The sequence below is a fragment of the Adiantum capillus-veneris genome, chromosome 24 (genome assembly GCF_014529385.1).
Source record: "Adiantum capillus-veneris isolate H3 chromosome 24, ASM1452938v2, whole genome shotgun sequence".
Lineage (NCBI taxonomy): Eukaryota > Viridiplantae > Streptophyta > Polypodiopsida > Polypodiales > Pteridaceae > Adiantum > Adiantum capillus-veneris.
In genome coordinates this window covers 68,284,471-68,356,559 of record NC_140954.1, presented here as the reverse complement: position 1 = coordinate 68,356,559, position 72,089 = coordinate 68,284,471, and the positions used below count along the sequence as shown (strand labels likewise).

Sequence of the window (72,089 nt, the reverse complement as noted above, 5' to 3'; positions counted from 1 at the left end):
ATTCACCCCCATGGGAGAGAATATCCATGGATTTTATCTTTGGATTGTCTAAGTCTATCCATGGGAATATGGGAATATGGACGATAGTAGACAGGTTCAACAAACAAGCCCATTTTATACCTGTGTCAAAAAGACTATCAAAGCCCATCAAATGGCAACCCTCTTCATTTCACAAATCTTCAAGTACCATGGCTTGCCAATGGAGATCCTAGAATGACCAATAATTTTTGGAAGGGTCTCTTTGAGAATTTAGGGACAAGGCTAAACTTCTCTTCGGTCTATCACCCGCAAACGGATGGCCAAAGTGAAATAGCCAACCTAGAAATTCTTGTTCTACTAAAATCCTATGTAACGGAAGTAGATCAAAGGTCCCAATGGGAGAAGTACTTACCCTTAGTCGAGTATGCCTACAATAACACTATACATACTTTCACGAGAAAAGCACCTTTTGAGGTAATTGAGGGAAGATCAAAAAGTCCCCTGCTACTGACGGGAGCAAAGCGAGACACGGACCCCAACGGCCTCTAAAACGCCGGGAGCCGATGCACGCCTCGAGCCGGTCACGGTAAAGCAAAAAGGGGGCACCACCTAGCTTTGAGCGGCTAGGACGCATACAACGGTGATCTGAGATATCACGAACTTACACACACACACACACACACAGAATGAACAAATGATGAAAGCCCTCGGGGGTGTGAGGGAGAATTACTTCTTGCCGTATTTACAAATGATCTTCTTTCCGACGAGGTGGTACACCGTGGTGATAGACAGATAGAGGGAGAGATAGTGAACCTACTTGGTGCGTTCTCTAGAGACGACTCGATGATGTGAAACTTGCTACCAAGAATGTGTGTGTGTGCATCGACCATTGGAGTCGAGAGGTGGCCGTAGCTTCCTTCACATGATGCAATCTCCAAAAAAAACCATTACACTAAATCCCCCCTCTTGTGACACGAAGATTTCCAATTCCTCCCACTAAAACTCTACCAAGTGCTGACCTCTCATGAGCCCCCCCCCCCCCCTCAATAGTGACCTCTCAGTGCCCTTTTATAGGTGATGGCTGCTTTTGATTAGGGTAATCTAGCTTGATTAGGGTAAGCTAATCGAGGAGACAAAGCAAGGTGATGGGTCTTGGGTAATTGACCCTTGCTTTGTCTTGGGAGTTATTAAAATGAAAACCTCTAGGTGGGCCTTTGTGACCATTACCTAAAGAGAGGGAAATTTACAAGTTGGGATCTTTTTACAAGGCTTGGGTGAAAACTAAAAAACAATGATGATAATAACCTACGATTTACTGAAGATGATGATAATAACCTACAATTTACTGAAGATGATGATAATAAACAATGATGATAATAACCTACGATTTACTGAAGAGGGTGTCATGGTCGCATTATGCTAGTGAATGGCAGCTTGCCGGTGCGTCGGTGTAGCACGTTCGTCTCTACGGGGCCGGCCGGAGCATGCCTTTGGCACTTTTTCTCTTTTTGTTGTCAGGGTCGCGTGATTTGACCGTCTTCTTTTCGTTTTGTTGATGACATATATTGCATTCTTTTTTTTTTACTTTTCTTTGGTGCATGCGTATATGCGTGCGTGTATTTGTATGTAAGAGTGGATAGGTGTGTGGATATATGTACGTGAGCGAGTGGCGTGAGTGTGTGTATATATATGTGTGTGTGCGTATTGGCGTGCGTGTGAACGTGGGTTACCGACCATTAGAGACGGCGAGAGAGCGTGAGACGAGGGAGTGTGTGTGTGTATATGTATATAGGTGAATGTGTGTATTTGTATATGTGAGCGTGTGTGTGTGTGTAGGCGGGAGAGTGTGACCTGTGGGTAAGAGAGTGTGTGAACAAAAGTGTGTGTGTGTGAATGAGGGTTTATATATATATATATATATACACACTAAAACTCTTTTCTTTTTTTCTGCAGACCTACCGACGGCTCAGAGCGATGGAGCGAGGGAGGATGTGAGCGAGATAAGGGGGTCTGTGGTGTGTGTGTGTGAATGAGTGTGTGCGTTAGAGAGAGAGGGGAGTGTCTATTTTGCGCCTTTGGGCTGAGAACAAAGAGAGAGAGTGAGTGGTGAGTTGCCTGCACGGGATGCGAGCGAGATGAGGCCAGAGGGGGGGAGAGTGGATGAGGTGGTAAGGGAGGGAGGGTTTGAGGGGGCGGGTGTGTGTGTGTGTGGATAAGAGAGAGGGAGATCATCTTGTCTTTGGGTGCCTTTGGGCTGAGAACAAAGAGAGAGAGTGAGTGTTGAGTTGCCTGCACGGGATGCGAGCGAGATGAGGCCAGAGGGGGGGAGAGTGGATGAGGTGGTGAGGGAGGGAGAGTGTGAGGGGGCGGGTGTGTGTGTGGATAAGAGAGAGAGATCATCTTGTCTTTGCGCGCCTACGGGCTGGAGAACGATCAGCTGAGAGCGAGAGAGTGTGGAAACGGGCCTGCATGGGACGTGAGCGAGACGAGAGAGAGAGAGGTAGCATACCCGGGGCCCCCTTGTTGGTCAACAGAGAGCGTGGGAAAGGGGGGGGGGGGGGGGGGGGGGGGGGGGGTTAGCAATGGAGTGGGGTAAGTGGAAGGCTGTGGTGAGAGAGACAGAGGGAATATTATCCGGGCTTGTCTTGCATGGTAGCTCAAGGACGAGAGGGGAGGAGAGAGTCAATGGGATGGGGAGAGATGGAGAGGGAATAGCGGGCCAAGGAAATGGTAGGGCTGAGTGTGTGAGAGAGAGGAAGAGAGTGTGAGAGAGAATTGTTTTGGCTTCTTGTAGGCTTGCACAGAGAGCGAGGTAGGGAGAGTGAGAGGGGGGACAGGTGAGTGTGTGGATAAGAATAAGGGGGAGAGAGAGAGAGAGAGAGAGAGAGAGAGAGAGAGAGAGAGAGAGAGAGAGAGTTTGTATGCGGCTGTGGGCTCGACACACAGGGAGCGCAAGAGAGAAACCAAGAGAGAAGGGGGGGGGGGGGGGGGGCATTAAGGGTCAACAGGGTGTGGGTAAGAGAGAGAATATTAGAGAGAGAGAGAGAGTGTGTGTGTGTGTGTGTTCGGCCTCTTGTAGGCAACGAGGGAGATAGAGAGAGAGGATGGTTGTTGACCGCTGGGTCAACAACACAACATAACTCAAGTTTCGTACCAAAGTCTTATCTTTTGCGAGTTATGAAATGCTGCGGATTATGGCTATAAACGTCATTTGTAATGAGTAGTTATTCTAGTTTCAGAAGCCGGGGTGCAATGGCACTTCCAAATTGTAAATACAAAGCCATTTGACCCTTTCAACCCCATTTTTGGTTAAACCTAAGGTAGCCTTAGTATATAAGGTACCTAGGTCATTTTGTAAAGAAGACTTTTATCATAATCAAGTTTTAGCGTTGCCGTCTACTGTGTGTGAGAGAGAAAGAGAGTGAGCGTGAGCTTCATCCTCTCGCTACGCCCGGCTCGCTCAACACATTGGAGATCCGACTGCACCATTGCGGTAGGCTCGAGGAGAGCTACGTGACAACGCCAAGCATTCCCTGCAAGACGAAGCGCACACGCCGACGCATCTACGAGCTAATTGTGGTCGTAAGTGTATCAAACGATGTCTGTTTTCTGCGTGCTAGTAGTCTATAGAATCGTGGCGACATAAGCTACGCATAGGTACTCATAAATTTCAGTTTCGGGCACTTTCAAAATTCGGCTCTGTCATCCTACGCGTTTCCCGCAGATGGGTTTTGAGTGAGCATTTTGAGTGTAGAAGCTTAGGGACAAGTGTATCCTAGTGAGGGGATGGTGTTCCTTAAGTTTCGTAGGAATCTGGCATGATTAGGTGAGTTACCTTTCGTATGTGTGTATGTGGCTAGGTGGTGTAGTTGAGGGCAGTGAGGTTCTTGATTGTGGTTTAGTTGGCCTTCCAGAGTGTTGTATGTGTAGGATGGTCTCAGCCTGACAAGCTTAAGAGATTTCCTCTGTGTGCCTATCGTGTCATCTGTGTCCTCGATTGACATTATGTTGATCTAGGTAGTGTTTGCATGCACTTCATGGGTGTGTGAGTAGCTTCCCGTCCAACATTGGCGCCGCTGCCGGGGACACAAGGACCTAAGTAGGTTTCCTACTAACACTCGTGTGATGGTTGTTTACTTTAGTTTGGGCTAAAAAAAGCATTTATCTTAAGTGGATCCGGAAGAGGATATTCTGTGATCAAGTGGATAGCCAGGAAGCGTGTGTCTTGCCGAGGGTCTGCGACTAGATAGGTTTAGTTAGGATATGTGGATTAGAGTAGTTGTTGGTGGTCAAGTGATTTGTGAGGTGATAAAAGCGTTTACTAGTCCGTGTGTGGCAGTGAAGCTTTTTTCTACTCATAGATGCAAAACCCCATATGATTTGTAGGAGTAGCTTTAGGTAAGTGATCCGATTCTGATCTAGAGCTATTCATCACTGAATTATTTGCTAAAGTGCTTGATTGCATTTGAAATCACGGAAAAGTGTGCTTTTGAGGGTAAAAATGCAATAAACAAGCTTTTGTGGATATTTTTGTATGACTCACTGATGTTGTGCATATAAAAGGGCATTTGCAAGGGTTCTGTGAAGAAAACCTGCAATTCTGTAAACATAGACATCCTACGCATAGGATGTCTCAAGAGGGTTCTGGAGACCAAATTTTGAAATTCTGAGTTGACCAGTGGGTTCACAGGCTAGGTTTTATCCTATTTTCACCTGGAAAGTGGAAATTTGACCAAATTTTGACAGATCAAAGCCAGAAGAGGAGAATTGCCAGACATCCTACCCAAATTGTGTCCAAGGCCTAATTTTGAGACCAAACCATAGGATGACTCCATAGGCATGTTCTAAATGTTGTATTGAGTGACTGAAAGGGGTTTCACCTCATTTGGGTGAGAAAATTGGGTTCAAAGCGGACTTTAATACTTTTGACTAAAAAAGGCAAGAACAGCTAAAATTTGGGTCTTTTGAGATCCAAACTCAAATCTAAGCATACCGCTAGGTTACTGACATCAAGGGGAAGCTATGGGACAAGTTTGGGGTCAAACAGGCCAAAGAGACATCCTACGCGTAGGATATCATATGTGTGATTTTGCACTCCAAACTTAATTTTGAGCATACCACTGTGATCAGCACCATAAGGAGAGTCTGTGGTTCAAATTTCGGGCAATTCTGAGCAGTTAGACATCCTACGCGTAGTATGTCTAAGGCATAATTCTGAAACCAAAGTTCTATTGTGACCATAGCAGGGTGTTGTATAGCCTTAGGCAAGCCTCCTAGTCAAATTTGGTCCAATTTGGAGTTGATTTGACTTAGGAATTCATCAGAACAGACATCAGGCTTTTGGAACAGATTTTTGATCATTTGACCAACCTATAGGTGTCAGAATCAAAAAGTAAAAATAGCTGTGAGTTTAGCACATCAAGGGGAAGCTACAGTGCAAGTTTGAGCTGACACAGAGCAAAAAGACATCCTACGCGTAGGATGTCTCCACCTTGATTTAGGACTCCAAACCAACTTATGAGCACACCACTGTGATCAGCACATCAAGGAGAAGCTAGGGTGAAAATTTCAAGTCATTCTGAGCAAAAAGACATCCTACGCGTAGGATGTCTCAAGGCCAATTTTGAAAAAAAACATCGTTTGAGGCCTCAAAATTCATCCGGAAGTCAGGGGTGTCTAAAAGCAACAATTTGCGAGAATTGTGACGAAACGGTTGCGGTTTTGGACATAGTTTCGACTTTTCCCTACCAAAGCACTTGAACACAGTGGAATACGTCTACTTGAACCAAGCAAAAGCTCTTAAGCCCAGAAATCATGTCTACCCTAGATTCAAACGCAGCTTACACAAGCTTGGAGATCCCTACGATAGAGGAAAATCCTCCCACAATGGATCTTCCAAACTTGCAATTGATAAAGACCCATCTTGTTGAGAGAGTTTGGATGATTGGTCATGAGAGTGAAGGACTATATAGATACATTGACGACAATGAGGTCAATCTTTATGGGTGCTCAGATCCATACCTAGAAGAGATAACGGATTACAAGCTCTTATATGTCTACACATACGGAGTCGACTGTCAATGGAGATCTATAGTTATCGACAAGTATGGACGAGAATACAGAGTTGTAGAAAGCATAAATCCACACACTGTTCTAGAAAGAGGAGGATATTTGGTCAATGAAGGACCACAAATTCCTCCACCAAACACGAGAATACCTATAGGAATTCCAAGAAGAGAGCCACCAGGATTCCCTTCAAGAGCAATAACGAGAGAAGGATTGGGAGAGTCTCTGGTTAGACTTGTAGACAATCGACGAGTTAGACCATCCCAAGTCCAGAAATGGGTAAACAGAAAATACTCCGGAGATAAAGATCTGAGAGATCACGTAGCGGCTTTTAGAAGAGTGATTAGAGCAGAGGAAGTTTCAGATTTTGCGCCACAGTTTGCGGGATTTGGATTGACTCTAGAAGATGATGCAGCTACTTGGTTCGACTCGGTGGAAAAATGGGATTTTGAGACCCTAGATGAGCTGTTTGAGGAGTTTATTGAAGAATTCTCGCGAAAAGGCATTGCTCACAACACGGTCTCGCAAATCCATAGATTCAAACAGAAAGAATGAATCAGTATGCAAAGCATCATTACGGCTCAAGAGATATATTAAGCTCTGTCCGAGAGAGGAATTACCTACGCAAGCACGACTGATGCTGATCTTTATCCAGGGAATGAGACTTGCGGGCCTTCAGAAGGATCTGCATATGATAAGGAGGATGACGCTAAACGAGTTGATCAAAGAAGCTTTTTATCTAGTGGATAAATGTGAGGCATACAAAGAAAAGGACTTAAAGAGTCAAGGAGATGACACATCCTCTCAGCACAATGTTTCACAGATAAGTGAGTCCATTGCCAAGCCAACGGCACCTATTGATCAAGAAAAGCGCATCGACAACTTGGTCGAGATGTTGATTCCTCTTGTAAGGTCTGATTCGGGAGAGCCGAAGTGGTGTGAAATTGACAGAAAATGGACGAACCATACGGGGGAAGAGTGCTATTATAGCATGGATAATGCTAGGGAGAGGTATGTACAACCTGTTCCAGAAGAACCTACTCCACCTAGATACATTACGGGGAATGCGCCAGGACCAGTAGGAGTTTTAAGGCCACAGCTTGTCTTAGGACAACAACCTCCGCTGCCAGGTGCTAGAATGCTGGTAGACATGAGATACATGCCAATGATGGAAGCATCAAATAAACCAACTCCAATACCAGCTACAATGTGGTATAGCAACCAAAGTGAGTACTACCCTTCGGAGCAACAAAATGTGAGAGAAACACATGGAGTGGTGAGGCTGGTACAACCTGCACCTCCTGGGTTCATCAGTCTAAAGAAAGAAGGTATGAAATGGACGAAAGGACATTGCGATTCATTGCAAATAGCGGCTTATCTAGGTCAAAGCTTGCTTATAGCCAAGAGGAAATGCTAAAAGAATCTTCTCAACCAGAGACAGATTGTCACAAAAGTCGTGACAACCACTTGGTCAAACAATGTCCTCATACGGAGATCACTGAAGGAAATGCCTGTTGTCTTGAGTGTGGCATCACTCACTTGACCCCCGATTGCCCGAAAAAACCGAACCAAATCAGGAAAATCACGACAAATGTATCAGGGATTGTTCAGCTCCCTAGTAGCTCAGAAAATGAAAATGTCGTACCAGTTCAAGTGGTTACGAGAGCACAAGCTCAAAAGAAAGCTGATGAGAATCCAGAGACAAAGAACACGGAAAGTGACACGAGTCCAAAGACAGATGATGGCAAACACACCTAGTCAAAAAACCAAGAGCAAACGAAATAGTTGGAAACCTAGAAAGACTTGGATGAAAGCACGCAGGGAACGAGAGCAAAAATCCCTAGCTGAGAAGCTTACCAAAGCTAAGGAGAAGATAAAACAACATGAGGAAAAGGAGGCACCTTCTCTTACACAGATGGTTAAACCTCTAGAAGAACCATCCACAGATGAGAAACCGAGAAGTGCTAGTTCAGGAGGATCTGTGTTGGTAGATAAGGTTAATGAGACATTAGATGCCCTCTTCAAAGCCTATGATGCGAGGCTCAAAAACAATCAAACCCAAGAACAAAGGTGGATGACATATCCCTATACGGAACTAGAAAAGCAAAGGTTTGAAATGTGCCATAAATGATTCAAACAGCCCAAGCTTTACTAGAACCACAAGTTGCAAAACCTGAGGATGTGATCCGTGTCATGCCTACACAAGTAATCCCACCAAACCAGGAACTAAAAGAGCCAGATTCTAGTCATGAGCACAGACCAAACCTCAAAGACCCAGCATTAGAACTAAGGATAGTACTGAATACCACGGATAACTCTTCCGAGGGATTTCACCAAGCTATACCTGAGGATTGTAAAGAGATAGATGGTCTTGACGAATTGTGGAAACAAGTCAGAGAGGCCAATGAAGCCGATGACCTAAGAAGATGAGTAGACAAGACTGGTGATGAACGAGGAGTGTTTCTACCACCAATAGAGGAATTTGAGACTGGATCTCAAATGAATCTAGACGTGCGATCATATTGGGGAGACAAAGGATTTGTACAATCTATGGATAGTCAACCCCATTCGCTAAGAACACTACCGTCCTACATGGGAGAGTACAAGACCAAGTCAGATGTGGTTGCAGTCCATCACAGAGATTGTCTCCCAACAAGGCCATCGATTCAAAGGGGCTAGTAGATATTCTATCTACCCCAATCACCTGTACAATAATGTTAGCCGAGTTGCTCAAAATAAGACCAAACATGTGGGCTAATGTGGGTAAATGTCTAGAGAAATTTGGTGTAAAAACCCCAATGACTCAAATCGAGGAAGGCATCAAAGAGCTTGAAATGCCTCAACTAAATACTAGGCGAGTGCCATTAAACAAGGTAGGCGAGTATTACGAGGGAGAAGATGGAAACACCACCCTTCCTGTGGAATTCAATGGTGTAAAAACCATGGCAATCCTTGACAGTGGAGCTGGTGTGGCCATTGCAACCAAAGAGGTTTGGAAAAAATGGGGAAAACCTGCCTTGATATCCGCACGAATGACCCTGCAGCTTGCAGACGGACACAAGGAAAAGCCCCTAGGAATGCTAGAAAAAGTAATTGTTACTTCTTGTGGAATTGAATATGAACACACTTTTTTGCTGTTGTTGACTTTGGCAAGAAGAACAACTATGAAATCATTCTAGGAAGACCATTCATGCGACAATTGAAAATGGTCCAAGATTGGGGTTATGACCAGATATACCTGAGACATATGGAAACCATAACAAAGATAAACTTGAGGGACCATAGCTACAGGGATGTGACGAGAACACCGGTTGAGGAGTTTGATTCCGCCACAGTAGCAGGATCAGAACTTCCAGCTTGGTTAGGTAAGCCTAAAGAACTGTGGATGTGTGGAGCTTCACAATGTGGTAGCTTGAAACGTGAGGAATGTATCCTAGAGCGAGCTATGGAGGATAGGGACTATATCCCATAACCATTTCCTGAAGAAGAGTTAGAGCCTTTCGGATGGGAACACATCTTGGCTACTCTGGACGTGTGCGCCGTGGAGGATGCTCCCACAACAAAGTTTTGTGATGAAAATGGCTATGATGTCGTTCCTTATTTTGCAGTGAGTGTAATCCAGGAAAACGAAGAGAACCAGACATCAACAAGCTCTTGAAATAAGGAGCAAACAAAGAAATGTGGAGAATCAAAAGATGAAGAAGACGACAAGTTCTATGACTCTGTAGAACACTTCGAGCTTCAAGAAGATCAACGACCCTGGAATCAATGTCATCGCTACACGAATAAAGTGCATCAAAAGTGGATTCCAAAGTCCTCCATGAAGACACAGCCACCACAAGCATCCTCATACATAACTCCTAATAAGGAGGCAAAGACTCAGCTAGGAAGAATACGACCAGAGCAACGAGCTAACAATGCTCTAATCAATGGGCTAGAAAAGTCCTCCAAGAAACTACCACCCACGAGCAAACAGACAGTAACTTTCCACTACCAACCAAAAAATCAAGGGAAAGTACAAGAAGTCAACCTTGTTGAGGATAGTAGCGATAGTGATGAATCTTACGACATCCCCTATCATCAACTCAGACCATCACTATCACCAACCCCTTCAGCAACAACCATGACAGGTCAAAAGAACAGGACAACAAGTCAAAGCCAAAAAGCTCGACAAATCTGGATACCAAAAAGCCAGATCAACCAAAAACAGATATGGATCAAGAAGACAAAGATCTCTAATGACAAATCACAAGATCCACCACCAAAACAAAAAAAAGGAAAGCGTGAACGAACGGGTAAGAATATCACAAAGTCGCAAGCTTTCACAACTCAGGTTTGGGATCCAAAGAAGTTGATTCAAGCACAAAAAAAACAGGAATTCATTTGGATTCCCAAACAACCATAGTATCAACTTTCAAAGCCTAAATCCCATCCCCAACCAAGCGTACAAGGGCTGAAGCAAAGACCACTGTCGACTCACACAACAAAAAGGTGGATCCCAAAGAAGTCTCTTCAAACACAAACAAAGCATGGGCAAGTATGGGTTCCCAAACGAGAGCCAGCAACAAAACAGCCAATAATCGCAAAGAAATGGGTCCCAAAGAAGAACAACAAAACTGCTGTCAGTGCATCGCCGCTTGACTTCTTACAATTCTTCCTACGATTACAGTACAGCTAGAAGAGACAAGTCGCTTCAATCAAGCAACGATACAGGAGCTTCAAAGACCATTACATTGCTTAGAATAGGAAGCCTCGCCAACAAATGCCAATAAGCAAATTGCTTATACCCACATCTTGCACAACATAAATCTTTTCCATGCATTGACTGTGTATGCATAATAGGGCTACATTACAAGGCCTGCATAGGCACAACTTTTAATTGCCCAAGCACAACACATACCCTTTGCGATACCCTGTCGTAAAGGATGACTCCAAATAGGAAGGGGGGAGGCATTCTGAATGCGGACCTAACATTATGACTATTAGAGGGCAATGTTTTGTGAGATGCATGCAATTTTTGCGTTTTATTGTGATAATTTCTTTTTTACGAAATTTAGAGTATATGCCCTCATAGTAGTGTTACAGAGAGTATGGGGACAAAATCCATATATGAGCCCCTAGGGACATGTGTATAGTGTACATAGCATTTAGATTTCTATTTGAATTATTTTTCTTTTGTTTAGTTGTTTTAAGATTTTCTTTGTTTATTATTAAGAAAAAAAAAATTAAAAATCCATAATCCACATGAAGAAAAGAATGACGAGAGGCCTGAGCACTACAAAGAGAAGAAGGTACAGGAAAACGATGAAACTTCACGAAGTATGTCTCAGCAGCCACTACAACAGCCGAAGAACTTGTCACAAAGCAGTGTCAACAGGAAACCGACAAGTCATAAAAGTCAGAATCGAGTCGTTAAGCCACAAAATGAGTGAGGTGCATGTTAGTCCCAAAGCTTCAAGTAATATTCTCTGTGGTCTAAGCGTCTTAGCTATTCTAGGTACTGCTCAAGCTGGAAGAGTTGAGCATATTTACGTTGTGTCGCTCATGCTGGTATAGGTGAGCAAAAGAGTCGAAGTCTAAGTACTTAAGTCTGGTGAAGTGAAGGAGAAGGTCCAAAAGACACTCACGTACTGAGCACAGTGAGATACGAGTGGAGAAACTTCTACATCGAAAACCCTTCTTGGAAAGGTGGAAGCTATTGAAACATCTTTTGATGTCACATGTGCTACATTTATTCCTCGAAACACCCATCATCTCCTTCTTTCACATTGCATGCTTTTATTGACAAATTTCTCATATGCATATAGAGTGTCCCTTAATTGGCACTTGCATCAGGCACTCTTTCCGTGTTTCACTCAAGCACACACCTTTCATGAACATGTACTTCACGTTCAACTGCTCAACTCCAATAAGAGCGTATACCAAAGGCATTTTTTTCCCACCGGGTTTTTCCCTTTGGTCATCCAGGTTTTAGACCCTAATCTAAAGACACCTATCACCATCCTCTTGTACATATTCCTTCTACATCAACAATAAGGAAATGCTACTCAAATCAATTGACAAATGAATTGGAGCACCACTTTCAGATCATAGCATACTTCTCCTCAATGGCGAGTCGAAGAATGGCCTACAATGACAAAGCTGTAGACAACACTAACAACATGATTGCACAGGAACAATGAAGTCCCCAATGAAGAAGAGCAGACATAAAAGTAGTTAGAGGATCTCAAAAGATGAATGGTTATGATGATAGATGTCCGCTCTAATGGATCATAGTTCTTGTTGTGGTTCGACAAAGATACAAGCAGTGCAACAGATGAAGCCAAAACAACAGCAAAGTGTTGACCGCTGGGTCAACTACACAACATAACTCCTTACAAAGTTGTCATTGGCTCACAAGATCAGAAAGCCAATCACTCAATTCTACAGATTGTTGAAGTTGTTTCTGAGAATCACAAATACTCCGAATTGACAGATTTGCTGGAGCAAGTGATGGATGGAGCTTTCTCTATCCATGATGATAAGAGTCAAGTTAAACGACATTGGGTTCTTTTTGAATTTAGATCTGGCAGTAGACCTATAATGACAGAAACAGATGCTGCAGCTCGGAGCGTGGAGGTGAAAGACATAAAGTTCGCCATCAATTATGATTTTCCTGAATCATGTGAAGACTATGTACATCGGATTGGACGAACAAGACAAGCTACTGCAAAGGCTATAGCCTATACTTTCTTTCCAACAACAAAACGACAACAAAGACCACATCGCCATCGACAATCAGGTCATATCGGGGACGACATGAACGCGGAAGGGGGGAATGTTGACCGATGGGTCAACAACACAACATAACTCAAGTCTCGTACCAAAGTCTTATCTTTTGCGAGTTATGAAATGCTGCGGATTATGGCTATAAACGTCATTTGTAATGAGTAGTTATTCTAGTTTCACAAGCCGGGGTGCAATGGCACTTCCAGATTGTAAATACAAAGCCATTTGACCCTTTCAACCCCATTTTTGGTTAAACCTAAGGTAGCCTTAGTATATAAGGTACCTAGGTCATTTTGTAAAGAAGACTTTTATCATAATCAAGTTTTAGCGCTGCCGTCTATTGTGTGTGAGAGAGAAAGAGAGTGAGTGTGAGCTTCATCCTCTCGCTACGCCCGGCTCGCTCAACACATTGGAGATCCGACTGCACCATTGCGGTAGGCTCGAGGAGAGCTACGTGACAACGCCAAGCATTCCCTGCAAGACGAAGCGCACACGCCGACGCATCTACGAGCTAATTATGGTCGTAAGTGTATCAAACGATGTCTGTTTTCTGCGTGCTAGTAGTCTATAGAATCATGGCGACATAAGCTACGCATAGGTACTCATAAATTTCAGTTTCGGGCACTTTCAAAATTTGGCTTTGTCATCCTACGCGTTTTCCGCAGATGGGTTTTGAGTGAGCATTTTGAGTGTAGAAGCTTAGGGACAGGTGTATCCTAGTGAGGGGATGGTGTTCCTTAAGTTTCGTACGAATCTGGCATGATTAGGTGAGTTACCTTCCGCATGTGTGTATGTGGCTAGGTGGTGTAGTTGAGAGCAGTGAGGTTCTTGATTGTGGTTTAGTTGGCCTTCCTGAGTGTTGTATGTGTAGGATGGTCTCAGCCTGACAAGCTTAAGAGATTTCCTCCATGTGCCTATCGTGTCATCTGTGTCCTCGATTGACATTATGTTGATCTAGGTAGTGTTTGCATGCACTTCATGGGTGTGTGAGTCGCTTCCCGTCCAACAATGGCCGAGCATTACGCCAAGTGGACCGCCATCACAAGCTAGAAAGAGAGCGAGTTGTCAGAGAGAGAAGGAGTGGATGAGGGAGAGAGAGTGTGTGCCGAGAATGGAGAGAGGGGAAGAGGGAGGTGTGTAGAGAAAATGAGAGAGAGAGAGAGAGAGTGGGATATTTCATTCGATGCCCGCGGGGCCTTTTCTCCGAGAGAGGGGAAGAGATCTGGATCGATGGGGGGAGACATGGAGAGAGAGAGAGAGAGATAGTGAAGAAGAGAGAGAATTACAATGGCCCGCCAGGGAAATAGAATAAGAGGGAGAGAGAGAGAGAGATGGCGGCCTGCTAGGCTGGGGTATGGATGAGCTAGGGCCGTGAGGTTGGCCAAGGCATTGCCGAGCCTTCCGACGGTGTCGCCAAGGCTTCGCCAGAGGAAAAAAATAACCTTTTTCACTTTTTTTTCTTTGATTTCCAAAAATCGGCTATCATTAGCCCTCCCCTTTTGGCTAGAGGCATTCCTGTCTCTAGCCCTGACTCTGATTCTTCTTCAACTGAGCTATAGGAGCCGATATCGAGTTGCCTTCTGAACTAGCCATTCCATTTGGCCATTGGTGAGATTTCTAAGATATTCATGAATCTGCAACAGGTCCGGGTGATAGCCTGTTCCTTGGAATAGTGTCGGTTGATTAAACGCGAAGCCCATGGCTTCCAGAACTTTGTGTCAGTGTCCTCTTGGATCCCAAGTGAAAATAGGATCATTGTCTGCAGTGTCCGAACAATAAAATTTGCATGCCAAATAGGACCAAATTTGTAACGAGTTCTACCAAACATAGAGCGAAATTATCCGAGCAAGTTCAAAACCGAGCAAAGTTACCAAGTGAGTTTCTCACGTATATATATACTTCTTTTCTAAAAAGAGATATCACACACACACAGAGAGAGAGATTTCTCTAAACCCAATCAATAAGTGTCAGCACCATTACTCCCTAATCATGATTATACAAATCTAGTCATCCTTATACATGTCACCATTGCTAGCAAAAATATGTTTTTTTGGAAACTTAAATAAAGATCGATTGAACAACTTAGTTCACAAAGATGAAAGATGCAACTCCTTTCCATTTTGGATCATTGTTTGGAAAAATCTAGCAGATGTCTAGAAGGCCATAATTTGTTTGCGGCAAATTTCAATCTCTTTTGAGCTTGTGTCTGCTCAAGTCAAGGTGGTAAGGAAATCTTGCTAGTCGGATGAGGGAAAGGGTTGCATCGTATTGAAATCCCATTTTTTGCAGATGATAGAAACTTGCCAAAACCAAGAGCTACCATGTATGTCCACTAGGAAGAGCGCTAATAAGTGAGAGAAGATGCTTAGATCTCTCTCTCTCTCTCTCTCTCTCTCTCTCTCTCTCTCTCTCTCTCTCTCTCTCTCTCTCTCTAACATACACTCATTAGAAGTATAACAAGCTGACATTTGTCCAAAAATGATTTCCAGGAAAAACCCAGTAGCAATACCACAAAGTGAAACTTACTCTAGCAGCGCTACATTCTAGAGAGGCACCTACCTAAGATTAATTAAGATAATTCTCTGGAATATCAACATCCCCATTGTCAATCTCTGTTTGCAAATCCTTGGGATCCTTCCCATCCACAGAGCAACCCATAGAAACCAGTACCGAGAATTTCCTTTACTGTGCCAGCAAGCTCCTTTGCCATCGAATAGGGATGTTGTTGGGGTATAGGCGTCTGTGCCTTGCCCGGCCGCCCAGAGTCTGGGCGCCCACTGACTTGTATACCTTATACATAGCATAAGTGTATAGGGGGCTGCTCACTCTTTTGAGTCTCCCCACCCACATCGTGTGTGTGTCTCCTTCTCTCTCTCACACTCTCCGTCTGTGGTGCTCCCCGATCCCCTTCAATTGGTATCAGAGCTATGGTGACCGCGGAGAGCACGACGGCTTTGAGAGCTTCGAGACGATAGCTCGCTCGCTCTCGACAGTGGAGTTCGATCACGGAGTTTCACGGAGAGCGATTTTAGCTTGAGGAGCATTGTCTTTGGAGCTTAGGAGCTTGGTGTGGTCAAGTTTGGTCGAGGAGGCGGTTGCGGCTTCCTTGGTGAGAGGAGCTTTTGAGCTCAGTGGAGCTCGTTAGAGAAGTGCTCGGCGGAGGAGAGCTTGACATTCGAGTGCTTGGATGCTGTTGTGGCAGAGCTCTTGTGTTGGAGCTTGCATTGAGAGGACATTGCATCACGCAGAGTGGAGCAGGAGCAGGTTCAAGACTGTGTGCAGCTCGTTTTTGCCATTTTCGGGCTCTAAAACGCAGTTTTTTGCGTAGCTCCGTCATACAGAGTCAGATCTACATGATCCAGGAGTCTAGGTCAGGGTTTTGGCACGCTCCGGACGCGATGGTGATGTCTATTTGCTGAAATTATGCTTTGAATTACAGCAAGTACAGCAGCAGGTTTATTTGTGCACTTTCGGGTCCCAAAAACACTGTTTTTGGCATAGCTTTCACACCCGAACTCGGATATATATGATCCAGGAGTCTACCTTGGGGTTTTGGCACGCTCTGGACGCACTCGTCATATCAGAATTGTAAAATTCTGAACGCTGAATTTTCTGCAGCAGTAGTTGTTTATTGTGTGTCGAGGATTCCACACATGGTTTGCTCTCAGATGTGAGAGTGATATTTGCTGCAAGTTTCCTCACAGGTGGGAGGATACGATGTATGCCTTATGTGGTTTGATGCTCAGGGAGACTAGTGATTGCATTTTGAGCTCGGCAATGTATGCCTCGAGCATGTTTTTTGGCAGTCACAGGTAGAGCAGATATTTGTGTACTAGATTTGCAGGTGTTTGCAATGATGTATGCAAAATGTGGAGATTGGTGCATGCATTTGGAGTACGGTTTGATGCGCTTTGGTTGCTCATGGTTTTGAGCGTGCAGTCAGTTTGGTTACTGGTTTTGTGGCTGTTTTACTGACGAAACTCTGGCGAAATTTTCCCAGGAGTTTTATGCGCATCATTTATGCGATCTAGGTAGAGATTGCGGGTTGCACTCAGCATTTGTGTGCGGTGTTCTCTGCAGGTGGGAGATTTGTGCGTGTGTATGCATCGATACCGCACAGTGTGGGCTTGGTGATTAGCTCACAGATTGCAGTGTGATACTAGAGCAGGCGAGGATTGTATTGACATTGCGGGAGCTCTATTTTGGAGTGTGTCTCACAGGTTTTACATTGTGTTTCTGGCCATATTGGTAGACAGTTTTCAGGTGTTGTTGGTGAGGTGGTTTTGCTTTCTAGTTTGCTACATTGTGCTCATGGCAGAGACAGGTGATCGATCAGATTGTGACCTCTCACAGATGCGCGTGTTTGATGGGTCAGACTTTGCGGCATGGAGAGTGTATGCTTGATGCATTGACACAGCGAGGGTTGCATCGACCATTGAGTGGTGATGTAGGTAAACCTTCAAACATGTCTGACGATCAGTGGCAGGAGCTAGAGGAGATGGCACTATCTACGCTCTCTTTGCACCTTGCGGAATCTGTATATGCTCTTGTTATGTATGAGACTACTTCGAGAGCACTTTGGCGCAGATTACATGATATGTATTATAGATCTGAGTCATCACGGACTCGTGTGAGACATGTACATTCACGAGCACGCCGACAGATGACATGTTGGTATTGTGGTCATTCTGGACACGTTAGACGGCGTTGTTTTCGTCGTATGCGACATCGTAGGAGACATGGCAGTCTCAGAGATGTATGTAGTGATGCCATGGACTCAGTTGCTTTGACAGTTGAGGCACATGTAGTGTCGGAGTATACTAGTGACGGGGATGTCACTTTTACCTCGAGCTATGCACGAGATGCTATACATGTGGATAGTGCACTCCCTTCGCAGTGGTTGCTAGACGCAGATGCTATGTTTCATGTCACGCCGCATCGTGCACGGTTTTGTAGCTATTCTAGCGGGATGCTTGGCAGTGTACGTTTGACCGATGGATCGGTGCATGCGATAGCAGGTGCAGGAGATGTGAGACTGTCATTACCGAGTGGTGCATCTTACTTGTTACGACATGTGTGCTATGTACCAGATTTGACAGTGAGTTTGATCTCGATTGGTCAGCTTAGAGATTGTGGATGTCAGATTTCGCTACGAGAGCGAGATTTTGTGATGCATTTGGGTTCGCTAGTGATTGCGAGAGGTGCCAGGAGTGGTACAGGTTACCCATTTCATGTGGATCACGCGAGAGACGGTGTTGTCTCTGTGATCATGTAGCCAGGTAGAGAGCGAGAGAGCAAGCGAGTCTCTTTTGCTTGTGGGTTGCAGGATGCTTTGCATGGAGTGCAGAGCAGTGACCTTGTTGTGCAGGTTGCGTCTACGGATGCACAGGTAGAGCGGGACAGCTCTATTGAGTCACAGCAGGATGAGTCATCAGAGGTGATGACAGAGATGACTCACATGGATGTTGAGATGTCGACTATTGTGGAGTCATTTCTTGATATGCTTATGCCAGAGCTTGATGCAGATTCAGGACATATGGATACACTTGGTACACATGTGATATGTGGTGGGCACGAGGAGTCACTCCAGAGCTCGGAGTCAGAGTGCCATGGTCTCTATGATAGGGGACAGGATTGCCATGTGTTGAGTTCTGAGTTGGAGGTGGCAGAGGTTGCCAGGGTTGCATCAACGTTCGGTGTCCTTATGTACGAGATGCTAATCTCGAGGCCCGACATAGCAGCTGCAGTGGGAGCATTTGCAGCAGGGTTGATCAGTCGTTCGATGACTGATCTCGGCATAGAGCATAGGGGAGGTTTGCAGGTATTGCGTACATACTTGCAGTACGTGTGCGGTACGTCTGGTGGTGTATGGACTTACACGGGAGCAGGACAGCCGGATGCACACGATCACAGCCAGCCAGTGGGCATCGGTTGAGAGCGGTTTTCTCTCGCCTTTTGTAGTCTTTAGACTAGGGTCTCTTGCTTAAAGGCACAGTCGCGTTTAAGTGGGAGGTTGTTGGGGTATAGGCGTCTGTGCCTTGCCCGGCCGCCCAGAGTCTGGGCGCCCACTGACTTGTATACCTTATACATAGCATAAGTGTATAGGGGGCTGCTCACTCTTTTGAGTCTCCCCACCCACATCGTGTGTGTGTCTCCTTCTCTCTCTCACACTCTCCGTCTGTGGTGCTCCCCGATCCCCTTCAGATGCATCACACGGGCAATCTCAATCACATCATCGAGAGAAATGTTGCCATTGTGTTTGATGTTCTTAAATGTATAAGGAGAAGGAAGAGGAATCTGCAGGTCGGAAACCAGCTAAGAGCTCATGTGGCACACTAGCATGGAACAAAACCCTGTCGCCAATGCTAGGACTGAGGGGCAAGCAGAAGAAGAAGAAAAAGGCAATCGAGTGCTGTAGCGGCTTGCATGGTCAGATTAATAAGAGGAATTCTGACATTGCAATTATGAGAGTAGTCACTGGCCACCAATCATGAGGAGCACCTATAGTATAGCAATGTCATAAATAAAAATGATGGCATCGTTGATGTTTCTGTCAATCGACTTCATCATTGTGGTATTAATTATGCATTAAATGGATAGGAATGATTGTCACAGCTTGCCCTCTTCGAGATTAGAAGGGAGATAATTGCTACACAAAACTCAGAGCGGATTAACAAGGCCCTTAGCACTAATCATGAGCAGCTCCAGTTGTCTTCAAAGGCTGTGTTCATACCAAAGCACAGGCACCCACCACATCAGTACTCGTTCTTGAGCAATAATTATGACACGTTTAGCTACTATTTCACTCCTGCGAGGAGCAGCAGCTGCAGCAATGCATTCATCTTTTTCCTATCACGCTCGGGTTGCTTGAGGGCTTTGATCACAAGGACATTGGCGCTAATTTCTCCCTTACTTCTAGTCCTACTCCAGTTCAACGTCACCATTGAGGAAGCCCCGTAACTCCACTAGACGGTAGACACAAAGATGAGTGATGCATGTTTTGCACCCACGATGAAGATGCAATGCTGATAAAGAAAGGGCAGCAAGAATATGAGGAGGTTGTTTTTGTTCGTTTAACAGGAGGGGAAGTTGGAGTTTCCTCTTCATTGGCACCCAAGATCAGGCCTCTGGTTCTATCGCCTAAGAAGGTAGGAGAGGACATCGCCAAGGAGACTGCCAAGGACTAGAAGGGCTTGCGCGTTATCGTCAAGCTCACTATCCAGAATCGTCAAGCCAAGGTCGTTGTCGTCCCTTCCACTATCTGCGAGGGATCCAATTTGGACAGCATCTCTTTTGGTTTCATCTCCTTTCTTTATGGTGCTTCTGCTCTCGCAACCGTGCGTTGCCCTCACTCACTTGATAATCTCTCTCTCTCTCTCTCTCTCTCTCTCTCTCTGGAAAGAAAAACCTTTTCTGAAATAACTATGCAACATCCAACAGCAATAGGAGATAAGTTAACATCAATACAGTTTGTCTATTTGAACGGGTGCAAACCTCACAATTAAAAAGTGTCTTTCTTTGCACTCTTACATCTGCAAGAACATGCCATCATAGCCCACAATAAGCATGACACATTCTAGCTGTATGTATGCAGCACCCCCCAACCTCATAAGGCACGACAAAGCAAAAGGTTGCGAGAGTGCACTGACCTATCTTTTTTTGAAACCATACTTTTTATGTTCATAGAACAAATGAGTTTTGGCACTGCCAAGGTTCACAATTTTGGGGCAACTATCCTTGTCCTGCTAGGTGCACTCTCTTTGCAATAGTAAACACTCAAACCAGAGTACAGGGGCGTACGTATGAATCGCAAATCACTCACTGACTCCCATGTCTGCTGTTGAGAGAGGAGGGAAAGGGTGGAGGCAGTAGTCTGCTTGTGGGGCTGAGGGTATTTAAAGAAACGCTGCTTGCAAGGGAGAGCACTCCGCAATTGAGTTTTCTTCGTGAGCAAGGACCTCAGGGTGAGGTCACAATCAGGGGACATTGCAAAGATGGTTGGGCTCTGCGGATAGCAAGTAATGGTGGTACCCAGGTAGCGCAACACCCCTATTGCCAGACATTCCTGGGCTTCCCCTTCGCGCTTCAGTGATGTCCGCCTGCTCGTCGACCTCTTATGATTCGCCATGGGTGCTCGTGAGTGCCCGCTTGCCCCTCGTATGCTGAGAGAGAGTCTCTCTCTCTCTCCCAAAAAAAAAACTCAACTCTCTCAAAGAGCGTGCGCCGGCGCGCGGTCTTAGAGAGAGAGAGAGAGAGAGAGAGAGAGAGAGAGAAAGAGCTCTCTAGAAAATGAGTCTTCACGAGCAGCCGAATAGGGAAATGGTGTGCAGACACTGCAAGACTCTCTACTACCCTCTCCTCAACTCCGCCACTGCTTGTCGGTTCCATCCTTCTTTCTTTGTCTCTCACCGCCATGACGATCAACAGAGGTACTATGAGTTGAAACCGGGTGATCCTCCCTATGCGGCAAAGTTTTATGACTATTGCGGTGCTGAGGATCCACAAGCGCCTGGTTGCTCAGCCGCATTTCACGTATCTTATGATGATTCTTAAGCTTCCGTTAGTGTTTCAAAAAGAGTCCGAGGAATTTCAGAAAACCGGGTTGATCCTTTCACTTGTTGTGTCATGATGTTGCACAAGTGAGTTGATTCTACTTATCTTTCTATGTATACTATTTTGTGCTCTATTCATTGGGGTTGTAGCAGTCAGATTTTTCCTGCGCTTCTATTTATACCTGTCCTCGATGACAACAAGGTTAACAACTTGTGAGAAACTCACAAGGACCTGCCTACGTGCTGCTCGTGGGTTTGTGCATGTAAGAGAGAGAGAGAGAGAGAGAGAGAGAGAGAGAGAGAGCTCAAATAGTTGCACAAAACAATTGTCTTCATGTCATCCTTACCGCCAATGTTGGCAGATTGTGAATATTTGTCACTCTTTGTGGCCAAGCCAAAAAGAGAGAGAGAGAGAGAGAGAGAGAGAGAGAGACGCCATCCATCACTTGCATTCTGCGCCACCTCTAGCAAGGTATTCACTAGCCACTAGTGTTTGAGTTTGCCGTAGTACTGCAATGGCGAGCTCTTCTTATGTGGGTAGCAACAAGGGTCTGGCACTGCTGCTTCTTGCCATGCTTTTGGTGATGGGGGTGGTGAGCCTCGCGACGCAGTAGTAGCGATGAAGAGGATGCCGGCGAAGAGAGAGAGCTAGCTTTCGGCCTGTAACGGACCTTGGAGTTGGCGTCACCAGACATTCAGCATGCCAGGTATAACCCAGCGATGGCAGACCTGTATGAATTCCTTGTGAGAGAAAGCACAGTAAGTTCCTCTCAGGAGGATGTTTTGCAGTGCATTCTTGGCTAGGAAGAAGGGGGCGCCTGCTTTGTCGCCATCGCAGGAAGATCAACCCCTTTCTATGCTCTGCGGCACCTCTGGCAGCGGGTGGGGACAAGGGCCACTATGGCGGCAAGGGTAGCGGTGGTTATGATCAGCATGGCGGTCAAGGTGGCAAGGGCAGCTATGGTGGCAAGGGTGGCTATAACAACAGCCATGGAGGCAACCAGGGCAAGGGCCATGGCGGCATCTGCGATAAGGGGCATGGCGGCCATGGTGGCCACGACCCGCATGCCTAGCTCGCTAGCTTCCACCTAGCTATAAGCACTGGTTAGTCCTCTCTTGTATGTAAACTGCCAAGTCTCTTTAACTCTCTCTCTCTCTCTCTCTCTCTCTCTCTCTCTCTCTCTCTCTCTCTCTCTCTAGCATAGGAATGTCTGCTCTCTCATAATGCAAGTTTAATGTCTTATCATGTCAACATAGGGTTTCCGTATGCTGCACAACACTTGAAATTGGTGTTTAATCAGAATAAGCCAAAGATATCACTAAAAGAGAGAGAGAGAGAGAGAGAGAGAGAGAGAGAGAGAGAGAGAGAAAGAGAGAGAGAGAGAGAGAGATATCTCCACGACGAAGAGGAAGCAGAAGCAATCGCGGCATAAGCAGTCATGACGGTCAAGCGCCGCAACGGTGGACTTAACAAGCATTGAAGAGGCCACACCAACCTCAGCAGGTGCTGCAACTGTGGGCGATGTGTGCCCAAGGACAAGGCTATCCAGCGGTTTCTTGTAAGTAACATTGTTGAACAAGCTGCTCTATGAGATGTGCAGGATGCTTTCGTTTATGATGGGTACACACTTCCCAAGCTTTATGCCAAAATACAGTACTGTGTTTCATGCGCCATTCACTCTCACGTTGTCCGTGTAAGATCCCTCACAACAAGAAGAGTTCGGGAGCCACCACAGAGGTTTAGATGCAAGGAGGATATGCAGAACCAGAATCAGCGTACCAATGTTACTGCTGTTAGGAAGTAAAGAGGTGTCTAATTAGTGCGTAAGCCAAGAGAGGAAGAAGGCTCATAAATTTTGACTTATATCATAGAACTCTTAGAAGACACATGCTACAAGAATTGCCACTATGGTTGAATCCATCAATAAGATGGGCGTTGAGGGACTTTTGAGTCTTTTGGACGGGCTTGTATCTTATGTTTTTGAAATGTCTTTCTAAAGTTTTGAGAGAGAGAGAGAGAGAGAGAGAGAGAGTTGCTTGTGAGACACGACAGAGAGAAGCCCGAGTGAACAAGAGACACGACACTGAAAATTCACTAAACTCGGCATGATTAGTGCTCAAAAAAAAAATCCAGAAACTTGTCAAACCTACATGTTAGAAACAATAGAGGTAAACTAACTAAATCTGAAGGTTTTTATACCAATTTACACTAATTTTTTTCAAATTTTGGAGGTTTTCTCACCTTCAACTATAAAATTTAGAGGTAAATCTCAAGATTTGTAGGTGGGGTTACACTAAACCTAGGTTTTTTCAAGCATTGTGAGTGACTTATAGAGGGGATGCTGATTCTGAGAGGAGAGAGAGAGAAAGAGAGAGAGAGAGAGAGAGAGAGAGAGTATAACTGGCTAGATTGGTTGAGAGCATGTACACCCCTTCCATGTAGAGCTCGCTGCTCAGTGGCGGAGTCAAGCCCACTTTTGTGAAACTCTAGAAGAAGCTGGAGGTAGGGATTGCTGAACAAGGGCATCAGCGCATCAAAGTCATTTTTGATGCGCGACCACAAAGACTGGTGTTTGAGAAAAGATTCCTTGGCTGTGATCCTGCAACTGTGGAAGACAAATCTCTCTCTCTCACACACACACACATACACACACACAGCCAAACTCTTCATCTTGGTTCTCGTCGAAAGATGGGGCCGAGGTGATTGTGAAGGCACTGCATAAGAGGTGATTGCCAAGATGTTGCATGCAAGTGGTGATTATCATTCATTTCGATAGTACCTTATGACCTTCATCACCTCTCCCACCCTTGTCCACAAAGTCCTCGTGATTGGGGCCTCCTCTTTTGCAACTCACCATGAAAACTCTAAAAGAGTTCATAGTCCATGAAAACTATTATTTTCAAGTATGTGATGTAAGAGATATTTTCCTTTTCCTCTTTGTTTCTCAAGTGTCATGATTATACGTTGAAAGATCTTTTTTGCGAGCTAGACTAAAAGGAGTCACTCACCCAAAAACAATTACCTCCAATTTCAATAAGGTACAATCTAGCACCAAAGATTGCAAATACACATTGTTCATATTGGCTCCAACCTACCAATACGATCTACCAAATCTACTTCTTCTATAATTTCCTTAGAAACACTTGCCGTAGTATTATGTTTTGAGAAACCCTCCTCCCCCCTCCACAACATTGCACGTGCACACACAGACACACACACACACTTTTACTTGTCCGGCATCTACCATGGCTTTAATATTGATGACCACAAGCTGTGATTCAGAGGAGGGAGCATAACCTTGGATAATCAAGGAGTTAATATAAGGGTGGATGATAAAAGTCTCCATAAGGAATGCTCTAGATGGTTAGAGACAATGATAGATAGATTGTAATATGTAATTTGATGCTAAATATTTCTATTATGATTTAAGTTCTATGTACCTTGTGGGGTTTTTCTATTTTTTTATGATTTCTCGAAAAGGTTTGTTTGGAGTTTGAAATTCCTCATCTTGCACTCAACCATGGATAGATACATAACCATTTATGGACGACAATGTGGCCACAAGATTGTTCTTATGTTTGACAATAGCATCTATGCACTTTCTATATCTTTTGTGATACAATGTTATAAAATAATAATGCATTCAATTTGCATCCATTAACTCTAATGGGAGAGCAGGTGAAGATAAAGGCTATCGAACTTGCTAGTGATGAACAAATCTTGCTTCTCAATCATGGACAATGTCAATTCTAGAAGTTTCGCATTCCTATTGAAAGCACACAAGGCATTGGAATGAAGGACACACTAGTAATAGTCCGATGGTCCCTCCAGAGTAGTTGGTATACTACATGCAATGCCTTCACAAAGAAGCGTACACATGGCACTCAAGCAAGCAAAGGATATCATTCAAGTTCAAGAGCTACCTTTGCATTATGATGGACATGTGGCATTTGAGTTACCATCTTTTGATCTATTTGTGGACGAACTTATGACAATTGTAACATGTGAATTTACCATGGTGAATAAGTTTGCACAAATAGAGTTTCGGAATATGCTCAGCAAGATGGTTTCGAAGCAAGGATATGAATGTGTATCAATGTGTGTGTGAACACATTAAAGGAAAAGTATGGCTCTTTTGTTTGAGATTATTTGAGATGCAACATGGTTACTTTGCTACACTATACTCTATAGAGTGACTATTGAGATCTTGATCTAATCTTTTTCATTGTTTGTGCTAGCTCTGTTTCTTGTCCGCTCGGAAGTACTCGCTCGAGGATTGGGATTCCTCTTTGTAACCACTAGTTAGCGAGAGGAGAAATGAGCATCTTGGCTCCTGCAAAGACAGAACTGAAAATTATGATTCCCAAGAGTGTGCCTCTGAATCCACCATATATGGCCACCTTGTTGGTGTGGTGAGCTCCAGTTGTCTTTAGAACCTTGCTTACTGCCATGATTAGAAAAACCTGCAAGCATATCATGCTTCTCTTGGGTGTGCTCAAACATGTCAGCTGTCTTTTCTGATGTTGATAGTAAGCCATCTACCTTGTGGTTTAAATACAAGCGTAACCCACTTATCTCTCTCCATAGAGAGCATACACTGTTTGTAAAAAATTGCACCAAATTGGGAATGAGGCCTTCATTCTTGCATTCTATCAGCCTTTTGTCTATCCATGGCTCCTTAACTCTTATCTCCCTGCTAATCTTACCTCTATATATTATAGCGGCTAACCATAACCGTAGGTCTGATGCATCCCATGCAAACACAATGCTGCGTTGTGGAGGAGTCTGGAACATCCTTAAAAGGTTGGCAACATATTGATCATCAAACTTACTCTGAACACCCTCACATAAAGTGGAGGCATTACCCATCTCCAAGTTTATAACACCTTTCAGTAGACTAGAGGCTTTACCCATCTCTAAGTCTATGACACTACAAAATAAAGTCTTGCTCGGCTGCCAAGCCTCTGGAGCAATATCCAACTCCAAACCTTCAGTCTTTCTTACCTCTTCGTTATGGTCCTCTGGTGAAACTCCCTTGATGCAAGATTCCTTTAGCTTGCTACATTGTCCTTGGTCCATGTTGGTGCACAAGCTTCTGTTTTCAAAGCCTTCCCCTTTGCTTGATATGTTGTCCATTTTTTGCAAAGCCTTGCTAGCAGGCTGGTTTTCTTCTTCTCTTGTTTCTTCCATGCTCTTTGCATTCCTCTTACTCTGACGAGGCCTGATCAACACTTTACACCTTCTTACCCTTACTGCCCAGTGTTGTCGATTGATCTCTTTGGTGCCTATTTCATCCAGGGTTAAAGATGTACTCACATTTGTAACAAAATTTATTTGACTTACCTCCCCCACTAGGGTAGCATCTTTTGATTCTTTAACCTCTTGTTCCACTGCTTCAGTCCTTTGAACAAACTTCTCGCTTGAACCTTCTTTGTTATCTTCATCTTGACCTCTTCTGCAAGACCAATGATACTTGGTGTGCGGATATTGGTGGTGGACGTAGGATGAGTGTAAGTGGTGATTGTGGCGGTGGTTGCATCGGTGGATGTAGGAATTGAACTGGTGGGGCTAGCTGTGACTGGTGGTCTGATTTGAACATGTGAGATTAGTTGCCTAGTTGGCGGTGGTCTTGCCCTTGGCGGAGAGGTCTGATTCTGTCTCCCCCCTCTATTGAAATTCTGCCTTCTTGGATGTGGGCAGTAGTACATACCATGGCCGTCTTCCCCGCAAGTGTAGCAGTGGTACTCTTGGTTTTGCCTTCGTTGTCCTCTTCCTTGTTCTAGATTTCTGACAGGTGCATGCCCTTGCTACACCAGATGCACGGATAAACTCTCGAGTTGGGTAGTGATGCGACTCAGCAAGTCTTGCTGCTCCTTTGATGCCTCTTGTGGTTGGGCTCTATGTATGGTTTTTGCAGTCACTGGGGCTAGTCGAACTGAGCTTGATTCCTCTGACTCGTTGACTCTTGCTTGCATGAGCAGCTTCTTGTCTTTAAGGTGGGCTACTTCTACTGCCAACTCATATGTTGCAGGAAACCTTCCCTTCACCTTCTCCTTAAGCGACGACCACAGGCCCGCAATGAAATGGTCCTTCTTCAGGAAATTAGGGGCTCTTTCGCCTTTGTCTAGTGAGGCAACCCATCTCTCCCATAAGTCCACAAACTTGGACTCGTAGGTGGCATACTCTAGCACACCTCCCTGCTTCAATTCCTTCAGTAAAACTGCCATAGCTTCTCCGAGGTTGTGCCTCCACCAAACCTCTTCACAAAGGCAACACGTAACACATCCCATACATTTTTGGTAGCCCGGGGCAAAGCATTGTCCAGGACTTGGTCTCTAATTTCATCAATAGAGGAAAAATTCGAAGCCGTGAGGTGTCGTCATCCTTGTTGGAAACCACACAAGCGATGTCGAAATCATCCAAAAAGTTGGTGGTGACGTGGGTGGATAGATTAAAACAAGATAAAGAATGGATTGCAAAGCTAGAACAGAATAAAGATGCTTACATCAAAAGAGTGGTAGTAATCCAGAAGGGGCAAGATGATGGGACGCGGAGATCTCAGGATCTCATCAAGAATCTCAGCTCCAAATAAGAAAACAATCTTTTACTGGTAGAATATCTTCCTATCAATATACATGTTTACATGATGCATGTGTTGCAAGAAACGGAAAAGAAATACTTCTGGCCTATTGTTATCATCCATGTCGGGTGTAGGGCAAGGGTGTAGGGCAAGGATCTTGACCACTAGGGTTGCGTACCTCTAGTGTTGACGAGGTGACACCTTTACCACATGCTCCTACCTCTTGTAGAAGTCCACACAATCCTCCACATTAGGTTCAAAACATACTGGGCGCGAAGAGTCTACCTCAATCGGCTTTCCATTCTGCATGCGGCAACGGCGCTTGGGTGGTCGAACTTCATTTGAACTCTCCCAGCCTAGAGAGAGTGTAGGCCCACTTGTGTCCACCAGATGCTGTAGGCTTTTGGACTTAGACTTTGTGGTTGATGTAGTTGACGACTCCTCTCGAAGCATTAGAGAGAAAACACTTGGTGCTATAGAAAATATGAATGTCGTGAGAGTGTCGTAGTTTTCAAAAGCAAAACTCACCGTTCTTTCTTCACTTCCTCTGGTCGGCACTCATTGACAGAATGCTATGGTTGATAGCAGTGATTGCGCTTCATAGCCTTCCCACCTGATGCTCCCAATTTGTGGTTAGAACGATCAATACAAGATAGGGGTCTTACCTCTTGAATACTGACGACACTACAGCCTGGTAGTAGTACTTCAATGAAGGCGGATAGTGCCTCTTTAGTCTCCTCCTCTTCCGTCCTCCAGTTAGAGAATTCCTTCAGCCATTCATCAATGATTGATGGTGTGCGTTACTTTCAGCATTGTAAACCGAAGGTTTCCGAGAAGCCCTCCTCAGTGGGGGCACCAAATGACGGGCGCAAAGCAAGACACGGACCCCAACGACCTCTAAAACGCCGAGAGCCGATGCACGCCTCGAGCCGGTCACGGTAAAGCGAACAAGGGAAACCACCTAGCTTTGAGCAGCTAGGACACATACAACGGTGATGTGAGATATCACGAACTTACACACACACACACACACACACAGAGAGAATGAACAAATGATGAAAGCCCTCGGGGGTGTGAGGGAGAATTACTTCTTGCCGTATTTACAAATGATCTTCTTTCCGACGAGGTGGTACACCATGGTGATACAGAGATAGAGGGAGAGGTAGTGAACCTACTTGGTGCGTTCTCTAGAGACGACTCGATGATGTGAAACTTGCTACCAAGAATGTGTGTGTGTGCATCGACCATTGGAGTCAAGAGGTGGCCGTAGCTTCCTTCACATGATGCAATTTCCAAAACAAAACATTACACTAAATTCCGATAGTGACCTCTCAGTGCCCTTTTATAGGTGCTGGCTACTTTTGATTAGGGTAATCTAGCTTGATTAGGGTAAGCTAATCGGGGAGACAAATCAAGGTAGTGGGGTTGACCCTTGCTTTGTCTTGGGAGTTATTAAAATGAAAACCTCTGGGTGGGCCTTTGTGACCATCACCTAGAGAGAGGGAAATTTACAAGTTGGGATCTTTTTACAAGGCTTAGGTGAAAACTGAAAAAAAATGATGATAATAACCTACAATTTACTGAAGAGGGTGTCGTGGTCGTGTGATGCCGGTGAATGGCAGCTTGCCGGTGCGACGGTGTAGCACGTTCGTCTCTTCGGGGCCAGCCGCGGAGCATGCCTTTGGCGCTTTTGCTCTTTTTGTTGTCGGTGTCGCGTGATTTGACCGTCTTCTTTTCTTTTTGTTCATGACATAGATTGCCTTCGGTTTCTTTTTACTTTTCTTTGGTGCATGCGTATATGCGTGCATGTATTTGTATGTATGAGTGGGTAGGTGTGTGGGTACGGAGTGAGTGGGCGTGAGTGTGTGTATATATATGTGTGTGTGTGTGTGTGTGTGGGTGTGTGTGTGTATATATGTGTGTGCGTATTAACGTGCGTGTGAATGTCGATTACCGACCATTAGAGACGGCGAGAGAGCGTGAGACGAGGGAGTGTGTGTGTGTGTGTATATATATGTATATAGGTGAATGTGTGTATTTGTAAATGTGAGCATGTGTGTGTGTAGGCGGGAGTGTGCCGTGTGGGTAAGAGAGTGTGCGAATGAAAGTGTGTGTGTGAATGAGGGTTTATATATATATATATATATATATATATATATATATATATATATATATATACACTAAAAATATTTTTCTTTTTTTTCTTCTTTTTTGCAGACCTGTCGATGGCTCAGAGCGATGGAGCGAGGGGAGGATGTGAGTGAGATGAGGGGATTTGTGGTGTGTGTGTGTGTGTGTGTGTGTGTGTGTGTGTGTGTGTGTGTGTGTGTGTGTGTGTGTGTGTGTAGAGAGAGAGGGGAGTGTCTGTTTTGCGCCTTCGGGCTGAGAACAAAGAGAGAGAGTGAGTGTTGAGTTGCCTGCACGGGACGCGAGCGAGATGAGGCCTGAGGGAGAGAGAGTGAATGAGGTGGTGAGGAGGGAGAGTGTGAGGGGGCGGGTGTGTGCGTGTGTGGATAAGAGAGAGAGAGAGAGAGCATCTTATCTTTGCGTGCCTTCGGGCTGGAGAACGAGCGGCTGAGAGTGAGAGAGTGTGGAAACGGGCCTGCATGGGACATGAGCGAGAGTGTGAGGGGGCGGGTGTGTGCGTGTGTGGATAATAGAGAGAGAGAGAGAGAGAGAGAGAGAGAGAGAGAGAGAGAGAGAGAGAGAGAGAGAGCATCTTATCTTTGCGTGCCTTCGGGTTGGAGAACGAGTGGCTAAGAGCGAGAGAGTGTGGAAACGGGCCTGCATGGGACATGAGCGAGACGAGAGAGAGAGAGAGAGAGAGAGAGAGAGAGAGAGAGAGAGAGAGAGAGAGAGAGAGAGAGAGAGAGAGAGTAGCATACCCGGGGCCCCCTTGTTGGTCGACAGAGAGCGTGGGAAGGGGGGGGGGGGGTTTGGCAATGGAGTGGGGTAAAGGGGGGGGGGGGGGGGGGAGAGAGAGAGAGAGAGAGAGAGAGAGAGAGAGAGGGAATATTATCCTTGTCTGTCTTGCATGGTAGCTCAAGGACGAGAGGGGGGGAGAGAGTCAATGAGGTGGGGAGAGATGGAGAGGGAATAGCGGGCCAAGGAAATGGTAGAGCTGAGTGTGTGAGAGAGAGGGAGAGAGTGTGAGAGAGAATTGTTTTGGCTTCTTGTAGGCTTGCACAGAGAGCGAGGGAGGGAGAGTGAGAGGGGGGACGGGTGAGCGTGTGGATAAGAATAAGGGAGAGAGAGAGAGAGAGAGTTCGTATGCGGCTGTGGGCTCAACACAGAGGGAGCACGAGAGAGAAAGCGAGAGAGAGGGGGTGGCTCGAGTCTGCTCCTGGCCGAGGGTGGCAAGTAAGGTGGGGGGGTCATTAAGGGTCAACGGGGTGTGGGTAAGAGAGAGAGAATATTAGAGAAAGAGAGAGAGTGTGTTCGGCCTCTTGTAGGCAAAGAGGGAGATAGAGAGAGAAGATGGCCGAGCACTACGCCATGTGGGCCGCCATCACGAGCTAGAAAGAGAGCGAGTTGTCAGAGAGAGAGAAGGAGTGGATCAGGGAGAGAGAGTGTGTGCCGAGAATGGAGAGAGGGGAAGAGGGAGGTGTGTAGAGAAAATGAGAGTAAGAGAGAGAGAGTGGGATATTTCATTTGATGCCTGCGGGCCTTTTCTCCGAGAGAGGGGAAGAGAGCTGGATCAATGGGGGGAGAGATGGAGAGAGAGAGAGATAGTGAATAATAAAGAGAGAAAAAGAGAGAGAGAGAGAGAGAGAGAGAGAGAGAGAGGGAGAGAGTTACGACGGCCCGCCAGGGAAATAGAACAAGAGGGCAAAGAGAGAGATGGTGGCCTACTAGGCTCGGGTATGGACGAGCTAGGGCCGTGAGGTTGGCCAGGGCATTGTCGAGCCTTCCGACGGTGTCGCCAAGGCTTCGACAAAGGAAAAAAATAACCTTTTTCTTTTTTTTTCTTTGATTTCCGAAAATCGGCTATCACTACGTAAGGTACACTGGAAGATCTTCGATGCAGATGATTGTAGCCAAGACCTACAAGAATCTTTCCAAAAGATTAAGGATGCTATCTCTATCTCACAGCAAAGGCAAAAGGTTGTTGCTGATAAGCACAGAAGAGACCAAGCCTTTAAAGAAAATGATTTGGTCTTACTTAAATTTCCCAAGTCTCGATTAAGGCACACGACGGGCAAGAATCCTACGGGACACCAAAAGTACTATGTTAAGTTATCAAATAGGTACTATGGTCCCTTCTAAATTCTTAAACCAATCAATGAGATGGCTTATCAACTCAAGTTGCCCAGTCATTGGCTCATACATAATGCTTTTCATGTGAGCCTACTAAAGCCTTACAAAGGAGAGCCACCTTAAGAACCAACCATTCAAGACCCACCAGAGATCAAGGACCAAGAAGAGGTGATGCAGCCTGAGTCCATTCTTTGACAAGAAGATAAGGTATTAAGAGGTGGTAAGACTATCCGACGGTATCTTATTAAGTTAAAAAATTATCCTTTTGAAGACGCTAGATGGATACAAGGCATACAATTAAAGGATAACATAAACCTTGTCAATGCTTACAATGCTTCCCTATAGTAAGCAAATGAACAAATTGAAAATGAACAAAGTTTTTGTCTTATAAGACTCTCTTTTTCTTTATTGTGCACAAATGTTAAGTAGTATGCGTGCTAAAATCAAGTTTGTGGAGACGACGTCTTCCAAACACCAACTAGAGCTTGTCACTCTACTATGGAACATTGATAGGACTAATGTGCAGACATGCTTGCGGCAGCCTTAGGCTCTCAAGCACCAAATGGACTAGTCATCCATTCTGGAACGATGTCGTAGGGTAAGATAGTGATCCTCTACCCGCTAGAAAAAGGACTAATGAATACGCTTTATCTTCTCTACCCCATAGTCGAGGACGACTATGATTTCAAGAGAGAGGTAATGTCATAATAGCTAAAATATAACTCTCCTAAATGATTTTCTCATGTTAAACTAATCATTTAATATGGGGAAGTACCATGGGAGAAAAAGCTAGAATATTGGTTAAGCTAGCAGACCGGCCACAATAGGGATCCACAAGAGGGAAAATAGGGATCCAAAAGGGGGGCCATCTCCAAAAGATCAATGTGCAACAATGGGCTTTGAAGACCCTAACGTTCAACCCATTAAGACTTCCAAAATGCTAAGGTTCCAAAATTCAAAGGTTGTGTCCAAAGTTCAAACACTAGGGAAATTGGATGCTTTGTGTGTACCAAAAAGTCTTCAAAACTCCTACAAAGGAGGGGGAGAGCCTTGCAAGTAGGGGATGATAGAGAAACACACACACTCACAAGCTTCCTTTATACAAAGGGAATGAGGGACACATGTCAGCTCCCTAGCCCAGATACCCACAAGGTGCACTCAAATCCTATTGGATGGCCATGGAGGTGGACCAATGAGAATTAGGCTAGAGTAACTCTAGTTTAATTCATTTAAAACCACTTAATAAAAGAACCAATAAGAATTGATCTCTCTAGAAGACTATTGGATAGTCTCCCAAGGGGTCCAATGAGCATTCAGCAGCCCAATGGCTTGCGTGATTCCTATTGGCCAGAAGACAAAGGGGTCCAATGAGAGTTTAGTTGCATTATCTAATTACCTAAAGCTCTCACAAAAGGGGAAAGGGAGACACATGTCAGAAGGCTATGACTTATGCTACTTAGTTCTTATTGGCTAAGCCTGGCATGGGCCAATGGGGTGTCAGCAAGAGTAATTTGTAAGAGGGGTCGACCTAGAGAGGGGGGGGGGGGGGGGGGGGGGGGGCCTGAATTTGTCAACACGTTAACACACACACTCACACAATCTCATGTGTGAAGCAAGAAGACTCTCTGTCTCTCCTTCTCAAGCTTTAATGGAAAAGCTCATACCTACTCTAAGCTGGTGAGAAGGGAGGCTTGCACCAACAACTCTTGGCTTTGTGATGCAAATCCAACCAAGATCCAAGCTTCAATGCATGCTCATCTCCTCTACCATGCTAAATACTAAGCTACGCTATGCTGATATGAGTGATTATGTGAGGAGATATACATCTTTCTCGTAAGACTACTCCTTCTTCCTTTCAATCTACTCTCATACCCCGCTAGCTCTCACCATCTTCGAAGGTGTATGAGGTCTTGGTTCTGAGGGAATTGATGTTGTGTTTTAAAGTCTTTGCTAGTGCTTGAAGCTTCCATCTTCATTGCACTAGCTAGTTATTGAAGGAACACAAAGAATTGTATTGTAAAATGTCTCCCTTGATGTGGGAAACCAATAATACAAAGCCTTTTGGAGGGGGGACCGGATCTATATAAATCCGATCCTCAACTGTTGTCAATAGCTTAATTTCTCTCTCTTTTGAAGTATTGTTCGTGCCTATCTAACTAGGTGTTATGCTTTTTGTTGCTATCTCCATTCAAGCACTCTTGCTATGCTCATTAGGAATCTATTCCAATGAAATTCTCACTATGTCTATGCTATTTTCCGCTACACATAAATTACTAGGCCATTAAATGTTACATCTTATCATGCCTACATAGGTCTCTCCATGTTCTCCTTCAATCATGCTATATTATCTTTGGTTTGTCATGCTCTCTCGTTGAGACTGTCTTGTTTGGTAGATACCAAGTCCCCAAATAGCCACCTATTCAAGAGTGTGCAAAAATGATATTAGCAAAAGGCCATAGCTTGGTGCATGGCTTATGAAATTGTATATGGAGAGATGCTTGGATCTGCAAGGCTAGATACTGAAAATGCAAAACACTAGGGCTTGTCTACCTTGGATTTGCAAACTGACGAAGAGTACAAGATTAGAGTTTTTCACCTCTCCAGATGTAGCTACGGAGAAAGAATAATATAGAACCAAAACAAGAATGACATTGAAGGAATAAGAATGGGGAATGTCTGAAGGAGTAGAATATGCACAAGGACCCAAATAGCAAAACATTACCCTTAGCACTAGGGTTGTGTGAACACAAGCCACTTTTGTGCAGCTATAAGAAACTTTTCTGTAAGTTCTTGTTCTCATGAACCACAAAAAAAACCTTTCACAGATTTGTCCTCAAGGCATGTAAGGAGTTGGAAAAAAATTGAAATAAATAATTCCCTCTAAAATTAGCAATTTTCAAGAGCATCTTTTAAGTACAATCGAGAAAAATTGCTCAAAAGACTTGATATCCCATGTAGACCCCTTAAAAAGCTTCAAAGCACACTGCAATTTTTTTGAAAAATACTTGGACATGTACACAATAAGAATCCATGCATATATTATTTTTAGAAAAAAGACTATTAACTTATTTTAGGCCTCAAAGCCATGTATGATGTCAAATTCAAAAGTCAATTTTGTGGCTTTTTACTATTTCTAGAAAATCATAAATTTTAATTTTGCATTTTTTTGGTATAAATGGTATAATAAAATGTTCTTCTATGTAATAGGACCTCAATGACATGCTATGCTCATGGTTTCTTAAAAAATAGTCAATCTTAGACTCAATTTTGTAGAATGAGATGCTAAGCCGCGTGGCTCAGGCCACTTAAGTGGCTCAAACACAAACCGAGTGTTAAAATACTCAACTTTCAGCTATGCACCACAAACTCTTAAATGCATAAGAGCAATTGAGCCTATAGAATCCTAAAATTCTATGAAATCCGATTTAGATTCACATGTTTGTTTCTGCATATACTTTGCAAAGTGTTGAATGGTGACACTTTACTCAAAAAAAAAACTATACTTTACCCAACACAATTGTAGACGCTGAAAAACTACGAGAAAATTGGAATCACTAATAGAGAGATTCTTATGAATAAAAAGAGGCTACAAAATTCAAATAGCACAAGGATGCACAACAAGGTAACATGGATCAATTAGGCTCATTACTACCAATTGAGAGCACAAGACCCACTAGCCCCATGGTCATAGCAAGTTGACTCAATGTCATATGATCATCCGACATGTAGAACTCATATAGGTTATGTAGTTGGGAGAGTTGAGAGAGGATTCAAGCTTGGCTTGTGCTCGTAAGAGGCTCGAGCACTCTTATCTCTGATGAGGAAGCAAACAACCTTACTTGAATTGCCTCGAATAATGTTGTACAATGGTCAAGTGAAACAAGGGAGGGTTGGGAAACCATATTTAAAATTTGCCCCAATTTCAAACCATTTTTAAACTTCCCCTTGTATCACCCTTGTTTAGAACAATGTTATGTATTCGTAGAATTATCTTTTCAGTTTGACCTCGAAAATATAGAATGTTTGCTTTTTTTTTTTCATTTTACAAAGGTGGGGATGTCTAGAACAATATTCACATGTTTCAAGATGTCATAATGTGCATTCCCTATGCAAACTCCCAATTCCATAGGGAGTGATGGCTATTTGTTTTCTTTTCTCCTTTATGGTGTACACATTGTGTCCCTAACCAAGTATGGCATACCTTCTCTTGCCTTTGCCTAAGTGACATTTCCTCAAGCTAGGGACAAGATTCCAATTGGTATTCATTTACCACAGTTATATTAAGTGTTGATACAGTTATTGGGAGAATGATTTTCCTATTTTTCAGGAGGTGTACTAATTACTCATTGTAGGGAAAAAGGTTATAAGCACATAATTTTGCTATTTTTTTCAATTTAATTTATTTTATATTGCTACGTCTAACATAATCTACTTCTCTAATGCATCAACGTTTGCAAATGCTCATACAAGTTGAGACTTTGATGTCTTTGGTTTAGTAGATTTAATTTTCTTGACACCATCGGCTTGCCAGTGGCTAGAGGCTCTTTTCCCCTTTGTCAGCTTGCCAGCTCTAGCCCAAAAAAGGTAAAAAGTAAAATAGATTCAAAACATCATGGAAATCATGAACGGCAAGTGTCTCACGTTGCATTGCAACATAGCACAACTACTCCTAGTTAGGCCTAATTTTCTACTTGGGAGTGACATACCTCCAAATATTGACCAGTGTCAATCCCAGCAATAACATGTCAAAACCATGTACTTTAGGCCATTGTGATAAGCTAGCCATCCCATGCATGAACAAATGTGTGTCATATGTCATTCTCTCCCTTTCTTGGAATAATCTTACTACTACCAATAAGTGCAATATCTCATTATGTTTCACGTAAGAAAGTTTATAGCTATTTCATACTCATTAAAATCAAATTTTAGTAAGACCTCTACTATGCTCATGTACTTCATTATTTGCTCAAACAATGGTATATACGGAGGAACTCTTCTTCATTGCCACAAAAAATCAAATACCAATATTGAGAGAAGATAACATATGGAAATTTATGTATCAAATAGCTATTTATGTGTATTATAATTGACTTATTCTAGCCTTTGCATGATATCTATTACATTAGGAAGCTCCCCTATGATCAAGATAGTCGCACCAAAACCTCCTTTTCCTTCACGACTAATAGGTTGTGATCAAGATAAACACTCTCCCATCTAGAATCTCAAACATCAAGTAACCTACTACATCCACAGCATGCCGTACATGCCGTGCATTACTAATGCACCATGAATGGTGCAACTTCATGTGGAACACTTGTCTTAGCAAGCAACATTACCAACATGACAAGAGTCCCACTAATGAGTTTTGAGTTGGAAGTATGTGTCCATTAGTATCTTCATGTCTAATTTAGAATAAAGAAGCTCGCGAGTCTAAGGCTAGGACCAACTTCTGGTAACTATCCAAATACTAGCTTAAGTATGCTAGCTTAGTCAAGCCCGGCAATAACATGTCAAAACCATGTGCTCTATGCCATTGTGATAAATGTGCCACCTCATACATATTCCAAGCATGAACAAATGTGTCTCATATGTCATTCTCTCTCTTTCATGGAATAATTCGACTACAAACGCTAAGTGCAATCTCTCACAATATCTCGTTTCGTTTCACGTAAGAAAATTTCTAGCTATTTCATACTCACTGAATTCAAATTTTAGTAAGATCTCCACTATGCTCAAGTATTTCATTATATCCTCAAACAATGGTACGTAGTGAGGAACTCTTCTCTATTGCCACAAAAATCAAATACATTGAGAGAAGGTAAGATATGGAAATTTATGTATCAAATAGCTATTTATGTGTATTATAATTGACTTGTTCTAGCCTTTACACGACATCTACTACATGAAAAAGCTCCCCTATGATCAAGATAGCCAACACCTAAACCTCCTTTTCGTTCAAGCCTACTCGGTTGTTGTCAATACATACTCTCTCCCATCTAAATCCCAAACATCAAGTAACCTACCCACATCCACATCATGTCGTACAATACTAATCCACCTTTTAGGTGCAACTTGATGTGGAACATTTGTCTTAGCAAGCAACATTACCAACATGACAAGGGTCCCACTAATAAGTTTCGAATTGGAAGTATGTGTCCATTAGTATCTTCATGTCTAATTTAAAATAGAGAAGCTCGCGAGTATAAGATTAGGACCAACTTCTGGTAACTATCCATATTGGCTCAATGCTAGCTTAGTTAAGCCTCATATTTGTTCACATACAAACTTCTAGGTGTGGGATGAGAACAAGAACTATGTCTATACAAATATATTGGACTTAGATAACCTCATATCTCATTACATAATGCAATTGAATGCAAAATCCAATTGTCTTTGCATTCTTTCAGGAGAAATATATTTCTAAAATTTCCTCAAGTAGTACAAAAGTTACATGAAGGCATTTATCATAACAATTGCTTTCTATGAAGTCCACTCTCACTTGTAGTAGGTGTCCTTTTAACCAATCAAAGTAGATCATACAATAGTGCATAGCTATCATACGACTAAGCAGATATTCATATCCATGTACCTATCATAAAATAGTATGCTTACAATAGAGAGAGAGAGAGAGAGAGAGAGAGATGAATGAAAATGCATGTGTGCATGCACAGGGTACGTCTGGACGTTCACAAAAGACCTCAAGCTCTTTAAAGAATTGTCAATGGTGTCATCAATCCTTTCAGACAAATGTGTGATAGATTATATTTAGTTCCCCTTTCCATAGCTGCATTCTGTTGCCTTAACTTAGCCATTACAAAGCAATGACAGTTGGAATTATGAAGAAGCCTTCATCAGCTCTATTCGTACAAGCGGTAACATAGCTCTTACTGCACCTTGCGTGTTAAAAAGGACCTGGGATACCTCCTTCCCCAAAGAAACACATTGGCAATCGTGCGCGCACAGCGTTCCAGGCTCATCAAAGCTTCGTTGAGCCACACACAAACATTAAAATCGGTACAAAACTTTTGTACAAGTGACTGGTACACACCCCGAGCAGACACGCATGAAAGAATCATACTGCACATTAAAATGGAAGATGATTAGTGTTTCTTTGAATGCCGTTTTGTCCTAGGTCGTTTCAAGGCAAGGTCTTGCAGTTGCCTCCACAACTCTTGCCTCTCATTGCTCCACTGCGCACGATACTGCTCATACAGATTCTTTTCCACCCACACCTTAAGATGTAGATGCTCCACGTTCCGATAGGTGCCATGATTCAAAATCATAGTGGTAAATGGAAGATTCGCCTCTCGCAGAACCCTCACAGCAAGGCTCCATAGCCCAAAAAGCTCCTCATCATCGAGCTCCGACATCCTATCCACATGCCTTGTTGGAGTGATGATAAAGCCGCACCTCCCTTTGGCATCTAGTCTGCACACGGCATGGGGCTGACTGGAAAACTCCTCCAACACACATTCTCTTGCCTCTACAATGGGTTCCTGCCCAGGAAAAAGAGGGGCATTTGGGTAACATGATATGCAATTTGAAGGGGGCAATACTGGAGGCCCCAATTTTTCGCTTCCATAAAAGACTTCAACTTTGAATCCCTCTTCACAATTCACGACTCTCATGTGAAAGTCCAAGATTTTCAGCTTGCTTTCAAGTTCTGTTGCCAGTTCTCTAAAAAAGGCCACTACCTCTGATTTGGGCTCCGTCTCAATGAACGTGCAGAAGTCTTTCAAAGGAAGCTTTGTACACTCGAAATCCAGTTTTTTTCCTTTAGAAACATTGCAGCAGTCTCTATAACTGATTAGCATGGCAGGATTGATATTCTCAGCTTGAAATGTGATGGGCTTTATGAAGCAGGGTGATGATCGACCAGATAGAACCATTCTCAATAAACGACTGCGAACTGAAAGCTGAATTTGAAGAAATCAGTATTGAACGTAGTATAACCAAGAAACATAACCACTCAATACAAACACACAAACACCCATTTTGATGTCCCTCACTGTTTTCGGAGACTTTCAAGGTCTTGACAGCCCGGCCCAGATACGTCTCTTCAATGCTTACATACTTCAGTAAAAAAAAAGTTTTTACCACTACCTTTCATGCCCACTAAGTCATACACTGTCAGGGTTCAGAGTTCATATAGAAGACTGCCCAAAAAAAGGGCACAACATATCACCTTGGACATTCAAAAATCAGCCAAGTTAGTATCAACTAGGCCATCATCTGACGAGCACCAAGCACGACAATCATAACCTTACCAAAAGGTGCTACACTGGTGCACGAAAATAACTTTTATCTTGAAGACACTCTAGGGCCAGTATCAAAGTAAACTTTCCCACGTCTACAAAACTTTAAGTTTTAGGTTTTTGAAAATGGGTGAGGCCAATACCTGCTAGCTTTTAAGCAAAAAAAAGTGCCACCAGAAATAGGACTACTGGCCCCAGCCACAACTGCTAGCACTCACCAAATAGCAACATGAATAAGTGGTAACAAAGCTGACCGCAGTTCCAATTGCGGTCAGCTGACCCTTCTATAATCTAAACCACCATGAAGAATGTATGCCACAATCAATCCATCCATCATCCGTCTTTCAGCATGTGTACGTAAGCCTACATGAATCTAAGAACAGCTCAAATTAACTTATAAAAGGAAAGTGCAGGTTATAGACTAATGCTTCACAGCCACAAGACAAGCATAACCATCAATTTCCTGATGTATAACGGCTTGATTACTTGAGAGAGAGAATATCTTCTCCGTTGAATTCCATGAGCCAATACCCACTCTTGAGTTGATTGGCCTTGATTAGAGAGAGAGAGAGAGAGAGAGAGAGAGAGAGAGATGAAATGATATATTAACGTCTACAAAAGGCCAAAATGACCTATGAGACCAACAAGTTACAAACTGGTGAAAAGAGAGAGAGAGAGAAAGAAAGAAAGAAAGAAAGAAAGATTTTTAACGTCTATGTCAGGCCGAAATCGGCCTATGAGACAAATCAAATGTACATTGTGTGTATGTCATCCATCTATCGGAAAGACAAATGAAACAAAACTGAACTGAATGTAGGTAGTGGAGTATCTGAGGAGGGATGGAGCTCTATCTCTAGGGGTATATACATGTCTGTATGCTCAAGGTAGTACAATCATGAGAATGCATCAAGCTATCTAGCTCCATCATGTACTAATGGGGGGATGTAAGATGTGGTACATGGGTGGGTCTGGTGCCAAGGCTACCCGGATGAAAGCTGTCGGGTCAGCCCTCATCTGAGCCACTCGCTCCTCAGTGGCACGGCGCTCCCGGGCTCAGATCTCCTCGATCTGTCGGTGGTGGGAGCTCGCGCCCCTGTAGCCTGTGACTCGTGGTCGTCGTCTAGCTCGGTTCACCTCCGCCTGTGGGAGTGTCACTCCCCTCTGAGTGTCTGGTGAGGGGGGGGCTCTGAAAGAAGTCTGTGAGCTGCGACTGTCTCCCCTCTGTCTGTGTAGCTGTGTGTGGCTGTAGTAGTGTGTCCCGATGGCTCTGTATCTCTAGTAAGAAATGTCCGAGCTGTCTCTGATCTCGAGATTCCATGATCTCCCGGAGAGTGGGCTGTCCTCTAAATAGGGCCTCATACCTGCCTCTGATCTCAGTGTATGCTCTGCATCTACATACAAAGTGCTCCTCACTCTCCACCTCCTCTGTGCAGGCTCTACAGATTCGCTCCCCCCTGGGAACACCAGTATGTCTCCCGATCTCAATCTCTAACCTGTGTGAAGCCACTCTCAGCTGACCAATCGCCACCCGTGAGCTATGTGGCATATATGTGTCCATGTAGCGTGGTCTCTGTATGAACCCCCCAGACAATATGGTGAGAAACTGGTCTCTGTAATCTGACATCCTCGTCCCCAAGCTAGGTGCCTCCCAGACTCTCCTAGTGTATAGCTGCCACAGATCCTGTCTCAATACCAAGTTCCTCTCACTGCGAGAGAGGTGAACATATGGTGAGTGGGGGTCGTACTGGAATGGTGGTAGGCTCTCCATGTCAAGACCGTGTCCCTCAAACCATGCTCTGACCTGTGAGTACCATGCTCTCTCATGCCCGCTCTCTGATAGCTGTATAGCTGCCTCAAATGCTCTACGGGTAAGTCTGTCAGGAGGTAGCTCTCTCATCCTCTGGATGAAGCAAACTGTCTGGAATAGTGCCTCTACAACCATAGGTGGTGTAGCGAGCTCGGCTCTAATAATGTCGTGTGGCACTGTCTTCTTGCTGCGGAGCAAGCGTGAGATCATATATACCTGTGGTCTCTCAAGTTGTGTCCACTGGTCAGCTGTCAATCCTGGTGCCCATACTGCCGCCGAGTACATCAAGGCTGGGGTGACTAAGGTGTCGAAAAGCCACTCCTTCGTGCGGGGCTCCTGAAAGTGTGCCTGGTGGCACCTCCGCTCTAGCATGGCCAGAGCTGCATATCCTCGGGTGAGCCTGTCAACAGCAGCCTGCCTCATAGTGAAGGGTCCTGGTAGGCTGGTGAATGTGATGCCAAGGTAGACATAGGAGGTGACTACATCAACCTGTCCGCCTGCTGCTGTGAAGGTGGCGGCGCTCCTCACTGCACTGGATGTGTGAAAGATCATAACCTTGGTTTTGCCAAGGTTCACAGTCAACCCCCTGTGTGTGCTGAATTCGTCCAAGGCCTCAAGATGGCGTTGCAAGCCCTCAGGTGACTCTGAAATCAACACAATATCATCAGCATATAACATGATGTGGACCGGAGTACCTGCCAAGTCGCTCCCCTCTCCCCCTGCTCGCAGTATGTAGTCGGAGATCTCGTCGATGTATAGCCCAAAGAGTGTCGGGGAGAGTGGGCATCCTTGCTTAACACCAATGGTGCTAGCAATGGTCTCTGAAAAACCGCCTGGGCAACGAACCCGACCCGTCACCCTCTCATAGAGAGCATATATGGCCCAAATCATCTCTGTTGGTACCCCAATGCTGTGAAGGCGCTGGAAGAGTCTCTCGCGTGGGACTGTGTCAAAGGCCTTGCGGAAGTCCACAAAGCAGCAGTAAAGCCTCTTCTTCCGCGCCTTTGCCCTGTCAATGAGGCAGCGCAGAACGAAGATGTGGTCAATGGTGGAGAAGGCTCGTCTGAAACCTGCCTGGCCTGGAGCTCGTAAACCCTCGATCTCTGCGTAGCAGCTGAGCTGTGCCTCAAGTACTGCTCCATATAGCTTGGCCATCGTGTGGCCAATCATGATAGTCCTGTAGTTCCCTGGGTCCAGGGTGTCGCCAGATTTGTGGATAGGCACTATGGTGTGCTGTGTCCACTCCTATGGGAAGCCCTCCCCTATAGCCCGGTTGAAGACATGTGCAATCAACGGGGCTATAGTGGAGGCCGCATAAATGATGTGCTCACTCTGTAATCCAGTATGGTCAGCTGATCGTCTGTGCTGCATGCGGCGTATGGCCCTCTCTACCATCTCTGCTGTAAAGAAGGAGGAGCACGTGGGGCGAGGCTCGTGTGGTTGTGGAATGGGAGGCTGCCCTGGCACTTCATAAAGTCGCTCTGCATAATCATGCCATATCTGTGGATCCTCAATAGCTGTAGTCGGACGTGGCTCGCGCAGGGTGCACCATGCCGTCGCGCTATCCATGCTCATGAATAGGCGGTATAGCTCAAGCTCCTGTGCCTCTTCGAATGCTCGCCGCTTTTGGCGTGTCAGCGTCTTCATACGCCGTCTGGCCTCTCTCTCTGTGATCTCTCCTAAGGCTCGCCGTGCATGGAGGCGTCGGTATAGCTCTCTGCACTCATCATCATACCAACGGTTCTGAGGCATAGCCCCGGGGGGGGGAGTGCGTCTTGTGTGAGTGGTGTGTGGAAAAGAGCTAATAGCTGAAGTGTGGAGAACGGAAGAGATATGTGATGTGAGAACTGAGAGTGGTGTGGATGGGTGGAGGAGACATAGGCCATGTTCGACCTTGGCCGAGTAAATAGGGGCTAGCTCATGTGTGAAATGGATGGTGGTGTGTGGAGTGTGTGTTGTGGAGCTGTGTGTGATGGTATCTCCGGTAATGGAGAAAGAGAGGTATGTGTGGTCGGCTCCGATGGGTATGGGTGGAATGGTGAAGGATGTGATAAGGTGTGTAGCCTCCCTGGGTCCCAGAATATAGTCGACTGTACTCCCCCCTCCTTCTGCAACTCCATGTGGCATACAAGTCAGGCCCCCTGAGGTGGGCCACTGGACCATCCCGTTATAAATAACGAGACGGTGCTGGGAGCCAAGTCGAAGTAGATGTCGTCCGTAAGCTGTGACTGGAGCTCTGTCTGTTGTGTCTCTCATAGTAGCCTCCTCATCTAGAGTGTGTAGTGTCTCTGGGTCCTCATGGTCATATGTCTCACACTGCTCACTGCGTGTACGAGCATTGAAGTCTCCCATAAGGAAGACTTCACCCAGTGTGGAGTACTCCATAATCTCCTCCGTGAGGCATGCATACGGTGACTCCTGCTCAATAGGGGCGAATCTGGAGCCTGTGGGAGCAAAGTAGCAAAGGGCAATGTAGACGATCCTGTCTCGTGAGAGCTCGAGGCGAATCCACATGTAGCGGGCCTGTGGGTCCCGGGCAACAATCTGTAGTCTGCTGTGAAGCCCCTGTCTAAAGAGTATGGCCACTCCTCCTGAGCCGCGAGTGGTGTGCTGGCGCATACATCCTCGATGTAGAGACTCCCACTGGAATCCATGTATCCGTGGTAACCCTCTCTCCAGGCTCTCGTGTGTCTCTGTAAGTAGAATGATGTCTCGACCTCTCATCACCTCCTCAAGTCTCTCTGGGTGTGTCCATAGGTCTCCATTGCAATTCCAAACCGTGACATGAATCTCCTCGTGTGTCCCACAGGCCGCGAGTCCCTATGCGATGGTCTTGCCATCAATGATAACCCTACCATCCCGATATACTGCCTTCTTCCCTTCTTTGCGGGCTTGGTGGACTCGAGGCATGCACGCGCGACGGTGATCTTGTTGCATCTTTGTGAGGTCATCATCAAGATAAATCGGGGGGCCGTCTATCCCTCTCAAGATGATCCTCTTTCGGAGGAAGTTCGAGACTCCTCGGAGGCGAATTGGAGGATGAGAGCTCTTTTCTTTGGATCTTTGCCGGCTCTCCAAACTTTGGAGAAAGGGATCTCTTCTTCCTTGTATCCCACTTTCTTGCATAAAGCTTTCCCATCACTTTCGGGTGTAGACCCTTCTTCTTCTTTGATGCCGGTCACTCGCACATTGAGACGGCGAGCTTGTCGCATCTTCTCCTCTTCGATGGTTGTGTGTACGATGAGTACCTCATCTTTTTGGGCTTCCTCTCTTGCTACCTTCTTGATGTTCTTTTTGACCACTTCGACCCATCCTTCTTTGGTGGCCTCTAATTTGTCCTCAATGCTTGCGGTGAGGGCTTTGGTGATCTCCTCCTTGAGGGCTTCCTTAGCCTCCCCTTTAATCTCTCCTTCCTCGGGGGTGAGGGATGTGAGGGAAGCATGAAGGAGATCGATTTGTGCCTTCATCTCTTCTTGCTCTTTCCTCCATCTCTCCCTCTCCTTCTCGTTCTCCCGTTCCCTTCTCTCCTTCTCCTCTTTGAGATTTTGGATTTCCGCTCTCATGTCCTCCTCCTCTTCGTTCCATAGCTTGATGAAGTTGGCTTTCTCCTCCTTCCATATTTCTCTCTCCATCCGCCATTCCTTCATGTCCTTCTCCAATTGTGCAAGCCTCTTATTCGTGAGCATGAAGGACGTTGTCTTCGTTGTCGGTGTGGGCGTCTAGATGATGGGGGAAGACATGGTTGGCTTCGTAGCTACCCTCTCTTCATATTGTGAAGAGGAGGGGAGAAGGGGAAGAGAACACTCAGCTTGTGTGTATGCAGCGGGCAGGGGATGGGGATGGGGTGTGTGTGTTCAGTGGATGGGCTGGTCGTCTTGGCGTGCAGGGAGCAGCGCACAGGGGGGGGGGGGGGGGGGGGGGGGGGGGAGGGAGCAGCACACAAGGGTGGGGCAGCGCGCAGGGGAGGCAGCGCGCAGGGGAGGAGATCACCAAAGCCACAGGGGAGCAGCGCACGGGGGGGGGGGGGGGGCAGCGCGCAGGGGGGAGCAGCACACAGGGGTGGGGCAGCGCGCACGGGAGGCAGCGCGCAGGGGGAGAGAGAGAGAGAGAGAGAGAGAGAGAGAGAGAGAGAGAGAGAGAGAGAGAGAGAGAGAGAGAGAGAGAGAGAGAGAGAGAGAGAGAGAGAGAGAGAGAGAGAGAGAGATGAAATGATATATTAACGTCTACAAAAGGAAAAAATGACCTATGAGACCAACAAGTTACAAACTGGTGAAAAGAGAGAGAGAGAGAGAGAGAGAGAGAGAGAGAGAGAGAGAGAGAGAGAGAGAGAGAGAGAGAGAGAGAGAGATGAAATGATATATTAACGTCTACAAAAGGCCAAAATGACCTATGAGACCAACAAGTTACAAACTGGTGAATCTAGTACAAAGTCTCTCTGCTGAACAAAATGTTGTAGTGAAAGTGAAAGTGGGGGAAAGACTAGAGACTCTCTAGTCAATACAAAGGTACAAAATAATGAGGGGTGCAAGAAACGTAAGCTACTAAGGAGGGGATAATCCTCCAGCTCAGAGTAAATCCAGCATCGGTCGGTGTCGGATCTCCTCGATGTCCTCCATGGTCAAAAACCTGACTGGGCATCGTGCGTGGTGCCCTCCTCTGTAAACGTGGAAACCTTGATCTCCCTAGGTCCATTGCACAATCAATCAGTGTGCCTCTAGTGGAGGTGGGACACGAACTCTGCTACGGAACCTGTCTGTCTAGCTGTCTATCAGTAATGGCTGGCCTGAAATAGTCTGTAACCTGCCCCGCTGAGTTTGTCTCTCTGGTCGCCTCAACAAGTGTCGAGCACTCTCTATGTCTCCTCAACTCGAGCAAGAACAGACCCAAGCATCTTTGATCCTGGTATCCCATAGTGGCCCAAAACCCTCCCTAAATAAGCAATGGAACCGCCCGCGAATTTCGTAGTATACGGAGCAATGACATATGTAATGCAGCTCTGTCTCTAGCTCCCTATGGCATACACGACATACTTTGGCCTCAGCCAAAACTCCTCTATATCTGCCAATCTCAATCTCAAGCTGGTGTGAGGACGTGCGTATCTGGCCAATAGCACACCGCACCCCATATGATAAATGTGTATCCCTATAGCTGGGCCTAACTACAAAGCCATCTGCCGTGAGTTGGAGAAAATGTTCTCTATAAAAAGCCATCTTCATGCCCTACTCCTGAGTAGGCTCTATCCAAGTCCTACTGGTGTCCATTTGAATCAAGCCCTGGCAGATAAGTCTAGTAATCTCTATCCATGTCACAGTGAGAGAGGGGGCCTCCAAAGTGTACGGGAAGGAAGGCAGTCTGTCCATGCTAAAACCATGCATCTGGAACCAAGAAGTCATTTGTCCATACCAGCAGGCCATGTATCCCTATAAGGCCAACTGCCGGGAAGACTCAAGAGCAAGCTAGGCATATCTGTTTTTGGGAAGGTCCCACAAGCTATGTATGAAAGAGACTCATCTAGTAAGTGCCTCAATCACCACTGAAGTGACAGCTAGCTCTGCTAATAATCTCATGAGGCATTGAGGCCTTGGCTCTAATCATCTTAGATACCAAGGGCCTCTCGAGTCTCCATCCTTCCCATCGATTAGTGCTGCCAGCTCTGCCGTAACAACCAATTTAGGGGCCCCAAATATGCACCCCATACCTCATACTTGAGGTCACCAAAGTATCAAAAAGCCAAAGTTTGGTTCGAGGTTCCTGAAACTGAACCTACGAACACATCCTCTGAAGTCTGCCCAAGGCTATATAGGCTCTGGTCAATCTAGTCTCTGTAACCGGCCTGTTTAATCCAAAAAGGGTGGTAGACTTTACTTCAAACCTTGATTTAGCTTTCACCCATTATTAGTCGTCTATTTTACCTGTACTTTCAAGACACAACAAAGGGGAGAGGGATACAGGCTGCTAGATTGCACCTGTATGAGTAGACCGACACCAGATTGGCCCCTAACTTAGGCGCCCCTTTCGGTATTTCTTTATTGTTCAAAAGAGGGAATAAACGTTGTGGTTCCCTTCAAGCTGCCCCGCACAAACTCAGCTGAATTTCCACTGTTCCGGCCTGATTTCGGCAACATAATTGTACTAGGACACTTCACAGTCAGTATTCCCACGCATTGACTGACTTTCCCGACGCATACGGGAACTTTGCAAAACCTGGCAAGAATCTGCAGCACGCGGAATTCTCTGTTTTCAGCCCTGAAAATGCGCCAGATCACCTGTACAGCGGTCCCCTTGCGTCCCCGAACCTCCTGGGGGTATTAGGGTCCGTTTAGGGCCAAAACCCTAAACCTGCAAAAATACACAGCAGGCTGTAATTTACTGTTTCGGGCTTCGTTTCGCGTGCCGGTCGCATCCGTAGCAAGTCCTCGAGCTCCCGCACCTGTAGGGCTACTTGCCCTTTGAATCGGACGAGATTTCTGGCGTGAAACCTCTCCGAATTCACCTGTACCTGCGGGGGGATTAGCCGCTAGCTAATCCAGTACCTGTGCAAGAGGCTCTTGCCTCGGCAATCGCGCATGAACCCACACAACTGTACATTGGTCAAATGAAAAGCCCACTAGAGGGGCATAACATACTGCCAAAGGGGAGAGAGGGGGCAGTGCGTAGCGTGCAGGGCATCACTCCTAGCACCGCACTGTGCATAAGAGGGAAAGCAAGCACTCCATAGCTCTTAACCTGTGACAAATCTGAAAATGAGCCTCTCCCAACTTAAAATTCAGCGCCACTTCTTGTTGCATGCGGCAAGTGCACCAGAAGGTGCCACTTGGCACATTTATAAGCATTTTCCCGTTTCGGGGTTGCCGTCTAAAAATATCCCAACCGGTTGCCCAGTTGACTTCACGGCAGAGTAAGAAAATGTTCCCCTTGTCATTCCGGAGGTAATGACGTCAACACATTTTCAGGTCCCAAAATAGCAGTTCCCTAAATTTTAGGAGATGCTGCCATTGTATCTTTCTAGGTCATCCGACCCTCTTTGTACACTGCGGCCACATCCAGAACTGAAATGTAGCCTCTGTAGCAAAGGATTCCACTTTGGCTAGTCAATGACCCCACTTGGCTAACCATAGTCCTTGTCCAACCTTAGTGCTCTCTTGCCCTCAGGCCTGGACTCCCTCTGAACAGTTCCACACTAGCTATGCAATGCAGGGCAGTTAGATTTCCCGAGGGGTGTTTCCAAAAAGTGAAAGTAAATAGATAATAAGAAAGAGATCAACAAAAAGGATAGATAGTAGTCACACGCTGGTGACATACCCCCCTCTTGAAATCTCAAACGTCCTCATTTGCATCTATGTTGTACATGCTCCTAGTCAACACTGATGTATTCAACACCTGTCGACACATGTACGACACATACATGCTCATTGTCAACCCTGGTGTATTCAACACCTCGTCGACTCATGTATTGCTTGCGTGTGAACCCTATCCCAATGACATAGTGGTAGCTTCGCACTCTGCCATTGCTTTGAGTCACTAACTTTCCAATGACAAAATGGTAGCTGCACATTTTGCCACTGTCTTATAGTACACGTTGGATCCCGTAACACTTTCGAGCATACCCAAACCGACAGTTTAAGAATGCAGTTACACATGTACTCTTTAATAGAAGCAATCACTGTATCCTTGAGAAACTGACAAGAAATACTCACTTCTATAGCACTAACCAAACTTTTGGACATTCCATAAGAGCAATTGCCAAACTGACAATCTGTACACCTCTAACATTCATGTAACAGGTATTTGATTTGAGCTCACTTTAAATACCATGTACATCATTTGTTTCAGAAGCCATTGTCACACTGACAATCCATTTACCTTTGATACTCAGAGGGTCAAGGTAGGTTGCAAATCGAAGGCTTCCAGGTAAAGTGATAACACAGTTGGTGACTCTGCAAGTTCACCTTCTTCCATCCACTTAGCATCCATTGGTGGATAGTTTCTGAACTTTACCAAGTAACGCCTAGCAACCTTGCCTTTCACTTTCCTTTCTTTGTGTGCCAAAATCTGTTCCGGGACCAAGATCTCGTCAAGTTCCTCGACTTCCGGCTGATCTTCAGCTGGCATATCTTCTGGCACATCACCCACATAGGGTCTGAGAAGACTCACATGAAACACATTGTGAATCTTCCAACTGTCAGGCAATTTCAGCCTATATGCAACATCACTGATTATGTCGCACACTTGAAAAGGCCCATAGTAACGCATGCTGAGCTTTGAAAACAGTCTTTCCTTGCCCTTCATCTTCTTTAACCTTGCCTTTTCAAAGCGTAAAAGCACCCAATCACCAAGTGAATATACCACTTCACGACGGTGACGATCAGCTGCTTTCTTTTGCTTTGCCTAAGTCCTTTCTAAGGCCACTTTGACCTTCTTGTACATTTCATCCATGTCCTGAACATACTTATCTGCTTCAAATATCCTGTCCTTTGTATGCAGTATGGGAGGAACTTTCTTGCCATCTTCAACTATCTCAAAAGGTGCCTTGCCAGTTGATGAATGCACTGTATTATTGTATGCATACTCCACCAATGGCAAATACTGCTCCCACTTTCCTTTATGCTCTGACACATAACACTTCAACAGATCCAGGACAGTAGAATTTGCCTCTTCTGACTGCCCATCTGTTTGAGGATGAAATGACGAAGAGAATTTGAGCGTGGTGCCCATATTCTCAAACAAACCTCTCCAGAACAAACTTGTCATGCGTGGATCACGGTCGCTAACAATCGACTGTGGCATGCCATGATACTTGAAAATATTGCTCATAAACAAGCGTGCCATCTGATCTGGCTTTATCTTCTTCCTGACAAGAATAAAATGAGCCTGTTTGCTGAATCTGCAAATAATGGTCCAAATACCATCGTTTCCTGTCTGCGTTCTCGGAAGATCAAAGATAAAATCCATAGCAATACTTTCCCATGGTTTATCTGGAATAGGTAGTGGTTGCAATAACCCTGGTGCCTTTTGCCTGTCAAACTTGACCTTTTGGCATATTAGGCATTCTCGCACAAAGGTATCCACATCCCTTCTCAATGTAGGCCAATAGAAGAATGTCTCAACCGCTTTAACTGTAGCATCGATACCACGATGCCCTGCATACGGTGGGACATGACTCTCTTCCATAACTTTGCGTCGCAATGGCTTTGTGACACACAATCTGCCATGCATCATCATGAACCCGTCTTTGAGAAGATAGTGTTCATGACGTTGTCCATCCATTAGTTGCTCGAAGACCCTTGCAAAATCTTCATCATTTGCATACTGTTCTCTCATATCATCAAGTTCATGATGATAAGGAATCGATACAGCTGAAATTTGTGGCTTCCTTGACAAGGCATCAGCCACAACGTTCTTCTTGCCTTCCACATGCACAATCTGAAAATGGAACATGGACAAGATAGTTGCCCATCGCATATGCTTCTCAGATAGCTTTGCCTGTGTCAAGAAGTATCGCAAGGTCTGATGGTCCGTTTGGACAACAAAGTCTACACCTAGCAGGTAGTGTTTCCAACTTAAGAGCGCACGAATCACGGCCTACAGTTCTTTTTCATAGGCTTGCATAGTCTTTTCTGGCCCTTGCAAGATTCTACTCTCATAGGCTACTACCCTGCCATCTTGCATTAGCACTGCACCAATGCTACTACCGCAGGCATCACACTTGACCACAAATGACTTCCTAAGATCTGGCAACACAATGACTGGATCTGAAGTCATCTTTTCCTTTAAGAGATTAAAAGCTGAAATCTCTTTTTGTGTCCATCTAAAGGTGACTGCCTTCTTTTGAAGAGCATGTAAAGGTGAAGCAATCTCAGCGAAATTTCGGATAAACCTTCTATAATAGGAGCATAGTCCCAAAAAGCTTCGGACATCATGCACCGTCTTCAAATTTGGCCATGACTTGATCGCTTCAACTTTTGCAGGATCCATTCTAACACCATCCTTTGAGACAATGTGTCCCAGAAAGTGAATCTCTTCCAGAAAAAACTCACTTTTCTTTGCATTGATGAGCAACCTATGACTGCGTAGCTCTTTGAACACAATGGCCAAGTGATGCCTATGCTCCTCTTCATTCTTTGAGTAGACTATCATGTCATCAAAGAATGTACCAACAAATTGCTGGTGTGGACGGAAAATTCTGTCCATCATCCTATTGAACGTAGCAGGAGCATTTGTGAGACCAAAGGGCATCACTAAAAATTTGTAAAGGCCAAACGTTGTTCTAAAAGCAGTCTTGTGCACATCCTCTGATCTAATGCGGATATGATGGTACCCACTCTTTATATCTATCCTGCTAAACATAGCTACTCCTTCTAATTTGTCCATAATATCATCAATTCTAGGTATAGGAAACCTATTCTTGATGGTATTCTTGTTCAGTGCACGGTAGTCGATGCACATACGCCATGAGCCATCCTTTTTCTGCACCAACAACACTGGAGAACAGAATGGAGATGAACTGGGCTGAATCAGCCCCTTTTCTAACAGCTCCTGTACTTGGCCCATTATCTCTTTCTGCTGAGCCGCACTAACCCTGTACGGAGGCTTATTTGGTGGGCTACTGCTTGGCACCAAATCTATCGCATGGTCCTCGGGTCTCTCTGGCGGTAATTGAGACGGTAATGAATCGGAAAAACAGTCACTATACTGTTGTAAAAACATTGACCTTTCTTTATCTAGCACAGATAAATTTGATTCATCACAATCTGACACTTCACGTGCAAAAACCAAGTACGCAGAAAGATGCTTTTTCATTACAGAAGTAATAGCAGAAGCTGATACAGTAGGAATAGACTCCCCTTTAAGCTTTACATCCAGAATGTGAGTCTTTCCCCTGCTATGTACAGTGATCTTTTTGTTGTAGGCATCCATGATTCCCTGTACACGAAACAACCAAGGAATACCTAACAACACATCACATCAGTCCAGTGGCATGATGTAAAATTCTTCAGCATCTACATAGGACTGGATATGTAGACGCAACTTTCCAATGATGGGTGTCACAGCCTCTGTATGGCCAGGACATGCCAAACCTGCCTCTGCTGTATATCCCATCTCTTCAGGTCTGATTCCCAACTTTGAAGCCAATTCTGGGAAAATGAAGTTGGCTTTGGCACCTGGATCAAAGAAGATAAGCACTGTTTGATCCCTGACCTTTCCCCATGCTCTGCAAAGCTCACTTCCATCTGAATTTGGCTTGTCGCCCACCATATCTGGCACTAGACCAGCCATGGGCTTCTTTCCTTTCCTGTCCTCCTTGTCTTCAGAATCAGCTGGCCTTTTCTTTGTAGGACAGTTGTAAGCAATGTGGCCAGGCTGCTCACATATAAAGCATTTGTTCTCTGTCCTCAGGACCTTCTTTTGCTCTTCTGACTTGCGAGGAAAACGTCTTTTCCATTTCTTTGCTGGTCCTTTTTTTGATTCAACCGTAGCTTTATCTTTCCCTGCGTTGGCCGACTCCTGAGTCCCTTTAGGAGCCTCATTGGGAACGTGCTTCTTGGCTGAATTTTTCTTGCCTGATCCTGCCTTGACGCCAGTGTTAAATTCACAATCTTCTCCCTTGAGCAAACCATTCCCAGTGTTTGCTACCTCGATGAGCTGCGTCAAAGTAGTGACTTTTGTCTTCGTGCAGTATTTTCTCAATCCTTTGGGTAGGCCACAACAGTATTTTTCGATCTGTTCTGTCAATGGCACAAACCTATAGGAAGTTACTGGAAGTAGAGCTTTCCAAAACTTCCGATTGTAATCATCCAGATTTCTGCAAGTGGCAGCATTTAGCTGGTGCCATTCTGTCATGACATCTGCTTCAAAGTCATCAGATAACCATGCTGCTGCAAAAATCTGCTTGAAGTAAATCCATGTGGACGGAGCTTGCCCTTGAAGCAATAAAGTTGTCCACCATTGTCCCGCATTCCCTGTCAAGAAAGTGGCTGCCTTGCGGACCTTTGAAGCCTCTGTAAAGTTTCCCCCTGCATAGGCCTTGTCAAACTGCTGGAGGAATGAGAGAGCCTTCTTCCTGTCATCAAACCCTGTAAAGGTCGTGAAAGACACACCTTTGCCACCTTCTTTGTACGGAGTTGGCCTCTCCAGCGGCGTTAAATTGTCATATGGAAGTGACTGAAACATGGGAACACTATTAGGGTTCATCTGTGTTCCTTGGCCGCTATTAACTTGACCTGGAAATGCCATATTTGGCTGCTGATTTGCAATTCCAGCCATACCAAAATTTGCCTGTGGCATCCCAAATTGACCCTGAGTGCTCTGAAACCCTGGTTGCATACCCATGACACTGTACATGGGGTTAGGCATCATTGTTTGAGCATCCCCAAACACTGTTCCTGGCGTGTAAAACTGATTTCCAGGTGCATGAGCAGCCATACTCTGGAATACCGATCCACCTCCAAAATAGCCAGGGTGTACTGAAGGTGGTGGGAAGACCTGTTGCATAGCCTGTAGGTTGCTTCCCTGCCCATTAGAACCAGCTATAGGCTGTTGAAAGGTGGCGGGCTGAACTGGTACAGCTTGAAAGACTGGCATCTCAGCCACCTGTTCTTGCACCTTAGGCATAGGTTGTGGAGACTGCATGTTCTCCGTCAAGTGTACAGGTGTTTCCATTGACTGTGCAGTATGAATCACCTGTGCTCGAGCCTTAACAGGCTTTTGAATATGATCCAGTGACCCAACTTGCTGAGACGGAACAGGAGGTTGCAGAAAGGCTAAAAACCTCGGATTCTGCATTACTTGTGTGAACATAGCCACAGCAGTAGCCAACTGGGTCCTGAATATATCGTCATCTGTCTGTGGTGGTCTTGAGGACTCACCCACTTCATGTGTCTGTTGACCCTGTGAAGAGGAAACCTCTTCAGTCACATCATATGGTCTGTCAGCCATAATTGCAATTCCCTGTGTCTGGTCTATGATCCCCTGTGTCTTCAAGCCCAAAACTGACCAAGGCTCACTTCTATGGGAAAAAGTGATTTAATCCCGGCAATGGAACCATGTAACCGGCCTGTTTAATCCAAAAAGGGCGGTAGACTTTACTTCAAACCTTGATTTAGCTTTCACCCATTATTAGTCGTCTATTTTACCTGTACTTTCAAGACACAACAAAGGGGAGAGGGATACAGGCTGCTAGATTGCACCTGTATGAGTAGACCGACACCAGATTGGCCCCTAACTTAGGCGCCCCTTTCGGTATTTCTTTATTGTTCAAAAGAGGGAATAAACGCTGTGGTTCCCTTCAAGCTGCCCGCACAAACTCGGCTGAATTTCCACTGTTCCGGCCTGATTTCGACAGCATAACTGTACTAGGACACTTCACAGTCAGTATTCCCACGCATTGACTGACTTTCCCGACGCATTCGGGCACTTTGCAAAACCTGGCGAGAATCTGCAGCACGCGGAATTCTCTGTTTTCAGCCCTGAAAATGCGCCAGATCACCTATACAGCGGTCCCCTTGCGTCCCTGAACCTCCTGGGGGTATTAGGGTCCGTTTAGGGCCAAAACCCTAAACCTGCAAAAATACACAGCAGGCTGTAATTTACTGTTTCGGGCTCCGTTTCGCCTGCCGGTCGCATCCGTAGCAAGTCCTCGAGCTCCCGCACCTGTAGGGCTACTTGCCCTTTGAATCGGACGAGATTTCTGGCGTGAAACCTCTCCGAATTCACCTGTACCTGTGGGGGGATTAGCCGCTAGCTAATCCAGTACCTGTGCAAGAGGCTCTTGCCTCGGCAATCGCGCATGAACCCACACAACTGTACATTGGTCAAATGAAAAGCCCACTAGAGGGGCATAACATATTGCCAAAGGGGAGAGAGAGGGCAGTGCATAGCGTGCAGGGCATCACTCCTGGCACCACACTGTGCATAAGAGGGAAAGCAAGCACTCCATAGCTCTTAACCTGTGACAAATCTGAAAATGAGCCTCTCCCAGCTTAAAATTCAGCGCCACTTCTTGTTGCATGAGGCAAGTGCACCAGAAGGTGCCACTTGGCACATTTATAAGCATTTTCCCATTTCGGGGTTGCCGTCTAAAAATATCCCAACCGGTTGCCCAGTTGACTTCACGGCAGAGTAAGAAAATGTTCCCCTTGTCATTCCGGAGGTAATGACGTCAACACATTTTCAGGTCCCAAAATAGCAGTTCCCTAAATTTTAGGAGATGCTGCCATTGTATCTTTCTAGGTCATCCAACCCTCTTTGTACACTGCGGCCACATCCAGAACTGAAATGTAGCCTCTGTAGCAAAGGATTCCACTTTGGCTAGTCAATGACCCCACTTGGCTAACCATAGTCCTTGTCCAACCTTAGTGCTCTCTTTCTCTCAGGCCTGGACTCCCTCTGAACAGTTCCACACTAGCTATGCAATGCAGGGCAGTTAGATTTCCCGAGGGGTGTTTCCAAAAAGTGAAAGTAAATAGATAATAAGAAAGAGATCAACAAAAAGGATAGATAGTAGTCACACGCTGGTGACAATCTCTGTTGCTTTCCTCAACGAAAAAACTGGCCCACTAAAAACTATCCCCAGATACGTATATGCAATCTCCTGCCCGTAGATAAAGTGGGAGTTGACCTCCTGACCCACTACGGTGTGGTGTTTAACACCATCTTGGTTTTACCAAGGTTGACAGACAATCCACTATCCTCCACAAACACATGTAAGGCATCCAAATGGCGCTGCATTCCCTCTAGGGAGTCAGAAATCAACACAATATCATCAGCATATAACAAAAGTGGGATGCATGTCCCTACTAGGTGTGCTCCTCTGTCCCTAGTCTCGTAATATAATCAGAGGCCTCATCTACATGCATACCAAACAAAGTAGAAGACAGCGGGCATCCCTCCTTCACTCCAATAATGGTGAACCATGGTAGAAATCCCCTCGAGAGTGCGTACCTGCCCCGCAACTGATCTGTATAAAGCCATAATCCCCCAAATGAGCTCTGTGGGTACCACCATGACCTGCAATCGCCGCATCAATCTATTAGAGGCTGAAGTTAGACTATGAGACAAATCAAATGGGGGGGGGAGCATGGGAGGCTAGGATACAAGATACACAGTATATGAAGGTGTGGAGCACTATCTCTAGGGGGTATGGGTGCACATCTATATGCGCATGGAAGTACATTCATGAAGTGCATCAAGCTTACTAGCTCCATCCTATGTCAGACTAGGGGGTTAAGATCTAGTACATGGGTGGGTGTGTTGTAAGGGTTGCATGTATGATCGTAGTTGGGTCTGCCCAACATTTAAGCAAATCTCTTGTAATCACTTCCGACGAGTGATTGGACAGACACACAGAGATAACCATAATCTACACACTTGGCAACACTTTAGCACTTAAAAATACTTTGTTGGGTTAAAGGCCTAAATAACCCCTTTTTGTACATTTTTATACTTTGTCCAGGTTCATATTAGGTTCAATATGAACCTGGACACATTTTTTAAAGGTCCACTTATAATAAAAGTGGGAAAACCCAAAACTCACTTATTGAGTTTTCCCCAAAAACGTGATCTCTCTCTCTCTCTCTCTCTCTCTCTCTCTCTCTCTCTCTCTCTCTCTCTTCGTTCTACTAGCGCTTCCCTTCTGCAGCACAGTGCCTTTGCTTCAAGCCTCAAGGCCTGCACATCTTCGTGTGCTCTATCACTTGCACACACCGCCACGCGCTCATCAACTGGTATCAGAGTCCAATTAGGGTTTGCTCCCAAACTTACAAACGCTGATTTTCAGCCAAGGAGGTCAATTTTCACGCGAGATTTTGCAATTTCATTGCCAAAGGACTCGTCCCTGGACACTAGAGAGCTCCCGGCAAGCCAAATTGACCTGAAACAGGCTGAAATTAGGTCAAAACCAGCAAATTACAGGTTATTACAGCAAAATACAGGTTTTGCAAATGATGTATTAAGATGTGGGAACACTTTTGCTAAGTCCCCGCTACCCGAAAACACTGAAATTGCCGAAAAACAGGTCCTAAAACAGGTGTTTTCAGCAAATTTCAGATTTACGCAGGTTTTTGCAAGTGTTTTTATTATGCGACTACATTGGGGGAAGTGCAAATTGAAGCAATCTACGCACGTGTGACAAAGTTTGGCTATGTATGACCATTTGTGGCTCAATTTCATACAATTTGATGCTACAAATTGGGGCTTTTGCTCTTACATGCTTCTAAAGGCTGTGCATTAGTCTTATGTATGTTCTGTGAGGTTAGTCGCGATGATACTTGTCTGTTGCCTTCTTATGCCGTGCTTGAGGCTGTTGCAAAGCCTCCATTACCTTGGTAAAAGCAATGTCTAGATCCTATATGTACTAATCTGCTTCAAAATCTTGTCTTTGGTGCTCAAAATAGGTGGAACTTTTCTAACACCCTCAACAATCTAAAATGGCTCTTTCCACATAGACATGTGAACAGTGGTGTTGTAAATAAACTTCACCAAAGGCAAATACTTCTCCCACTGAGTCTTGTAATCAGAGAGAGAAGATTTCAACAAGTCCAAAACCACTGAATTGGCTATCTCCGATTGCTCGTTTATTTGTTGATGGAACGATGCTGAGTTTTTAAGCTGAGTAAATATATATTCTCACAGTAATTTGACACTATAAATGCAGGCATACCATCCTACCACCTCTGGGTCTTTGGAAGATCGAAAATGAAATCCATTGCAATACTCTTCCATGGTCAGTTGAAGCCTTTTGACAAAACAAGTGCGTACAAACTCATCCACGTCCTTCTTAAGCTGAGCCAGTGAAATACTTTTCCATGACTTAGCTCAAGAAGGAAATTGTCACCTGACACATCCAACCCTATGTGATCGTGGACAAGCTACAGCACGACAAGGGTTCAGTTAGTCCAGTCAGTCTAGATTTAGAAGTGTTCTGGCACTTTTGTGAGTCTGTTTGCAGACCGTGCATGTCCAGACACTTAGTGTAGATGCATATCCTCTGGTTGCACACAGCATGATCATAAGCATTCCCATCAGAATCCTTCAGGGGAATTATCCAGTGTATTTGACCTATTTTCCCTATTTTTGACATTTTTCACTTATTATTTTTAAGTGACTTTTGTTGGAAAGTAGATAGGGCGAATTGAGTAAGTTTGTATATAAGCAAACCTAGGCTAGCACTAATTGGCAGAAGAGGCAGCAGGAGCACCTTGCTCAACAGGTAACTTCTCAGCAAGACCAACCCCCGCGACAACTCTTGGTGTTTTCTCTCAATAGAAGGCCTAGCGTTTTTGCACCAGATCAGCCAACGTTTTTGCAATTGCAGATTCCCGGCGACAGTAGACAGCAGATCAGCCCTAGCGTTAGCAGATTCCCATAGCGACACAGCAGATTTCCTAGCGTTAGCAGATTTCCCCGCAAGGTCAGTTTTCAGCCCTAGCGTTTTTGGTTTGCAAAACAACAGCATTTTTGCAGATCATCGCGACAGAATCAGCCATAGGACCAGCGTTTTCAGTTTTCAGCCTTTAGCACTCGCAGAAGAACCCCCAAACCTCGCAGATCTCACCTTCCCGCAGCAATTCCTCACCGCATGGTGGGATCCATTGAAGTTTATAGTTTCAGCCCGGAAAACGCAGATTTCAGCATCTGCGTTTTCAGCGCGTCGTCGTCCCATCATCGTCATCGACATCGTCACCGACATAGAATCAGAATTCAGCAAACAAAAGATTTGCAGATTTCAGCCATTAGAGTTTTCCGATTTCAGCCCGTCTCGTCGTCGTCGACATCGTCGGCAAGTCCAAGCATTGTAGAGATTTGTGCAATCATAAGTAGACCACTCTCGCCATAGAGAGTGGGGCCTTCGGAGGAGGGTTTTACAACATCTCTAGTGTCGTATTCTCTTCGCTATCTCTCAGTCTCATGCACTTCCATTCACTGTGTCCACTCACTTTGTTTGTGTCCATTGCACTCTCTCACTAAAGGAACAGAAGGCTCTCGAGTCTCCCTTCCGTAAGTAAAAGGAACCTTGAGCACAGTTCGGAGCACTCATCTTGAGCAAAGTTCAAACATTCATTCCGTTTCACCTTACATTGGTATCAGAGCTTTGGCAATGTTCTGTATCACTCAAGGAAAGAACCACAAGAATCACAAGAATTTTTTTTGCTTGTTGTGGTCGCACGAACCCAAGTTCGCTTGGGCGTGTCGATTCCTAATCGTGTTTTTGAAGAGTGATAGGAATCCCAAGAAAGAAGGGTTTATCCAACCTCCCCTTGTGCCTCTTTTCACTCATTGAGAGCGGACCGTGCACTTAGCGGCCGGCCAATCGACGTGAGGTGGGAAAAAGCAACCTTGGTGTGAGCGCAAGGCCGCCAAGGGGTGCGCCCGCAGAAAAGAGCAGAACTCGGGTGAAGAGAAGATCCTTCTCTAACACAGATTGCAAGCGAAAGAAGAACCTCAAGACACTCAAGAACCTCAAGAACCCAAGAACCTCAAGACCCTCAAGAACCCAAGTTCCTCGTGAACTTAAGAACCCAAGACCACAAGAATCCACAAGAACCCAAGACTTCAGTGGATGGTCATCACTTGAAACGGAATGGATACTTCGCTTGGAGGTGGTGAGCATGAGAGAGGCGAAGAAGAATTTTCCCCACCAGGAGGTTTTTCCAGCCCTCCCCCTTCTCCATCTATGTCAAGGATTGCACTAACTCCTATGGAGGAGTTGGAGCAGATGTTTCTGGAAAGGAAGTTAGAACGCGAAGCAAGAAATGCAAAAAGAATGGCAGAAATGGAACGCAGACACGCAAAAAGAAAAGCAGAAAGAGACGCAGAAAGAAAGGCAGCCAAAGCAAGACAAGAACAAAGCGACTGACACAGGAAAGAGTTCTGGCGACTCTTTTCTCAAGTTCAGGCACAGATGCAAGAGATTTGGGAAAAGGAGACTCTCTCAATCTCTTCTTCTCCCAAGCATGGCACACAAGATTTGCATGATTATGAAAAGCATGATAAATTGAATGACAATGATTTGCATGATGATTTGAATGACAATGACAAGCATGATGATTTGCATGATCAAGATGTGATTTCTCACAAGCATGATGAGTTGCATGAAGATGATGTGATTGTTCACAAGGATGATGTGTTAGTTGATACTTTCTCTAGTGAAGCTAACCTCATTGCAAATTCGATCAGTCACGAAGAACCGATCTTGGCTCTCTAGCCTAGGTCCAAAGAACCCCTTCAGGAAGAACCGATCTTGGCTCTCGAGCCTAGGTCCAAAGAATACTCACAGGAAGTATTATGTGTTCGCATGATTCATACGCACGCATTATACGAGTGTTTCATTCGTGTTCGTTTCCTGTATTTTCATCAGCGTCTTTATGTGATCCCTTTTCCTAGGCATGACATATTGTACGTTGAGCACGTTTCTCTCATGAATGAGCACAAATGTATGCGGATTTTTCATGAAAAGCTGAAAAGTATGCATTCAAGGAATTCACATTCCATGTCTCTTCCTTGCCACAACACAGTTGTAGAAAGAGCACATGAAAGTATGAGCGCCAAGCATGGGCATTTTCATTGTGAATTGCCACAGTTGATTACTCTAGATCATCAGAGAAAGCTTCAATCTCATTGTTTGCGTATGTATGGTGAACAGTTTGGCACTCCGTCCCTCTGTTCATCTACATTGCATGCACAGTCTATTAGGACGACAGGATTTTTTCCACTCGCTTTACATGGAATAGGTATGTTCATGGTTTTGTGTTGGAATGGCTTCAGGAATTTTCAGCCTTGGAGATTCTTGAAGAAGGTGGACCTACGTCCATAGAAGAAGTGGAAGCATTGAAGGAGCCACAAAAGACATTGTGTCGCTTTCGGCGCGGCCCAAAGAAGCAAGCGTTGCAGACCTTTATGAAGTTCAAGCACCTCACGACCCACACATCAGAGTGGGCCGGCGAAGAGTACCTTCGAGGATTCCGGATGCTATTGGCGATCTCCCTCGACGCCATACAGTTTGGTACCAGTACCTCACTTTGAAAAGGAGGGGATGTCACGTGACACATCCATCCAACCCTATGTGTCCGTGGACAAGCTACAGCACGACAAGGGTTCAGTCAGTCCAGTCAGTCTAGATTTAGAAGTGTTCTGGCACTTTTGTGAGTCTGTTAGCAGACCGTGCATGTCCAGACACTAAGTGTAGATTCATATCCTCTGGTTGCACACAGCATGATCATAAGCATTCCCATCAAAATCCTTCAAGGGAATTTTCCGGTGTATTTGACCTATTTTTCCTATTTTGACATTTTTCACTTATTATTTTTAAGTGACTTTTGTTGGGAAGTAGGTAGGGCAAATTGAGTAAGTTTGTATATAAGCAAACCTAGGCTAGCACTAATTGGCAGAAGAGGTAGCAAGAGCACCTTGCTCAACGGGTAACTTCTCAGCAAGACCAACCCCCGCGACAACTCTGGCGTTTTCTCTCAACAAAAGGCCTAGCGTTTATGCACCAGATCAGCCAGCGTTTTGCAATTGCAGATTCCCAGCGACAGTAGACAGCAGATCAGCCCTAGCGTTAGCAGATTCCCATAGCGACACAGCAGATTTCCTAGCGTTAGCAGATTTCCCTGCAAGGTCAATTTTCAGCCCTGGCGTTTTTGGTTTGCAGAACAACATCAGCGTTTTTGCAGATCATTACGACAGAATCAACCATAGGACCAGCGTTTTCAGTTTTCAGCCTCTAGCACTCGCAGAAGAACCCCCAAACCTAGCAGATCTCACCTTCCCGCAGCAGTTCCTCGCCGCACGGTGGGATCCATTGAAGTTTACAGTTTCAGCCCGGAAAACGCAGATTTCAGCATCTACGTTTTCAACGCGTCGTCGCCGCATCGTCGTCATCAACATCGTCACCGACATAGAGTCAAAATTCAGCAGATAGAAGATTTGTAGATTCCAACCATTAAGAGTTTTCAGATTTCAACCCGTCTCGTCGTCGTCGACATCATCGGCAAGTCCAAGCATTGTAGAAATTTGTGCAATCAAAAGTAGACCACTCTCGCCATAGAGAGTGGGGCCTTCGGAGGAGGGTTTTACGTCTCTGGTATAGTATTCTCTTCTCTATCTCTCAGTCTCATACACTTCCATTCACTGTGTCCACTCACTTTGTTTGTGTCCATTGCACTCTCACTAAAGGAACGGAAGGCTCTCCCTTCCGTAAGTAAAAGGAACCTTGAGCACAGTTCGGAGCACTCATCTTGAGCAAAGTTCAAACATTCATTCCGCTGCACCTTACAGAAATACACTTCGACTCTTTGGTCTAAGGCGTTAGAACCTCCCCCCCAAAAAAGAAATACTTTTCCACCCCTTTCAAGGCAAGGAAAGTCTTTTTCCAAAAATTAGTATGTGATACTATGGGCCCTTCCAGATGCAAGAAAGGATCAACGCACACTGAAGTTGCCGAATACTTGGAAGATTCACAACACATTTCAAGTGAGTCTATTGAGACCTTTCAAAGGTGAACTAGACGACAGGGAGCGATATAAGCAATTAGAAGTGGAAGAGATGGAAGAGATTCTCTTTACAAAATACCAATGAAGGGAGGATTATGGCACCCTGTCAACACCTTTTTCCTCAAATCATGTGTAGCACACAACATGGTTTTCCTCATTAAATAACTTTCTTGATAGTATAACCTACAACTGTCTTCCCACTTTGTATGCGGTCAAAGATAAAGTTCTGATGATGTTTCGCCAAGATGGCCGCTACCTGTGAGGCTATCATCTGGTCCCCGTTATGGTGTCGTGTGTATTCTTCTCTCTTTCAAACTCAACGTTTCAAGATTTCCATTTGTTGTGAATTAAAATAAAGATAGTACTACTTTGTGACAGACAAAATATATGCAACGCATATGCCACATTGCACAAACATAATTAATGCATTCACTGCATACAGTGTCACATATAGTATGTTAATGAGGTAAGCTGCCTTGTGGATGCTTGGAAAGCAACTCTTTTTACTTTTGGGCGAGACGAAAAACCTTATATAATCTTCAAACTCCATAATTCCTAAGTAGGACTGGTTTGCTTGCTGGAAAGCAGATTGTCGAGCTCTCATACCACTGTGACCAACCGACACCATGTGCCAACATGCAAAAATAACTTATACAGACCCCTCAAGGAAAGAGCAAGTTGCAGACTCGAGGGCATCACGCCCTCAACTACATAAATATACCAGTCAAGCTAACAAGTACTAGGCAGTAGGGCTTCTAAGGCTTGAAATTTTAGAAACTTTCATCTGATTAAACTAAAGCAAGCTTACACCATCATTTGGAAGTCAAGACTCTAAGAAGGCTGCTCCTGGTCAACGTTTACTCAACCAATCCAAGAGATCGGCGATTTACCTATTCAAGCAGGAATTAGTAGCGAGTTGTAACGACCATTTTTTTTTTCTATCTTTCAATTGCCGCCCTCAAACGCCGGAACTTGTGTTGAGAATGTCAAAGTATGCAAGTTAAATCATCACCAATCTTAGAGCCCCTGCCACCTCAGCGCCTTGCAGCAGAAAAGCATTGAAAGGCTTGATTGCCTCCATGTGCACATAATGGGTGTGTTTGTGTTTGTGTTTGTGTTTGTGTGTGTGAGCAATCTTACCTTGTACGGAGCAGACCTCGTAAGAGAGGACGAGAAGACAGAGTGGACAAAGCAAGCTGCTATGGCGCGCGAGGTTCGCAGCATTTCCTCTTCAATACCTTAGATTAGATTAGTGAGGGAGGGCCTCAGCACTATCTTAATGACCCCCAAGCGATGAGATCTATGGCCGAGAAGTGCAGATGAAAAGTAAACAAAGATTTTGTTTTTATGTGTGTGTGTGTGTGTTTGGGGGTGGGGGTTTGGGGGGGGGGGGGGGGGGGGGCGGGGAACTCCCGGCGCTTAAGATGGTTTTAACAAACCACATGTGTCTATGTGGTTAGCCCAGAAACCTCCTATTGATAAGGTCTTGGGTTCAAAATCTTCGGCCTCCATCCGTGCATTGTCGTTTTGTGGACCCTCCCTTCGCCTTTAGATTTGCGTGTCTTCCCGTTCGTAGATCTCAACGCTTGGACCCCGTGTGCTGAGGGAGGGCCGGAGCCTACCCAAGATGCACCGATCTACCAAAACCTTCAAAGTAGTTATACACATTTGCAGAGTTGGGGTGGAATTTCTCCTTTTACACTTGCTCTCATCTATAATTTTTTGAAATAAAAAACGGCATGATATTAAGCCGGGACACACTTTTCCCGAACCCTTTTCTTCTAAAAGCCGCCTCAACAACTACCAAAAAATCTTATAAAACCCACCCTTCGAACAATTGCACCCAATGTTGGGGAAAAAACATTTTTTCAAACATACAAAATTCCTTTCCTTGAATTTGCCAAGAGGAAATTTTAGAAAATTAGGTTGTTTTTTTGCGTTTTTTTCACTATTTTCCTCTATTTTAGGGCGAAATTTCTCCTTTTTTTTTGCTCTTAATCGAAATTTTTGAAATTGAAAATGACACAATATTAAATTGAGACACATTTTTCCTGAACACTGATTGCACCTATTCAGCTTCTCTTTTAACGCTCAACCTCCCATATTTTGTTGCGTTGCTATGGAGCAACAACATAACACCATTTTTTGGCACTAAGTTTTGTGCAGAGTGTCACAAAGTGGAGCTCCAAGCCGAAGGACTCTTGCGTATGCAACAGCTACGTTCACAACAATGCCGGATGGTGGCAAAATCTGAATCTACTTTCCTTCCAGGCAAAAAAAATCATAATTGCCTAGGGTGGGGCAATCGTCCGCTCTCATATATGTGAGTTATGAGCACTTGCTCACACAAACATTCTCTTGCTCTAGCCTTTGTCTCAAAGGTGATTCACTTTTACTCATTCGTTCCCCATAGCACAAGCATCAAGGCTTACGACGGCATAGAGAGAGAACGGGGGGAAGGGGGGGGGGGGGGGGGGGGGGGGGGGTAGTAGTTGAGATTGTTGTCAACTCTGGGCCATTGTTAGAAAGGCCAAGGTAGTCAATAGTCACACTGAAGCCATGGTAGCATTAGTTAGAAGCTTAAAAGTGTGTGTGTGTGTGTGTGTGTGTGTGAGAGAGAGAGAGAGAGAGAGAGAGAGAGAGAGCTACTAAGTGGGAGTTGCTAATTGGCATGTTCGATTGCAGACCATTTGTAGCCCCTAAGTAGAAGTTGTTAATTGCGTGCATGATCACTTGAAAACCAGCCTATGATATCAAATAATGCTTTGGTCTCTATAGGCTTTCAACCACTCGCCCCTATATACCCTCCCGTTTCAAGTTGAATGTCATCTCCATTGCAACTTAATGCGTAAACAAATATCAACAAGTTGATGGTGATAGTTTCTCTAACAATGTTGGTAGGCGGTGGAAAGGATCTAATCTCAATCCTCATGCAAGCTGATGAAAGATGCCACTTAAAATTTTTTTGATTGGCATGCATTCTAGAGGGTCTATATTTTGAAAGCAAATGTTGTTCTTGAAGATCTTGCTATGTGGGACATCTCTCCTATGATGAATTTAATGTGAGGTAGGCTACACATGGGTAACACTCAAAAAATCTACGCTCTTTTTAGTAAAAATGAACCCAAGAATTCTGCTCTACAGAATGCCATATCAGTTATTTCATTGCTTGCTAGATGTGCCTAAAAAACACATGTTTAAGAAGCTATGGGTACATAAACACGACAATGGTGTGGAAGGTCTGGGTTGTTTTTGCTAAAAGGGAACGAGGGCTGCGATGTGCAAACACGTACAATTACACAAGTCATTGACAAGACCATGTTCCAAGATATCTCTCTTGGAGAACACTAATTGCAAGGTATGATCAAGATGGGCCTTTGATGCATCCCTTTGATACATGTTGTGAGTATGAGAGGACTACCTTCTTGGGATGCATCTTTTGTGAATGTGGTTTGTTGGGGTATAAAGCCCAATGTGGTCGCCCAGGTAAGTGGGCGGGCCGCCAGGTATGTATACATATTCTTTTGTAAAAACCTAATAAGAACTCACTATGCTCTACACATTACAGAAGAGCGAGTTCACCATATCGTCGTGCTCTTCTTCTCGCACTCTCTCTCGCGTCGCACTTCCGCTCGTACTCCTTCAACTGGTATCAGAGCTCAGATCGAGGCTCGGGGAAGCACTGCAGAAGGCTAGAGTCACCAGCTCATATTGGAGTGAAATTCGACAGGCGAAGACACGGCCCCAAATCCTGTGGGAGGGCCCGAAGAGCTTGGTGTTCTCAGAATTTCATTCTGAGGTCATCTCGGTCACCGTTCGGCTTCGACAAAGTTGTGCGCAGGCCATTTTCGACTACGTGGTCTCCGCGGGTGCAGATCCGACTCTGCAAATTTGGGGTTTTCGGCCTACAACTGCAGGTGCTGAGGATATCGACACTCCCAGAGTGTTGATTTGTGGCTGTCTACACATCGAAGGACGGCTCACAGTTCTTGGAGGCGTGTCACATACGACACGGGCGCATCTACACACAGACTGTAGGCGACATCCACTAGTTCATCAGGTAGCTTGTGTTTGCTGCTTGATATTCCAGATTTCATCCTGACATTGCAGGTACTTCCACATGGGATGTATTGTCAGAGATGATGTATGTCTGTTGAGGGTTTGCTGGTTGTGAGTCACGCAGCAAACAACCGCCGCAGCGGTTACAGCATACAGTGGGAAATTTGTGGATGTATGACTTTGTGGGAAGTCTATGTACTGTCAGATTTACTGCAACCTTTGTTGAGGGTCGAGTGAGGTTTTATTGAGCTGGGGGATTCTCAAATGTTGAGATCCTTTCGGTGATACAGGTCTTGGAGCGATCCCTCGAGCACCCTTAGATAGGCAGCTAGGATGTATTGACTGTGAGTTAAACAGTTGGGATTGCATCTTTGCTTTAATGCCGTTGAGGCATTGTCGCAGTCTATGCTTACAGGACAGTGACAGGACAGTCAGAGACAGTACAGGTGCAGGACAAGTTTACCCACAGCTTACAGTGTTAGAGAGACAGTGGTTTTTTGAGCTGTTTTTTGGTCTGTTTTTAGTACACCAGAGCCATATTACAAAGGAGACTCTGCCAAAATTTCTGCAGAATCTGAAGCTTTCTTGGTTCATTTGACAGGTTGATATTGGTTCAGAGGTCAGTTTACAGGGGAAACTCTGCCGAATTTTTCCTAGGAAAGTAAACTACTGTGAAGCGTAGCTATGGCTGGATCACAGGACACTGCTCTTTACAATATCAAGAAGCTGGATGGAACCAATTTCCCATTGTGGAAGAAGCAGATTTGGCACGTGTTGGTACAAAAGAAGCAGATAAAACCTATAAAGCTCAAAGGGATAAAACCAGAAGATATGGATGAAGATGAATGGAGCGAAATGGATGAATTGGCACTTTCTACCATTATGCTGACTTTGGCAGAAAGCGTTTACTTCAATGTAGCAGACGAGATGTCGGCTTATCAAGCATGGTTAAAGCTGAGTGATCTTTATGAGAAGCAGAGTGCAGCTTCACAGGTATACTGGCTTAAGAAGCTTGTTGACTTGAAGATGAAAGAAGGGACACCTATGTCCAATCATCTGAATGAATTCAACACAATCTATAGTCAGTTGTCAGCTCAGGGTGTCAATTTTGATGAACCTGTTAGATCTATGTTCTGGTTGATCACATTGCCGGAAAGTTGGGACACTTTTCGCACAGCTTTGAGTAATTCTGTACCTCCAGATGGTTTGAACATAGCAGGTGTAGAAGGAAGTCTGCTTACTAAAGAAACCAATAGAAAGACAATGGACAAAGGCAAAGGAACAGCCTTAGTTGTCAGGGGAAGGACCAAAGAAAAGTACAAAGGTGGAAAGAGGAATCAGTCTCGTAGCAAGTCCCGCAGTGCTAAAGGCAAGAGTGACATAGAATGCTACCATTGTGGCAAGAAGGGTCACATGAAAAGAGACTGCAGAGAATGGAAAGCAGAAAAAGGCAAAGAGAAAGCTGAAGACCATGGTGAGAAGAACAAGTCCTCAGTGAAGATTCAAGAAATAAATGTGACAAACACTGTTGCAGAGGATGACAATCTAGTGTCAGGAGACATCTACTTCTTGAAGAATCCAATGGACTCAGCTCTTCTTACAGCATCTGATGGAAATGCACTGAGTGACTGGATTATAGACTCAGGGGCATCACTTCATGTGTCTCCAAACAAGGAGTGGTTTACCTCTTATGTGACCACTAAAGATCATGTTCAGCTAGGCAATGGGCAGACATGTGAGATCTTAGGTGTTGGAGATGTTCAATTGAAGTTTCAGAATGGCTCTTCTTTCACGCTGAAGAATGTGAGACATGTTCCCGCAATTACAAAGAGCTTGATCAGCACAGGTTTACTTGATGATGCTGGCTACGTCACCACTTTTGGACAGAACATGTGGAAGATATCCAAGGGTTCTATGACAGTAGCACATGGAGTAAAGTCTGGAGGACTTTACATGATTTATGTATCAAATGTCTCTAAAAATGTAATCAATGTAACCGAGCAGCCGAACACAGCAGCCACATAAGCAAACACAGCTGTATGGTAAGCAAACACAGCAGCCACATAAGCATAGAAGCAGTAGAAGAGATACACAGTGAGGCGGTCCGGGGCGGGCAACAAGAGAGGTGAACTCTAAACACCCCTCAAGGCTCCCGTGCTGCTCAATTGGGGATGGGGCAACCACAAGCACAACACAACAACAAACCCACAGCCAAACCCAAACAAGATAGGGGCACCACCTAGTTATGGTATGCGAACTAGGACGCAAGAGAGATTTTGGCACAGAAGATGCACCACACAACACACACAAGCAACCTCACACCAAGACACACATGAAATGGACCAGAGAGAGCTAGAGCAAAGGGAAGAGAGAGAGGAAAGGATCTTGCGTAATACCTTATTTGTGACTTGCAAATGGAGATGGTTCGTTATGATGCTATCATAGAACTTGTACAAAACTCACTCAATGCTTAGTGATTGCTAAACATTGCCAACACACACACACACTGTCTTAGGGTGTGGGAGACCTCTCACCACAATACTCTCTTACAATGGACAAAAAAATGGCAATGAAAAACACACTAAAACACTTTCTAAAATCAAGATCAACCGATAAAAACTCAAAATACACAAGTCACCTTGAATTCACCAAACCGTATTGCACAAATGGAAGGACGAAGATTTGAACGTCGAATCACGCCTTTGATGCACCAAACCTCAATTTATTGATGATGAAGGAGCATATACAATAGTGGTTTTGAGATTTGTGGAACTCACGCTCTCTCACTTACAATGTGTAGCTTGAAGGCTTCTCTCACACCAAGAGTGAAGCTCACAAGTGGTTGCTACACCTAAGTCTCTCCTCACGCATAGAGTGTTGGGGTGCTATGTGAGATATTGGTGGTTGTTTTACAAGAAGGAGAGGGGTCTATTTATAGGTTGGAGACCCCTCATAAAGATTATTGGAAATCCTAATTTACAAGCTAACAAATCAGGATTATGATTTTTTTGAATATCAAAACATTGCGGGCCTTCTTTGTCTGCTTGAGTCATGGGTGTGGGCTCAAAAGAGAGCATTATTGATGGTAGATAAGGTGAAAGTAAGTAAGGAGAGAGAAAGAGAGAAAGAGAGAGAGAGTGTTACTATACACATGTCTTGAGGTGAGGTGTCTTTTATGGTTAGGTCAATGCTATTTGGTGTTAGTATGTTAGTCGTTAGTAATCACTAGAAAGTTAATGTTACATTTACAATGGGTAGAGTGAGTTGATTTTATGAAGGAAGAGGGGTGAATTAAAAGAGAATCATTGAGATGGTGAAGCTTTGAAGAAGCTTGAACTCACCCTTGTGTAGATTGTGGAAAAAATGACCGCTGGTCTTCTTCTTCTTCTTCGCTTCTTTACGCCGCCGCCACGGTTGACCACCACGATGAAAAGAGGATTTGTTGATGAAAAATCCTCAATTTGCAGAAGTTATCATGGTTAAGATGCTGAATTTTAGATATTTTTAGGAGAGGTAAATGAAATTGTAACATAGAAGCAATAGAGAGAGACATGGAGAGGGTGTATGTATGTAGAGGTTCATAAAAGAACTATAGGGATGAGAGAGAAGGGTAATGGTGAAGAGGGTGGGAGAAGCCATGGAAATTGCAGGTTTGAGTGAGGGAAGGAGAGGGAGGGATGTGTAAGAGTGAGTAGGTGTGTGGAAGGGTGAGAGAAGACTAAGGGCTACTTGTGAGAAAAGTGGGCAGACTGGGGTCCACTCAAAAAATCATAGCTCACCGCTGGTAGCTTCAAAAATCATGAAAACATTTGAGGTGATTATTCAGAGCGTGGGCTATATTTTCTCTTTTGACCATCGCTCCAAATTCGGAGTGGAGATAGGTGCCAAAATTCTCACCAAAAAGCCTGTTTTTATGCCTGCAAAAGTCTTTTAGTGGCCCCCTCCTTTGTTGAATTTGTACAATGCATCCAAGAGTGAGCCCCTCTTTTGTCATATTATAATACAAAGCATCCAAGTTGCCCTTGACCCATGCATGGAGGAGGATTATTGGTGAATAAAGAAATATATACGTGGTGGGACTAGTGTATGGACTATTCATGGACTTTAGCTCAATGAGCACATGGTACTAGAATAATGAGTAAAAATAATAATAATAATATGGAGGAGTTATGGATATGGAAAGATATTGGAATCATATGATATGGTCCCTCCTTGAATTATTTTGGGTGAAAGAGGAAAAGGTATGCAAGTAAATAATATAATAAACGTAACCAATG

General features: G+C 44.8%; 2 protein-coding genes and 1 pseudogene across 5 annotated transcripts; 2 read left to right on the top strand and 1 right to left on the bottom strand.

Moving 5' to 3' along the window:
- Positions 1 to 21,102: 21,102 nt before the first annotated feature.
- LOC147426539 (uncharacterized) lies at positions 21,103 to 21,378 on the top strand. Its single transcript, XM_086499208.1, has one exon. The coding sequence runs from the start codon at positions 21,103 to 21,105 to the stop codon at positions 21,364 to 21,366; it is 264 nt and encodes an 87-aa protein (XP_086355334.1). The 3' UTR covers positions 21,367 to 21,378.
- Positions 21,379 to 21,880: 502 nt separating this feature from the next.
- LOC147426538 (uncharacterized) lies at positions 21,881 to 22,438 on the top strand (annotated as a pseudogene).
- Positions 22,439 to 39,081: 16,643 nt separating this feature from the next.
- Positions 39,082 to 65,066, bottom strand: LOC147426537 (uncharacterized). Of its 4 annotated transcripts, XM_086499196.1 has the most exons (3): positions 64,894 to 65,064; positions 57,206 to 57,271; positions 39,082 to 40,119 (listed from the first exon to the last, which is right to left on the bottom strand). In XM_086499196.1, the coding sequence occupies exons 1-3, from the start codon at positions 64,975 to 64,977 to the stop codon at positions 39,304 to 39,306; spliced, it is 966 nt and encodes a 321-aa protein (XP_086355322.1). In that variant the 5' UTR covers positions 64,978 to 65,064; the 3' UTR covers positions 39,082 to 39,303. The 4 variants fall into 4 exon arrangements, with proteins under 4 accessions (XP_086355322.1, XP_086355323.1, XP_086355324.1 ...); XM_086499197.1 differs by lacking the exon at positions 57,206 to 57,271 and having other exon boundaries at positions 64,894 to 65,066; XM_086499198.1 differs by lacking the exon at positions 57,206 to 57,271 and having other exon boundaries at positions 39,082 to 40,112; positions 64,894 to 65,033.
- Positions 65,067 to 72,089: the final 7,023 nt, after the last annotated feature.

Bases quoted from the DNA above. Each gene is read 5' to 3' on its own strand.
- LOC147426539 (XM_086499208.1), top strand. From the start codon at position 21,103: ATGAGTCTTCACGAGCAGCCGAATAGGGAAATGGTGTGCAGACACTGC.
- LOC147426537 (XM_086499195.1), bottom strand. From the start codon at position 42,817: ATGATCTTTCACACATCCAGTGCAGTGAGGAGCGCCGCCACCTTCACA.